Here is a 60,948-nt window from a genome sequence, read left to right as displayed (position 1 = left end):
GGTGGAAAATAAGTATTTGGTCAATAACAAAAGTTTCTCAATACTTTGTTATATACCCTTTGTTGGCAATGACACAGGTCAAACGTTTTCTGTAAGTCTTCACAAGGTTTTCACACACTGTTGCTGGTTTTTTGGCCCATTCCTCCATGCAGATCTCCTCTAGAGCAGTGATGTTTTGGGGCTGTCCGGGCACAAAGCGCAATTCTCAAGGCACGCTCTCTACTTTCCTCCTATATTTATGTGTGATAACACATCACTCCCAACAGACACAAAGCAAAAACTCTTACAGAAATGTAGCAGCCTATACATGTAAACATTAGCGATCTGACGTGCTGTATTGCATGGAAACGAGACTATTTTTCCATCTGATGAACTGTAGGCTACTAATAACAGATTTATAGTATAGCATATTACACGCCCTGTCCCTGTAGCAAGGGTAAACAAAGCTGTAACGTTGTGTATTTATAGCCCATTTGTTTGTGAGAAAATGTGAACGGGATCAAATTTGGTTTATATTCAAACTTGGGCTGACTAGGCTAACTGGACTTTTTCAATCCAAAATGATTATCTGGAATTAATCATTAAACACACTAGCTGACATAGACTGTGAGTAAATGTTTTATTGTCCAATCATGTATAGGCTTTTCTGTGTCTGTGTAGAGAAAATAAAAAATATAATAGTCTTTATAGTATTTAAAATATAACTCACATGAACAAGTACAAGGTTTCTGCAGTTTCACATGGTTTTCCACCCCAAGACCAGGAGTTTTTCCAGACGCTTTTTTAAACCATGTGACATGATTAGAAAAACTCTGGTCCCATCATAGCCCATATTAAACCTTTTTACAACAGATTAATCATACCGTATAAGATCTGGAGTTCTACCTGCTTAGGTTACCAGATCAGTGAAAACTACAGGCCCCAGAATTATTTTCACGACACACCTGTAGTGCCACCTCTGGTCTACATGCATGTTGATTTGGATGTAAGCTGTCATGCATAGAATCATCTGGAGTGTGTTAATGTGTGATCTTTAGATACGGAGTATGAATATTGAATGTTTATCTTGGATGCCCCTCCACTAACCTACTCAATGATCGGTTAAAAAAAGTTGTATTTTTCGAGAAAATGAAACTGCAAGATGGAGATGCAAAAAGGCAAAATACTATCTTAAATTCAGTCCTAATCAGAAGACAAATGTTGCTCCAGGTGCTAAGATGATGTGACGGCTGTCTGTGCGATGCGGTTGAAGAAGTCAGGCGCAGGACACAGAACTCTCGGACACGTACTTTAATCCGATACTGAACAATAGAACACAGAAATAACTCCACGCAGGGAGGAAATAACCCGCTCACTAATGACATACGTGAAGGGAAAACAATCACACACAATATCCCGATGAGAGACAGGGGTAATATAAGGGCAACAATCAAACATAATGACGAACAGGTGTAAACAATACAGACAAAACTAAACAGACACCGATAACATCGAACGGCAGCAGCTAGTACTCCGGGGACGACGAACGCCGAAGCCTGCCCGAGCAAGGAGGAGGAGCAGCCTCGGCAGAATCCATGACAGTACCCCCCCCTTGACGCACGGCTCCAGCCGTGCGCCGACCCCGGCCTCGGGGACGGCCAGGAGGACGCGGAGCTGGGCGAGTCGGATGACTCCGGTGGAACTCTGTCAACAGGGAGGGATCTAGGATGTCCCTCCTAGGGACCCAGCACCGTTCCTCCGGACCGTACCCCTCCCACTCCACGAGATACTGCAGACCCCCCATCCGACTTCTCGAATCCACGATAGAACGGACTGAGTACGCCGGAGCCCCTTCGATGTCTAGTGGGGGCGGAGGGGCCTCTCGTACCTCATTCTCCTGGAGTGGACCAGCTACCACCGGCCTGAGGAGAGACACATGGAACGAGGGGTTAATGCGATAATTAATAGGCAGCTTTAACCTATAACATACCTCGTTCAATCTCCTCAGGACTTTAAATGGCCCCACAAACCGCCGGCCCAGCTTCCAGCAGGGCAGGTGAAGGGGCAGGTTTCTGGTCGAGAGCCAGACCCGATCTCCCAGTGCATAAACCGGACCCTCACTGCGGTGGAGATCGGCGCTCGCCTTTTGCCGTCTGATGGCCCGCTGCAGATGGACATGCGCAGCGTTCCATGTCTCCTCCGAGCGCCGAAACCATTCATCCACCGCAGGAGCCTCGATCTGGCTCTGATGCCAGGGTGCCAGAACCGGCTGATAGCCCAACACACACTGGAAAGGAGTAAGATTAGTGGAGGAGTGGCGGAGTGAGTTTTGGGCTATCTCTGCCCAGGGAATATACTCCGACCACTCCTCCTGCCGGTCCTGGCAGTAGGACCTCAGAAACCTACCCACATCTTGGTTTACTCTCTCCACCTGCCCATTACTCTCAGGGTGAAAACCCGAGGTAAGGCTGATCGAGACCCCCAAACGTTCCATAAACGCCCTCCACACTCTAGAGGTGAACTGGGGACCCCGATCAGACACTATATCCTCAGGCACCCCGTAGTGACGGAAAACGTGAGTAAACAGGGCTTCGGCCATTTGTAGGGCTGTAGGAAGACCTGGCATAGGGATGAGACGGCAGGCCTTAGAAAACCGATCCACAACGACCAAGATCGTGGTATTCCCCTGGGAGGGGGGAAGGTCCGTGACAAAATCCACCGACAGGTGAGACCACGGCCGTTGTGGAACGGGGAGAGGTTGTAACTTCCCTCTGGGCAGGTGTCTAGGCGCCTTACACTGGGCGCACACCGAGCAGGAAGAAACGTAAACCCTCACGTCCCTGGCTAAGGTGGGCCACCAGTACTTCCCGCTAAGACAGTGCACCGTCCGACCAATAACAGGATGACCAGAGGAGGGTGACGTGTGAGCCCAATAAATCAGTCGGTCACGGACCTCGAGCGGCACGTACCTCCGTCCCTCTGGGGGAGTAGGGTTGGTACGTAACGCCCGCTCGATTTCCGTGTCGACCTCCCACACCACCGGTGCCACTAGACAAGACTCTGGTAGTATGGGAGTGGGCTCAATGGACCTCTCCTCTGTGTAATATCGTCGGGACAGGGCGTTTGCCTTAACGTTCTGTGACCCTGGGATATACGTGATCTTAAATACAAACCGGGCAAGAAACATGGCCCACCTAGCCTGACGAGGGTTCAGTCTCTTCGCTGCCCGGATGTACTCCAGGTTACGATGGTCAGTCAGAATGAGAAAAGGGTGGTTAGCCCCCTCAAGCCAATGTCTCCACACCTTCAGGGCCTGGACCACAGCTAGCAGCTCCCTGTCCCCCACGTCATAATTGCGTTCCGCCGGACTGAGCTTCTTGGAATAGAAAGCACAGGGGCAGAGTTTCGGAGGCGTGCCCGAGCGCTGAGACAGTATAGCACCGATCCCCGCCTCGGACGCATCCACCTCGACTTGGAACGCCAAAGAGGGATCCGGATGTGCCAGCACCGGAGCTGAGGTGAACAGGTCCTTCAAATGACTAAACGCCCTGTCCGCCTCAGCCGACCACTGCAAACGCACCGGGCCCCCCTTCAGCAGGGAGGTAATGGGAGCTGCTACCTGTCCAAAACCCCGGATAAACCTCCGGTAGTAATTGGCAAAACCCAAAAAACGCTGCACCTCCTTTACTGTAGTTGGAGTCTGCCAATTACGCACGGCTGAAACGCGGTCAATCTCCATCTCCACCCCTGACGCAGACAACCGGTGTCCCAGGAAGGAGATGGACTCCTGGAAAAACATACATTTCTCTGCCTTCACATACAGATCATGCTCCAACAGTCTACCCAGCACCCGACGTACCAGGGACACATGCTCGGTACGTGTAGCGGAGTATATCAGAATGTCATCAATATACACCACTACCCCCTGAGCATGCAAATCCCGGAAAATCTTGTCCACAAATGATTGGAAGACTGAAGGAGCATTCATTAGACCGTATGGCATGACGAGGTACTCATAGTGACCCGAGGTGGTACTGAATGCTGTCTTCCACTCATCTCCTTCCCGAATGCGCACCAGGTTGTAAGTGCTCCTGAGATCCAATTTTGTGAAGAAGCGCGCCCCGTGTAATGACTCCGTCATACTAGCAATCAGAGGGAGAGGATAGCTGTATTTAATAGTGATCTGATTGAGACCACGGTAATCAATACACGGGCGTAAACCCCCATCCTTCTTCTTCACAAAAAAGAAACTCGAGGACGCAGGACAAGTGGACGGCCGTATGTATCCCTGTCTCAAGGTTTCGGCGACGTATGTTTCCATAGCAGCCGTCTCCTTCTGAGACAGAGGATACACATGGCTGCGAGGGAGCGCAGCGCCAACCTGGAGGTCTATCGCACAATCCCCCTGTCGATGAGGTGGTAATTGAGTCGCCTTCTTCTTACAGAAGGCGCGTGCCAAATCGGCATACTCAGGAGGAATGTGCATTGTGGGCATTTGGTTCGGACTCTCCACCGTCGTTGCCCCTACGGAAACACCTACACACCGCCCCACACACTGATCAGACCATCCCTTGAGAGCCCTCTGTTGCCATGAAATGTTGGGGTCATGAGATGTTAACCAGGGAAGCCCCAACACCACTGGAAATGCAGGAGAGTCAATTAAATATAACTGTATAGTATCCTCATGACCCTTCTGCGTTTTCATCTTCAGTGGCGCTGTGACCTCCCTAATCAATCCCGAACCCAAAGGCTGGCTATCTAGGGCATGGATAGGGAAGGGCACATCGACTGGTAATATAGGGATTCCTAACTTATATGAAAAATGGTGATCGATAAAATTCCCAGCTGCACCTGAATCGACTAGCGCCTTATGCTGGGAGTAAGAAGAAACCTCTGGAAACACAACTTAAATACACATATGAACAACAGAGAGCTCTGGGTGAGTTGGGGCGTTACTCACAGGAAATGACTTATCCGTGCGTTGCCTGCTGCCTCGAACCTGAGGAGACCCTCCCCAGCACCGAACCGCCGTGTGTCCTCAGCGGCCACAGTTGGTGCAGGGGACAGCCTCCCTCCTGGCCTCCCTACTACCAGCCCCCCCGAGCTCCATAGGGCTCGGCTCGGAGGTGCTGGGGGATGGAATGGACGGCCCCAGCTCCGGACGTCCGCGGGTAGCCAACAGGGTATCCAGGCGAATCGACATGTCCACCAGCTGATCGAAGCTTAGGTTGGTGTCCCTGCAGGCCAACTCTCGATGAACGTCCTCTCTTAAGCTACACCTGTAGTGGTCGATGAGGGCCCTCTCATTCCATCCCTAATTGGCAGCCAGAGTCCGGAAGTCCAGTGCGAATTCCTGCGCGCTCCTCCTCCCCTGTCTGAGGTGGAATAGACGCTCACCCGCCGCCTTCCCCTCCGGGGGATGATCGAACACTGCCCTGAAGCGGCGGGTGAACTCCGCATAGTTCACAGTAGCGGCGTCTATCACTCCCCACTCGGCGTTGGCCCACTCCAGTGCCTTGCCGGACAGACAGGAGATGAGGGCGGACACGCTCTCGTATCCCGAGGGTGCCGGGTGAATGGTTGCCAGGTAAAGTTCCACCTGGAGCAGGAAACCCTGACACCCGGCTGCGGTGCCATCATAAGCCCTTGGGAGCGAGAGCCGAATCCCACTCGACTCCGGATGTGAGACGATAGACGTGTCCGATGGTTGTGGCATCGTTGGAGGAGGTGTGGGCAAACCTCCTCTCTCCCATCGTCCCAAAGTGTTCATCACGTTATCCATGGCGGTACCAAGATTTTGATCGCTGCCTGTTGTAGGACGCGCTCCTCGAGTGATCCGGTCGGTGCCGTCGCTCCTGCTGACTCCATGTTGTGGTGTGTGATTCTGTCACGGCTGTCGGTGAAATGCGGTTGAAGAAGTCAGGCGCAGGACACAGAACTCTCGGACACGTACTTTAATCCGATACTGAACAATAGAACACAGAAATAACTCCACGCAGGGAGGAAATAACCCGCTCACTAATGACATACGTGAAGGGGAAACAATCACACACAATATCCCGATGAGAGACAGGGGTAATATAAGGGCAACAATCAAACATAATGACGAACAGGTGTAAACAATACAGACAAAACTAAACAGACACCGATAACATCGAACGGCAGCAGCTAGTACTCCGGGGACGACGAACGCCGAAGCCTGCCCGAGCAAGGAGGAGGAGCAGCCTCGGCAGAATCCGTGACAGATGACATGACGTGGGGATGTTTAACATGGCAGTGGCATAGCTATCATACTATATTCCCTGTTCTTGGTATAGGGCTACAGCGGCATCATCACCATTTAAACATGCTCCTATTATGGGGGCTGACCTTATTATGGGGGCTGAGTCACTGGCTTACTAGTGGGCTATAGTCAGCCAGTCTCAGGGTAGTAAGTTGGTGGTCTGTTGATACCCTTTTAGTGGTGTGGGGGCTGTGCTTTGGCAAAGTGGGTAGGGTAATATCCTGCCTGGTTGGCCCCGTCCAGGGTTATTGTCGGACAGGGCCATAGTGTCCCCCGACCCCCCTTGCGCTCAGCCTCCAGTATCTATGTTACAATAGTCTATGTGCCGGGGGGCTAGAGTCAATCTGTTGTATCTGGTGAATTTCTCCTGTCTTATCTGGTGTCCTGTGAATTTAGGTATGCTCCCTCTAATTCTCCCATCTCTCTCTCTCTCTCTCTCTCTCTCTCTCTCTCTCTCTCCCTCTCTCTCTCTCTCTTGCTCTCTCTCTTCCTCTCTACCGCACCTGATGTCTCGACCTCTGAATGCCCGGCTATGTAAAGCCAACTGACATTTACTCCTGAGGTGGTGACACGTTGCACCCTCTACAACCACTGTGATTATGATTTGACCCGGCTTGTCATCTATGAATGTTTGAACATCTTGAAGAACGATCTGGCCTTTATGGCCATGTACTCTTATAATCTCCACCCGGCACAGACAGAAGAGGACTGGCCACCCCTCAGAGCCTGATTCCTCTCTAGGTTTATTTGTAGGTTCCTTCCTTTCTAGGGAGTTTTTCCTAGCCACCGTGCTTCTACATCTGTATTGCTTGCTGTTTGGGGTTTTAGGCTGGGTTTCTGTATAAGCACTTTGTGACATCTGCTAACAGGGAATAAGCAGCAAGCAAAACAACACTCTCAACACCCTGACAGATAACCTCCATAACTCATGTTGCTGTTAGAAGGAATTCAAATGAAGATCTGATCGATTCATGTATCCTGTTTACAATCGATTTAGCTCTGGAACGGAGCCAGTCTCAGATATTTACAGACATAAGACTCGCAAAGGCCAAGGCACTGTGGGCCTGTGGAGCGTGGGCATTGGTCACACACACTACTACACCACTGACAGGACAAGAGTGTTTGTCTGTGTGTCTGAACACCTTTAGTTTGTCTGCATGTGAGTGTGTCGGTGGTGGTGTGTGCTATGCATGTGATTCCTGTTTTTTTGCTGTGTATGTTTGTGTGCTTGAGTCAGTGTTGGTGTATGCATGTGCCTATTTCTGTATGCGTTTGTGTGTGTGTGTGTGTGTGTGTGCGTGTGTGTGTGTGTGTGACTCTGCAGCAGCAGTCAGATGGTCTGGCTGCCAGTCTGCGTTGGCCCTAATGGTGTGTGACAGGGACAGATCCGTTATGCCACGTCTTATTGGGCCCGTCAAATCTCTGCCACGGGCACGCATGACGAGCTGCCATGTGAGATGGGCTCGGAAACAGCCAGAACATTCTGGAAAGAAGAGGTTTATCCTCCTCACTACTGCTCAGCCTTGGCCCAAATTATCTTCATGCACAGGTGCTGCGTTTAGTCATAGCAGCTTTATCACTGAGCGAGGATGAGCCACTTTAATCTGTTGTTTCTGATGAAATCCTTGAGAGTCTAATGAATAAGTTGTTGGGCTCTCCTCTCCAGGCAAGCAGTTGCCATAGACACACTCTTTAATGTTAACTGGCTATGACAGCAGACATTCAGAGAAAGAGAAGGGCAGACGTGTTATAGGAAAAACCATTCATTGATCAACAGATACTGCCTAAATGTTTTCTGAAGCTGAAATAAACTGGATTATTTGTTTGTCTGTGTTTGACCCACAATTACACAGTCTCCAACGTGCTATGACACATTTCTCAAGTATTACAGTACGTGGGGGTGTGTGTTATTGTACACCAGGAAAGGATTTGTTTAAAAAGCAGTAGGACATCCTTGTAAGGGCCATTATGCAGAGAAATCATCCATATGCAAGCAGTAGGAGAGCTCACTTACAGCATGGCCATAAGAGCCCTCTTTTAGGTGTGAGTGTAGTAAGTAATCTCTGTGTAGGTGATATTGTGCAATTCGCCCTACATCGCTGACCCACATTTTAATATATTCCACCTACTCCAATAACAAAAAGAACACCATTGATGTTCAGCCTTACCTTTAAAAAAATATGTTCATACTCACTCAAACCCAGACACACAACCACAAGAACTCAATTCCTTGAAAATGCTGCTCCATTTCTGCAGTCCGTGCCCTCTGACTCAAATAACATAACTTGGGCAGATCTCAACCACTGTTACAGTGACCTAGCCTATATAAAGATCATTTTTCAGAGTCAAACTCAGACACAAGACCCCAACAATCAATTCCTCAGCAGAAATCATTCTCTTCTTCTGCAGTGCCCCCTGATTCAGGTAACAGAACGTGGTCCAATCTCTACCGGTGTTACAGTGACCTACATAAGAACCCAATTAACAACAAGAACGTGTAGGCTCTGACCCAGAAGCACACATCTAATGTGTTTGTCACCCAGCCCTTATCAGGCTCACTGTGCAGAATTCTAATTTCATTTCCCTATTAAGTTGGCTTGACAGATGGGTCACCGTCACCGCAGTTCACTTTGTGGTGGAACTGAAACATTATCATTCTAATGTGTGTGTAATTGTTAGTTATTGGTGCAGTGCTATTTAGCTTTGTCATGACTGCAAACAACCACGTCTAGGGCATTGTACTGTTTAGTGTGGGCACATTGTGCATTGATATGACAGATTTAGTAAGAGGTGCTGTTCTGTTATACAGAAAGCGGCACAGGTCCTAATCCAGTCATCTCCCGTCTGGATTACTGCAACTCGCTGTTGGCTGGGCTCCCTGCCTGTGCCATTAAACCCCTACAACTTATCCAGAACGCCGCAGCCCGTCTGGTGTTCGACCTTCCCAAGTTCTCTCATGTCACCCCGCTCCTCCGCACACTCTACTGGCTTCCAGTTGAGGCTCGCATCTACTACAAGACCATGGTGCTTGCCTACAGAGCTGTGAGGGGAACGGCACCTCCTTACCTTCAGGCTCTGATCAGACCCTACACCCAAACGAGGGCACTACGTTCATCCACCTCTGGCCTGCTAGCTCCCCTACCTCTACAGAAGCACAGTTCCCGCTCAGCCCAGTCAAAAATGTTCGCTGCTCTGGCACCCCAATGGTGGAACAAGCTCCCCCACGACGCCAGGACAGCGGAGTCACTGACCACCTTCCGGAGACACTTGAAACCCTACCTCTTCAAGGAATACCTGGAATAGTATAAAGCAATCCTTCTACCCCCCCCCCCCCCCCCCCCCATAAAAAAAGAAGAAGAAAAAAAGTGGTTGTCCCACTTGCTATCATAAGTTGAATGCACCAATTTGTAAGTCGCTCTGGATAAGAGTGTCTGCTAAATGATGTAAATGTAAATGTTATATTATGGGTCAGTTAGACGAGGTGTGGTCAGACTATTCATATACAGTGCCTTACAGAAAGTATTCACACCCCTTGACTTTTTTCACATTTTGTTGTGTTACAAGGTGGGATTAAAATTGATTTAATCATCATTTTTTAAATCAATGATCTACACAAAATACTCTGTCAAAGTGGAAGAAAAATGCAACACTAATATACAGTATCTTAATACATAAGTATTCAAACCCCTGAGTCAATACATGTTAGAATCACATTTGGCAGCGATTACAGCTGTGAGGCCTTCTGGGTAAGTCTCTAAGAGCTTTGCACACCTGAATTGTACAATATTTGCACATTATCTTTTTAAAATTCTTCAAGCTTTGTCAAGTTGGTTGTTGATCATTGCTAGACAACCATTTTCAGGCCTTGCCATAGATTTTCAAGCCGATTTAAGTTAAAACTGTAACTAGGCCACTCAGGAACATTCAATGTTGTCTTGGCAAGCAACTCCAGTGTACATTTGGTGTTGTGTTTCAGGTTATTGTCCTGCTGAAAGATGAATATGTCTCCCAGTGTCTGGTAGAAAGCAGACTGAACCAGGTTTTCCTTAAGGATTTTGCATGTGCTTTGCTCTATTCCGTTTCCTAAATAAACTCCCTAGTCCTTGCCGATGACAAGCATACCTATAAAATATGCAGCCACCACCATGCTTGAAAATATGAAGAGTGGCACTCAGTGATGTGTTGTGTTTGATTTGCCCCAAACATAATGCTTTGTATTCAGGACATGAAGTTAATTTCTTTGCAAAATGTTTTGCAGTTTTACTTTAGTGCCTTATTGTTTTGGAATATGTTTTAGAATATTCTTATTCTGTACAGGCTTCCTTCTTTTCACTCTGTCATTTAGGTTAGTAATGTGGAGTAACTACAATGTTGTTGATCCATCCTCAGTTTTCTCCGATCACAGCCATTAAACTCTGTAACTGTTTTAAAGTCACCATTGGCCTCATGGTGAAATCCCGGAGTGGTTTCTTTCCTCTCCAGTTCGGAAGGACGCCTGTATCTTTGTAGTGACTGGGTGTAATGATACACCAAACCAAAGTGTAATTAATACCTTCACCATGATCAAAGGAATATTCAGTGTCTGCTTTTTTTTTTTTTTACCCATCTACCAATACAGTGGGGGAATAAAGTATTTAGTCAAAACAAATCAAATCAAATCAAATTTTATTGGTCACATGCGCCGAATACAACAGGTGCAGACATTACAGTGAAATGCTTACTTACAGCCCTTAACCAACAGTGCATTTATTTTTAACAAAAAAAGTAAAAATAAAACAACAACAAAAAAAAGTGTTGAGAAAAAAAAGAGCAGAAGTAAAATAAAATAACAGTAGGGAGGTACCGGTGCAGAGTCAATGTGCGGGGGCACCGGCTAGTTGAGGTAGTTGAAGTAATATGTACATGTGGGTAGAGTTAAAGTGACTAGGCATAAATAATTAACAGAGTAGCAGCAGCGTAAAAGGATGGGGTGGGGGGGCAGTGCAAATAGTCAGGGTAGCCATGATTAGCTGTTCAGGAGTCTTATGGCTTGGGGGTAGAAGCTGTTGAGAAGTCTTTTGGACCTAGACTTGGCACTCCGGTACCGCTTGCCGTGCGGTAGCAGAGAGAACAGTCTATGACTAGGGTGGCTGGAGTCTTTTACAATTTTGAGGGCCTTCCTCTGACACCGCCTGGTATAGAGGTCCTGGATGGCAGGAAGCTTTGTCCCAGTGATGTACTGGGCCGTACGCACTACCCTCTGTAGTGCCTTGCGGTCGGCGGCCAAGCAGTTGCCATACCAGGCGGTGATGCAACCAGTCAGGATGCTCTCGATGGTGCAGCTGTAGAATTTTTTGAGGATCTGAGGACCCATGCCAAATCTTTTCAGTCTCCTGAGGGGGAATAGGCTTTGTCGTGCCCTCTTCACGACTGTCTTGGTGTGTTTGGACCATGATAGTTCGTTGGTGATGTGGACACCAAGGAACTTGAAGCTCACAACCTGCTCCACTACAGCCCTGTCGATGAGAATGAGGGCGTGCTCAGTCCTCTTCTTTTTCCTGTAGTCCACAATCATCTCCTTTGTCTTGATCACGTTGAGGGAGAGGTTGTTCTCCTGGAACCACACGGCCAGGTCTCTGACCTCCTCCCTATAGGCTGTCTCATCGTTGTCTGTGATCAGGCCTACCACTGTTGTGTCATCGGCAAACTTAATGATGGTGTTGGAGTCGTGCCTGGCCATGCAGTCATGAGTGAACAGAGAGTACAGGAGGGGACTGAGCACGCACCCCTGAGGGGCCCCCGTGTTGAGGATCAGTGTGGCAGATGTGTTGTTACCTACCCTTACCACCTGGGGGCGGCCCGTCAGGAAGTCCAGGATCCAGTTGCAGAGTGAGGTGTTTAGTCCCAGGGTCCTTAGCTTAGTGATGCGCTTTGAGGGCACTATGGTGTTGAATGCTGAGCTGTAGTCAATGAATAACATTCTCAAATAGGTGTTCCTTTTGTCCAGGTGTGAAAGGGCAGTGTGGAGGTCAATAGAGATTGCATAATCTGTGGATCTGTTGGGGCGGTATGCAAATTGGAGTGGGTCTAGGGTTTCTGGGATAATGGTGTTGATGTGAGCCATGACCAGCCTTTCAAAGCACTTCATGGCTACAGACATGAGTGCTACGGGTCGGTAGTCATTTAGGCAGGTTACCTTAGTGTTCTTGGGCACAGGGAGTATGGTGGTCTGCTTGAAACACGTTGGTATTACAGACTCATACAGGGAGAGGTTGAAAGTGTCAGTGAAGACACTTGCCAGTTGGTCAGCGCATGCTCGGAGTACACGTCCTGGTAATCTGTCTGAATGTTGACCTGTTTAAAGGTCTTACTCACGTTGGCTACGATGAGATTAACTACATCAGAGTACATAAAATACACAGGAATGAAGGCCAGAATTTCTAAGTCTCTGCATCCTCACCCTAATAGGAAGAAAACCATTTTTTTTAAATCAACTGACATCCCTAGCACTGGGCCAGTCATGTGACTGACAGGAGAGATGACCAGCGGGGCTATGTTTCTTTCACCATCAGGATACCCACAGTGGAAGTATGGATAGAGTTTCTCAGTGAATTTGTAGCCAGTGAAAGAGCAGATGTGAGATCTGGCAGCGGCATCCACATCATAAATACCCTCCTCATAATCTACAAACACCCCAACCTTCTGAGGCTTCTTTTTCAGGTGGTGGTGTACTTTGGGGTCATTAGGCTCATAGTCATTATCTGTACCCAGGCCAAAAGTCCAGAGTCCATCCTCAGGGCTCAGTGGTGACCACCCCTGCCTATTGATCGACTCAGTGGCCACTCCTAAATCCCATTCAGTCTTCCCCTTCACCTGTACCTCATAGTAAGATTTCCCTGAGGAAAAACCCTCCTTTCCCAGGACGCTGTATATATAAGTAAACCTCTTTGGGTTCTTAGAGAGATTCTGTGATTGGTCCCAAAACCTCACTTGTTTCCCATCCATGGACAGGATTAGTTCAGGATATGCTGTATCAGGGTCCAGAGTCACATCCACTGCATACTGCTGAATAATCTTCATCTCAGCTTCACACAACTTCTTCAGCTCATTCTCCATCTCATTATGAAATCTCGTCAGTTTGTCCTCCAGCTGAGATACAGCTCTCTTCATGTACCCCATGGGCAGGTGGCTTTGAACACTGATCTCAGACCAGTCCTTGGTCTTTACTGGGAGACACCAGGATGGGGAGGTCTGGAGGAGTTGATGGTCCTCGGTGTGTAGGAGCTGCCCCAGCTCAGAGCTTATCCTCTTCAGCTCAGTGATTTCTTGCTCCAGTTCTTTGATGAGACCTTCAGCCCACCTCTCTGCAGCTTCTTGCGTCTGCTCAACCACACCAATGAGCTCAGCCTTACATTTCTCAATGGCGTGAACTAGAGCGGTGAAGATCTGCACTTTGTCAGACATCTCCCTCTCAGTTTGACTCTTACTGAGCTCTACTGAGTGTTTGATCTCCCTAACCTTCTGCAGTCGCTCCTTAATTATCTGCTTCACTTTTGCCTCTGTCTTCCCAAGCTGAGCCTTCCTTTGGTCACATTCTTCTTCTAGTGGTACGGTGTTGTGAGCCTTGTGGTCAGTCTTAGAGCAGAACTGACACACACATGTCTGGTCAGTCCTACAGAACAGCTCGAGGAGTTTGTTGTGCTTCTTACAAATCCAGTCTTCAAGGTTCTTTACAGGGTCGAGCAGTTGGTGTCTCTTCAGGGCTGGGGCTATCTGATGAGGCTCCAGATGAGTCTCACAGTACGAAGTCAGACAAACCAGGCAGGACTTCAGAGCCTTGCGCTTCCTGCCAGTGCAGACATCACAGACCACTTCTCCAGGCTCTGCAGAGGAATCCTCTCTGTCTCTCATTCTCAATCCCTTAAAATGTTCTGCAACTCTTCTGAGTGTTCTGTTGACATCCGGTTCAGGTCTTCTGTGGAATATCTTCTTACACAGGGGACACTGGCACAGGTCTGTGCTATCCCAGTATCTTTTGATACAGGCCTTGCAGAAGTTGAGTCCACACGGGATGGAGACTGGGTCAGTGAACACATCCAGACAGATAGGGCACTGGAACTGCTCTTCAGACAGGAGACTGCTGGGGGATGCCATATCTGGAAGACATAATGAACATAAACCATAAATAACCCCCAAACCATAGGCTAAATCAGTTATTGGAATGAGTCAGCTTTTGATAGCTTTGCTTACTAAACATACAGTGCCTTCAGAAAGTATTCATACCTCTTGACTTATTCCACATTTTGTTGTGTTACAGCCTGACTTCAAAATGGATTGATTTTATTTTTACCCATCTACACACAATATCCCATAATGACAAAGTGAAACATGTTTTTAGAAATGTTAGCACATTTATTGAAAATGAAATACGAATTATCTAATTTACATAAGTATTCACACCCCTGAGTCAATACATGTTAGAATCACCTTTGGCAGCGATTACAGCTGAGTCTTTCTAGGTACGTCAATAATAGCTTTGCACACCTGGATTGTACAATATTGGAACATTATTATTTTTTTAATTCGTCAAGCTCTGGAGAGGGAACCCAAATTTCCCCGGCACACTCCATCAGGGAAACTACTTCCCCTTCCAGTGCCTCAGCGGCCTTGGTGACATCTGTCCATAGACTTTGTAAAGTATCTCCCCCTTTCTGATGGTTTTACCACTATTCTGGTTGTTGACAGATTCTCTAAATACTTCCGTTTTATCCCTCTCTCTGGTTTACCTACCGCTCTCCAGCTCGCTGAGGCGTTATTCAGCAGGTCTCCCGGCACAATGGCCTTCCGGAGGATATCGTTTCCGACCGTGGTCCCCAATTCACATCACAGGTCTGGAAAGCCTTTATGGAGAAGCTGGGGGCCACGGTCAGCATCACATCCAGGTACCGGCCTCAGTCTAACGGGCAGGTGGAGAGGACCAACCAGGAGCTGGGGAGGTTCCTAAGGTTACGCCGTCAGAAGGATCACCAGGAACCTCCTGCTCCGCCTGCCCTGCTGGAAGCTGAGCCCCCAGTTTGTGGGGCCCCTTCAAGGTCCTCCGGAGGGTCAATGAGGTAACTTATCGTTTAGAACTCCCCACCAACTACTGGATCTCACCTTCCTTTAATGTTTCCCACCTCAGGCTGGTGGTTCCTGGTCCTCTGGCTGATGCTATCCCCGCGATACCCCTCCACCTCCCCTGGACATCGAGGAGACCCTCGCCTATGCTGTTAGGTCTTTCCTGGACTCCCAACATCGTGGAGGTCAGCTCCAGTACCTGGTGGTACTGTCACACCTACTCCTACTCCCTCCCTCCGGAGATCGACGTCGCCGGTCTACTGACCACCGGTCCTGGCAACCCACATTGCACACACCTGGCAACCATCATTGCGCACACCTGCTCCCCATCGTTAAGCACACCTGGACTTCATCACAACCCTGATTACGCTCCCTTCATTTAGCCCTCTGTAGCCTCAGTCATCAGGCAGTATTGGTTTTGGTTACGTTCAGTACGCTTCTCCTATTTTGTTTTATTAAACTCACCTTCTGTACCTGCTTTCTGACTCATTATGTTATATTATATGTTACAGAAATTCACTGCACTGTCACGTTCGTCTAATGACGGGTCAGACCAAGGCGCAGCGTGATATACGTACATGTTTATTTACACTGAATAAACACACAACAAAACAACAAACAAATGAAAACGTGAAGTCCTAAGGTTGTACATACACCGAACCTTACCCGGAACAAGATCCCACAACTCAATAGTGCCAATAGGCTGCCTAATTATGGTCCCCAATCAGAGACAACGAGCGACAGCTGCCTCTGATTGGGAACCACACCGGCCAACATAGAACTAGACATACTAGATCCCACATAGAAAATACTACATAACAAAGAATATGCACACCCTGACTCAACATATACGAGTCCCCTGAGTCAGGGCGTGACATGCACGACTGAGGGACCTTACAGATAATTGTATGTGTGGGGTACAGAGATGAGGTAGTCATTCAAAAATCATGTTAAACACTATTATTGCACACAGTGAGTCCATGTAACTTATTATGTGACTTGTTAAGCACATTTTTACTCCTGAACCTATTTAATCTTGCCATAACAAAGGGGTTGACTCGACATTTCAGCTTTTCATTTCCACTAATAAACATAATTCCACTATGACATCCATTTAAAATTCTGGCAGTAACAACAACATGTGGAAAAAGTCAAGGGGGTGTGAATACTTTCTAAAGACACTGTATGTAGAGTAGTCATAACTGTAAATTCATTCAGATTTAGAGTAGTTAGTCACACAGCTGATATGGAACATATTGAAACTGTAGGGTATATTTTTGCATTTTGTGTAGAAAAACAAGTAAAAACAAGTGAGGACACAGAAAAGGCTGTGATTATGTCTTTACTCACCTTCGCTTGTGTGTATGAATGTGTCTGTGTGGACACTGCTCTCTCATCCACTCTGGTGCAGTTGTGTAGAAAAGCCTTTGAAGATGAGACATGATGTGTTACATTCCACTTCTATCAACTCTCTGATGCTCCTTACCGTCAGTCAGGTGACAGAATACCTGCATTGCAATGCTTTACTGTAAGTCTGTATTTCCTGCTAGTGAAGTTAACCATTCATATCTCACGCCCTTAAGTCATATCAATGTACCTGTTCTTTAAAAACCTTTTGCACCATTCACGATATGGCTTCACCTTTTAGGTATGAAAATCAGCTTTAATAATAATAATATGCCATTTAGCAGACGCTTTTATCCAAAGCGACTTACAGTCATGCGTGCATACATTTTTTGTGTATGGGTGATCCCGGGGATCGAACCCACTACCTTGGCGTTACAAGCGCCATGCTCTACCAGCTGAGCTAGAAAGGACATGTTCATGTTCATCCCTGGCTGCACCGGGGTCCTCCCGGGGTTGCTGATATCTGATTTGTCCACTGCTTGTGGACGCACATGGCTCCTCTGTTGGTGTCTCACTCTCAGCCTCTACCACCCCCTCAGCTGCTCCATCTGTCTCACTTTCCTGCTCTACTATGCCTTCACTCTCAGTCTCTCCAATGGACAAGTCTTCCTGCTCTCTCCACACCTGAACACTCTGGCTCTGTCTGACTTTCTGCCTTTTCTTTGGAAGGACATGATGTCCCTTTTTCTCTTTTTGGTGAGAACTCTCGTTATTTCCTCCTCCTTGCTTGAACGATATTATTCGTGCCGAATTTCTTTACACTAAAAGGTGAGGGAAGACCTACCCTTATACTCCAAAACTGTAATGTGGAAAAATAATCTGGTTAAACATCAGCTTCCCAGTCTTAGAAAAAGAAAGAGGTTTATGGGTAGAAAGAACGATATAAAAACACTTATTTTTGACATAATCGATGTGTCAAGGCTGCTTGAAGAGATGAGATGGGGAGGCTCAGTGTTATGTCAGGGCGTGTCATCAACAGCCCTCTGGATTAACGAGACATTGCCATCACTCCAGACCTGAGCATGTAACCCATCCAGACTGTTTTGACTGTGTTAGTCTGTCTGCACGTTCCGCCTTACTTTTACGCTGACCCACTTCTCCAGATGATGGGCGTGGTTGGAGGTGGAGGAGTGAAGATCCTGATCAGTAACAGTAAAGCCAGTTGAGTGCTGAGTAATGGGAGCTGCTGAGAAAGGAGGAAGTGATTCTATTTTTGATTGTTTGGGGCAGGGCATTGGAAAACTCTTCCTCTTTGCAGATTTATAGCTGTTGTTATGCAAAAATGTGTTTTCAGCCAGTTGAGTCTTGCAAGGCTGTACTGGATCCACATAGCTACAATCGTCAATCAGAATTTTCTGGCAAAGACTGTTTTGATCATGAAATGTGCAGGAACAATGTTTTTTCTGCAGTAGGCCTAAGCTTAAACACAGTCCTCATAACCTCCGGCTGCTCTCAGAGGACTCAGAGATTCTCCTTTGTTTGCTGCCCATGCACAGCTTGACATCACCTCAGATACTAAAACCAGTCTCCAGTATCCTCCCCCTCTATACTCTACCATCCCCATACAGTCTGATGTATTTCAGCACGGCTTTGTCAGTTTGCCTTTAAACTGACAGGTGCTTGACCCACAAATGCTTGAGGTATTTTTAGGCATTTTGACGAGGCTGTCAAGTCCTTTATGCAGTCAGAACCATCAAGTTATAGTGGATATCCATACAATAGGTGACCATTTACTGATAATGAATTGAAGTCATTTAACAGTTGGTCACAGGAGACATTTGGCATTGTAATGTATTACAGTTTTTCTCCATTGGTTTGGCTCATTTCTTGAAACAGAAATTACATTCTCAAAACTACATGGACAAACCTCCAAACCACTTGGCAATTGTTCACAACAGAATTGAATTTCTCATTCATTTCATCAAATTGCAAATGTCTAAGTACATGTCTCAATGTCTCAGTACATCTTTGCAAATGATTAAGTACAGGTAGCCTACATTTAGCACAATTTCCAAGTGAATAGATCTTGTTGATCTAAACTGATTGTTGATTCTCAGTCTAATGGTTGTTCGCTCCAAAACGTGTCAGCGTCATTTCATTGTATAAGTCATCACATGCACAATAGTCTGTTCAATTGTCAAAATTAGTCAAGAACATAATACCATGAATACCATATATGAATCCCTTGGAACATTTGATAAATTTATTACAGCAATTGACAGTCAGGTGAAACTAGAACTTGACTAACGAAGGAGGAGTTTCACACATCTCAGATGACCAATCAAACAGTATGTTTAGTTACCTGACAGGTGCTGTCCATGACTGTGAATGCTGCCAAACATGTATGTAAAGAGCTTGACCATGCAGGACCAGTACAATTTCTGAACATGGAGGCACCTGGCCAAGTAAATGAACAAGGGCAACTGCCTGCTCGAGGAAGAGGAAGAAGAAGAGGAGGAGGAGGAGTAAGGGTGCGTGGTGGTGGAATAGGGGGAAGAGGCCGAGGAGCACGAAGACACCATGCTGTCCCTGATGAAATTCGGGCCACAATTATAGACCATGTCATCAACCATGGCCTCACAATGGCGGAGGCAGGTCGCCGAGTGCAGCCTAATGTGCCTCGCTCAACAGTCTCCTCCATCATCCAAACCTTTCGCAGGGAAAACAGGTATGTAGTCAGTCAATGATGGAATTATATGTTGTATAGGACAGGACACTGTGCATAGAGCAAGAAATATATTTATTTACATATTTACCTATTCATTTAGTGTGTGTGTGTGATAGGCCTACAGTAATATCTTACCTCAATGGGATGTTATGATACTAAAAATGACAAGAAAAACATTGGAGAAAATAAACTATGGAATAGTTTATTTTCTACAGTATTGATGATACAGTTTACAGTAGTATTCCAGTCACTGTGCAGTGATGCATTAGAATTGTGGTAAAGTTACTGTAAGTAAAACAACAATACAATTACATAGGTAACTCATTCTGTAAGGAATACATAAGGTATACATTACGAATGGAGTGTTGTCCTTTGACTTCTATATCTAGGATTGGACGACAACCTTGCACAGGTGGCAGAGGAAAACTTCTCAATGAACAACAAGAACAAGAGATCTGTAACATGGTGATGGCAAATAATGCCATCACATTGAGACAGATCCGCGCTGCAATCCTACAAGACAATGCCATATTCCAAAATGTCAACTCTATAAGCATCTCCACAATAGACCGGATATTGAAGAAGCATCAGATGACAATGAAGCAAATTTACAGGGTACCATTTGAGAGGAACTCTGATAGAGTGAAAGAGCTGCGGTACCAGTATGTACATGTAAGTCAGTTACTGGTTGTCCATCATTATAACATTTTTACAATTAAGCAGTGGTTCCCAAACTTTTTTGGCTTCAGTACCCACTTTACCTGATTTGTGTATCCAGGTAATCCAGGTATGGAAGTATTTGATTTATCTGACTTCAACATTTCGCCTAAAAACTGCAGCTTACTGTATGATGCAATTATCATTATAATCCTTATTTTGAAGAATATAACATACAATAAGAAAAGGGGTCAAAGAGCTGCAATTAGTGCCTCCCATGTAAATCTATCTAATACTGTGGGTTTTACTGTAACATTTCAGTAAGTCTAGTCATTGATGATTTCCCCCCTCCCCTTTCTGTCAAATACCCCCTGTAGTACCTCTGCATAGGGGTACATGTACCCCAGGTTTGGAACCACTGGAGTAGTGGCCAGTAGTATATTGAACTTGTGGAGAACATAGAACATTCCTATGTAATTGTCTGTAACTGTAGTGTATGACTCTTCTGTATGACTGATTTGATGTTTTCTTTTTTTACGCTATTGTAGAGAATAATGGCATTGGAAGGAAACGAGACCCATCACATCCTCGTGTTTGTGGATGAAGCTGGCTTCAACCTGGCCAAGGGCCGAAGACGTGGCCGTAATATTATTGGCCACCGGGCCATGGTGGATGTCCCAGGCCAGCGAGGGGGCAATATAACTATGTGTGCTGCCATATCGGAGAATGGTGTGGCCACTCACATCCCCAGTCTTGGCCCATACAATACACAGAAGCTCCTCATCTTCTTGGACCGCCTTCATGTTGATTTGATCCCTGAAAATGAGAGCGGTCTCGTAGGGCCTCACCTACCACAATATGTCATTGTATGGGACAATGTGAATTTCCACCGTGGCCCGCTCATCAGGGCCTGGTTCACTACTCATCCAAGGATGGTCATGGTGTTCCTACCACCTTACTCTCCTTTCCTCAATCCTATTGAGGAGTATTTCTCCGCTTGGAGGTGGAGAGTGTATGAGCATCGGGCTCAAGATCAGAGGTCCCTGCTCCATGCAATGGACGCTGCGTGTGAGGATATTACAGCAGATCAGTGTAGGGGATGGTTGCGACATGCACGCCGTTTCTTCCCTCGTTGCATCGCAAGGGAGAATATACGCTGTGATGTGGACGAGAATCTGTGGCCAGACAGACAGCAGCGTGTGGATGGCCAGGAGGGTGAGGACAGCGACCAGTGAAGAACTGTTAGTTGTGAAACTCCAGCTTTATTTACAGCACTGTAGGCTGCATATAATTTTCATTGTTTTTTGTTTGTGTGTTTATATTACAGTATATTATGCTGTATACATTTTCTTTTTACTCTGATGTATGGAAGTTACTTTATGTGTGTGAATGATAATGGTTACAATTTCCTTGGCAGTATGAGTGCAATGTGTGATGTCAAACCTTGGAGGCTACTCTTACCCTAAAATCCTATTTATTTTTTTCAGTTTTATACACAATTGTATTCTGTTAGCTAGACAAAAAACAGTACAGTAACCATTGTCAATGAAGGACTGGGCTAAGACTGAAAGGTGGACATGAGGGATATTTCAATGGTCCTCTGCCATAGTGACAAAACATCTAAACATTTTGACTTGCAGTGCTTACACAATGCCAAAGGGACGAAGCATTTTGGGGGCACTGACTGTTTAAATGAGAAGGAAATTTAGTTTTGACACATGCGTGAACTGTTTTGGGAGAGGTATGAGCTTTTGCAGGTGAACCATGGTGTTGTGCCGAACCATCCACGTTATTTTGGCTAAAGCACCAAGAGTGTTGAGAACGTCCGGTCTGTTTCAAGAAATGAGCCAAAGCAATTGAGAAGGATCTTTGCAATTTTCGTGGCACTGACTCCTTATATGGGAAAGGAATTTAGTTTTGAAGCATGAGTGAACAGTTTTAGGAGAGATATGAGCTTTTGCAAGTGAGCTATAGTGTTGTGCTGAACTGTAAGACTGTTTTGCCAAATGATCTTAGAGTTTTGAGAATGTAATTTCTGTTTCAAGAAATGAGCCAAACCAATGGAGAAAAACTGTAATATATGTTTTTCTCAGTGAACTCAGCTGTCAGGATTATATGTTGTCCTTCACACTGTAATGTATTAATCATACCAGTCAGATTATTGTACTTATGGGGGAAAGTGATCACAATTGGCATGCACATAAAAATTCATGAAAATATCTGTGTGTGTGTGTGTGTGTGTGTGTGTGTGTGTGTGTGTGTGTGTGTGTGTGTGTGTGTGTGTGTGTGTGTGTGTGGACATGTTTAACTATTTTTGTGGCGACCAGAAGTCCCCACAAGAATAGTAAACAAACAAACGATTTAAAGGGTTAGAAAGTGTTAGGGTTAGAATTACATTAAGAGTTAGGAGCTAGGGTTAGTTTTAGGGTTAAGGTTAGGAGCTAGGGTTAGGTTTAGGGTTAGGGTTAGGAGCTAGGGTTAGGTTTAGGGTTAAGGTTAGGTTTTTGGGTTAAGGTTAGGGTTAGGGTTACGGTTAGGGTAAGAGTACGGGTTAGGATTAGGGTTAGTCTTAGGGTTAGGGGTTAGGGAAAATAGAATTTTGAATGTGACTGAATTGTGTGTCCCCACAAGGTTAGCTGTACAAGACTGTCTCTGTGTGTGTGTGTGTGTGTGTGTGTGTGTGTGTGTGTGTGTGTGTGTGTGTGTGTGTGTGTGTGTGTGTGTGTGTGTGTGTGTGTACGTGTACGTGTACGTGTGCATGTGCATGTGCATATGGTTGTTGGCCCCACTTCTGAAATTCTATGTAAAAATCCACTAAAAGCAAGAGACATGACAACTAATCCTAATAAATAAAAAAACTGCTCCAAATCGTTCTCTGCATCCCTGATTCCTGACTCCCAAACCTCATGACTGGCCAGAAAAAGCCACAACAATAAGAACACGATGTACAAGGGCAGAGAGCCGTGAAACCACTTTAAATACTTCCACAACACAGGCCCTCCATCCATCCCTACCTCATCTGACCAGTCATTAAAGGGAATTAACACTACGGCTCCACTGAATCGAAGGCAGCCCCCCAGTGTAAATGCAGTGAAAAGAGCAGCAACACACTGCTGTTGTAAACCAGGCTCCCTAATGGCTGGTGTGCCCAGGTGAGAGAGGGGTAAATATTATTTCCCCAAGGACACTGTGTATCAGTGTAAATGGTGACCATGTCTCACTCACCTACCCATTTGGAGACATTGCTGATCTGATAACTACTTTATCGACTTACTACGACTGTGATATGTGGTTGTCTCGCCTAGCTATCTTAAGATGAATGCACTAATTGTCAGTCACTCTGCTAAATGTCTAAAATGTAAATGTAAAATGAGAATACCTGGAAAACAGCAAAGGACCTGAAGAACAAGGCTTAGTAACATAGTCCTGTTGGGCAGAGACAACACAATGACGCGTTCAGGTTAAGAGGCTCTGAATAAGTAGTTGAAAAGGATGGAGCAGTCCAGGCAATGACTGGAACACGCCTGTGAACTGGTGTTCTAGACCAATAACCCCATTCAGGTCTATGGAAACATCTACCTTCTACATGCACAGTGTAAATGTTATGCTCAGTGCTTGACTTGGGCAGGAGCTCACCGGAGCTGAGTACTGGCACCTCAAATGTTCTACTGCTTGAGGTCCTGTTCCTCTGATAGAATATTAGCTCAAAAGTATTGTGGAGCTCCTGCACCTAAATATAAACAGTACCGGCACCTCAAAATGTGTACCGGCACCTATTTCAGTCCAAGTCGATCACTGGCTATACTCAGTCTTTGAGGCGTGAATTACTCAAACATGTTTTTTTCAACACAAAGACATTCTACCAACGATCAATCATTGGATATAAATCAATTTCTTCCAATGCACTGGTATGGAAAGTGCAGACTGTAGTTCACCTGCATTGTATTACATAAGTGGTTCTGCTCCCTCACCTAATGGCCAAGGTATAACAAGTGTTTGCAGAGAATGATAGAATTGGCCCCTCATCACAGTGCCTACCCACTGGGCACACACTGGTTGAATCAATGTTGTTTCTACGTCATTCAATGAAATGACGTGGAACCAACGTGGAATAGATGTTGAATTGACGTCTGTGCCCAGTGGGTATGTTGAACCTTCTCACCCTACCTTTCAATCAAAACCTCCGTCTAGATCAGGGGTGTCAAACGTCCGGCCCGCGGCCCTCCCGCAAACGGGTTTAATCCGGCCCACGAGATGAAAAAAAAAAAAATATATATATATATACAGTGGGGAAAAAAAGTATTTAGTCAGCCACCAATTGTGCAAGTTCTCCCACTTAAAAAGATGAGAGAGGCCTGTAATGTTCATCATAGGTACATGTCAACTATGACAGACAAAATGAGGAAAAAAAATCCAGAAAATCACATTGTAGGACTTTTTATGAATTTATTTGCAAATTATGGTGGAAAATAAGTATTTGGTCAATAACAAAAGTTTCTCAATACTTTGTTATATACCCTTTGTTAGCAATGACACAGGTCAAACGTTTTCTGTAAGTCTTCACAAGGTTTTCACACACTGTTGCTGGTATTTTGGCCCATTCCTCCATGCAGATCTCCTCTAGAGCAGTGATGTTTTGGGGCTGTCGCTGGGCAACACGGACTTTCAACTCCCTCCAAAGATTTTCTATGGGGTTGAGATCTGGAGACTGGCTAGGCCACTCCAGGACCTTGAAATGCTTCTTACGAAGCCACTCCTTCGTTGCCCGGGAGGTGTGTTTGGGATCATTGTCATGCTGAAAGACCCAGCCACGTTTCATCTTCATTGCCCTTGCTGATGGAAGGAGGTTTTCACTCAAAATCTCACGATACATGGCCCCATTCATTCTTTCCTTTAAACGGATCAGTCGTCCTGGTCCCTTTGCAGAAAAACAGCCCCAAAGCATGATGTTTCCACCCCCATGCTTCACAGTAGGTATGGTGTTCTTTGGATGCAACTCAGCATTCTTTGTCCTCCAAACACAACGAGTTGAGTTTTTACCAAAAAGTTCTATTTTGGTTTCATCTGACATTCTCCCAATCCTCTTCTGGATCATCCAAATGCACTCTAGCAAACTTAAGATGGGCCTGGACATGTATTGGCTTAAGCAGGGGGACACGTCTAGCACTGCAGGATTTGAGTCCCTGGCGGCGTAGTGTGTTACTGATGGTAGGCTTTGTTACTTTGGTCCCAGCTCTCTGCAGATCATTCACTAGGTCCCCCCGTGTGGTTCTGGGATTTTTGCTCACCGTTCTTGTGATCATTTTGACCCCACGGGGTGAGATCTTGCGTGGAGCCCCAGATCGAGGGAGATTATCAGTGGTCTTGTATGTCTTCCATTTCCTAATAATTGCTCCCACAGTTGATTTCTTCAAACCAAGCTGCTTACCTATTGCAGATTCAGTCTTCCCAGCCTGGTGCAGGTCTACAATTTTGTTTCTGGTGTCCTTTGACAGCTCTTTGGTCTTGGCCATAGTGGAGTTTGGAGTGTGACTGTGGACAGGTGTCTTTTATACTGATAACAAGTTCAAACAGGTGCCATTAATACAGGTAACGAGTGGAGGACAGAGGAGCCTCTTAAAGAAGAAGTTACATGTCTGTGAGAGCCAGAAATCTTGCTTGTTTGTAGGTGACCAAATACTTATTTTCCACCATCATTTGCAAATAAATTCATAAAAAATCCTACAATGTGATTTTCTGGATTTTTTTCCCTCAATTTGTCTGTCATAGTTGACGTGTACCTATGATGAAAATTACAGGCCTCTCTCATCTTTTTAAGTGGGAGAACTTGCACAATTGGTGGCTGACTAAATACTTTTTTTCCCCACTGTATATATAATAATAATTTTGTAAAGTATAAAAATGCGCTGCAATTTTTCAATAAAATAAACTGCTGTTCCAATTGCGTCCACTGGATGGCGCAATAGCAATTGTGTTAAGCAAGCAAACTGTTTATACCGGGGCAGAGCAAGTAGGTCAAGCACGTGCAGCCAATGAGCTACTTTGTTTTACCCGCGATATTTATTACGGCTTCTACTTTTAACATTATGTGCTTTGGCACCCTCATTGCCCCAATATGTCTCTGTCAAAAAAGAGAAAAGTGGACGCAGAGTGCAGAGTGTTCCAAGAAAAATGGTCATCCTATTTATTCACGGAATTGAATGGGAAAGCTGTATGTTTGGTGTGTTCAGAGCATGTTGCAGTGCTGAAAGAATATAACCTTCGTCGCCACTATGTGAGTCTTCATGCCGACAAATATGACAACTTTCAAGGACAGCGGAGATGAGAGAAGGTGAATGAACTGTTGGCGGGTCTGAAGAAACAGCAGTCTGTGTTTACTCACAGCCGAGACATCAGTGACGCTGCAGTGAAAGCTAGCTACCTCATTGCTAATGAAATCGCAGTGGCTTCAAAACCATTTAGTGAGGGTGAATTTGTAAAAACATGCATGATGAAGGCAGCGGAGATTGTGTGCCCTGAAAAGCGGCAGGCTTTTGCAAATATCAGCCTGACAAGAAACACAGTTGCAGACAGGATTTCCGATCTTTCAGTGGATTTGGACAGCCAGTTGAAGCAAAAAGTAAAGTCATTTATTGCGTTTTCGGTTGCAATTGATGAAAGCACGGACATTACAGATGTTGCACAACTGGCCATTTTCATCCGCGGAGTTGATGACACATTGACCGTCACCGAGGAGTTCGTGGAGTTGGTGCCGATGACAGATACAACGACAGCAGCTGATATTTTTACCGCACTCGTCGGCGCGCTGGACAGGGTCGGAGTGGACTGGTCCCGCGCTGTCAGCCTGGCTACAGATGGTGCGCCCTCAATGATCGGGAAAAAAGCAGGCGTTGTGACAAAGTTCAGAGAGAAAGTGCAATCTGCAAATGGAGGACGTGATTTTTTGACTTTTCACTGTATTTTGCACCAGGAGGCTTTGTGTTGCAAGTCATTAAAGATGGATAACGTCATGAAGGTGGTCATCCAAACTGTTAATTTCATCCGATCCAGAAGCCTGAATCACCGTCAGTTTGACAGCCTTCTCAGAGAGAAAGACCACATCTATGGCCTGCCATACCACACTGAAGTAAGATGGTTAAGCCGAGGTGCTGTGCTGAGGCGTTTCTTTGATTTACGAGAAGAAATTGAACAGTTCATGGAAGAAAAGGGCAAACCAGTGTTAGAATTTCATTCTGCAGAATGGATGCAGGACCTTGCATTTATGGTGGATGTTACAGAGCACCTGAATAACTTGAACAAACAGCTGCAAGGGCGCAACAAAGTTGTCACGCAGTATTATGACAGCATACGTTCTTTCAGGTTGAAGCTGTCATTGTGGGAGACGCAACTTGCCGGTGGTGATGCAGCTCACTTCCCCTGTCTGAAAAATGTGTGCGCGACCCAACATGTGGCAGACACGAAGCGGTTCAAAGATAAAATAACGGGATTGTTACGGGAGTTTGAGCAACGCTTTCAGATTTATGTTTATATGTTTTTATGTTGATGTGCTATTGTTTTTAATTGTTTTTATTTTATTTGTATATTTAACCTATTCTTGACTCTGTGGTTCTTGTACTTGTTTGGGGAACAGGATTTCATTATTTTTATCTACATTTCTGCCTGAGAAATGACACCCTGATATAGTTCTGTGATCTGTGATATACTTCTGTGAATCACTGAGGCATTGTGTGTTTGTGTGTTCTTTGTCCTCAGAACTTTCAAATAACTTGAGGTGTTTTATGATTAATAGTGATGTTGTGCTTTTGGACACTGTCCTCAGGCTCCAGCTTTATGTTTATATGTTTTTATGTTTATGTGCTATTGTTTTTAATTGATTTTATTTTATTTGTATATTTAACCTATTATTGACTCTGTGGTTCTTGCACTTGTTTGGGGAACAGGATTTCATTATTTTTATCTACATTTCTGCCTGAGAAATGACACCCTGATATAGTTCTGTGATCTGTGAAACAGTTCTGTTAATCACTGAGGCATTGTGTGTTTGTGTGTTCTTTTTCTTTAGAATTTTCAAATAAACTTGACGTGTTTTATGATTAATAGTGATGTTGTGCTTGTACTATTTTGGACACACTGTTCTCAGGCTCCAGCTTTATGTTGTATGTTGATCGTATTAAAACAAAGAAAACAATCTGAAGTTGTTGTTTTTAAGTTATATATACCATGATTTTTCCGGTCCGGCCCACTTGGGAATAGATTTTCCTCCATGTGGCCCCTGAGCTAAAATGAGTTTGACACCCCTGGTCTAGATGAATCAGTATCTGGCTCATATTGTCTAGAAAAGAAGTCATTGTGAAATTGTGTGATCCCAAATAAAATGCAGACCTACATATTACCTTGCTGTGAGTTGAAGGGAGCTATGCTTTCAAATTAGCCTTCCCTTACAGTCCTGTACATATATGTTTCTGATAGGTAGGTAGGGAGAGGCTGGGCACAGGCCTGGGAAACTTTGGCCTCCAGGCACCCATGTGCTAAGGAATTACATTGACATGCATGACCACATGTTGCTCACACACACAACAAACTGCTTCGGAACTAACGTCTGTTCTTCTGACGCAGGCTCGCGCAGCATATAAAAAATATGGGTTGTGTGTGTATGCTAATCTGTGCTGCTGCATCTCTTTCGCTCTGGTCGTACTGTGGTGGTCTTAGTCTGGACTTAGTCTGGTCCCCTGGACCATGAGCTGAACCACAGTTAGGTTAGCAGGTCACCGTCGAAGTTGGATTTGTGTGTCGTCCAATGGCTACAGTATTCTATTATCTTAATTCCTCCTCCAATGTTCTTTGTCTGTTATATCCCAGAGCCTTATCCAATCCCACTGAAAGTCCTGGAGTTGAACCAAAAGACACAGCCAGGGTCTTATCATCATTACTGTCAACGGGCCACGTGCTACGGGAAATGGGACCTGTCAGGTTGAAAAGTCATTAGAGACTCCCACCTCCCTCTTCAGGGCCACTTTATTAACCCTGCGGTGTCAGAAAATGGCAAAAAGAAGGTCAGGTGAAATGGCCTCAATCACATAAAGGACTTCTTTGCCATTGTCTTGTCTGAATAGACAAGTCCAACTGCAGTTTGTGCACCTTGAACACAAGGTTGCAAGTGTGTGCGTGTGCGTGCGTGCGTGTGTGTGTGCGTGCGTGTGTGTGTGTGTGTGTGTGTGGGTGGCACACTGACTGAAGATACTTGGTAAGAGGATGCCAAGTGGAACAGATGTTTCCTCTTACCCAGAAAGCAGCTTGAATAATCATCCCAGTCCCAGAGTGATGCATGCTAATGAAAGATTGCTGCTGACTAAATGTGCCCCCACACTCAGTACTCAGCACTTAACTGGCTTTCACATGAGGCAGACTTTGTGCCATTGAATAATTTGTCAGGAAGGAATAAAAATCTGAAAGATTTGGATGAAGTACAATTTGATCTCTTCTTGACCCATTTTAAATGTTCCCATAGTTTACACTACAGCTGTATGGAATTGCACTGTAAATACATGCATTGGCTTTGCAAATTAGATGAAAGAAAATACATAGGTAAATGCATTCTAAATGATGCAATTGTCAACCAATGACCTAACCCAAAAGAGGTGAGGTAGATGGCAGAATACTGATGATATATCCAATTTGAACCACCATTGGGAGTAAGACTCAAGTCACACAGCATATTCTCTTATGAAACATATCGTCTTTGACAACGTGGTTCACCAACAGCAGGCCTTAAACCAAGCTTGCAAAGAGATTAAACATCCAGAACGATTTTCTGCACCCCCCACAGGGTTGGCCGACCAGCGGCTGTGTGTCCTCACAGGTGGGTAAGAGTGTTAACAGGCACAATGCTGGATACCAGATCAAACACACTGTCCTCTATCAAACACACTGTCTATCTATCTATCTATCTATCTATCTATCTATCTATCTATCTATCTATCTATCTATCTATCTATCTATCTATCTATCTATCTATCTATCTATCTATCTATCTATCTATCTATCTATCTATCTATCTATCTATCTATCTATCTATCTATCTATCTATCTATCTATCTATCTATCTATCTATCTATCTATCTATCTATCTATCTATCTATCTATCTATCTATCTATCTATCTATCTATCTATCTATCTATCTATCTATCTATCTATCTATCTATCTATCTATCTATCTATCTATCTATCTCACAGCCCCAGAAAATCAGCCCCCATCCACCTTGGCTCTAACTGTATCTACCTCCACTACCTACTTCCCCTTGCCTACATACATATCTGTCTCCCTCTGTCTTATCTATGAGTGCTGCTGTCGCTCCCCCATCCCTCCTCCCGCTCACCATCTTTACTCTCCACTGTGGCTCTGATCAGGGCTTTGTGAGAATTCTCTCCATCATGTGGTTAAGGCCTAAGAGTGAAAAATGCCTAGCGGCGGTTGAATTAGACAACTGTTTAATCTATTGCGGTCCAACCCTCTCCATCTCAAAGGTATTACAGTCCTCTTTATCAGCCCTTTACTTATTCATCAATCACACCTGTCTCTGTGAGCACCTCAGCCGAATTACAGTTGAATTAGCCAGCTGTGTGCTGTATCCCTCCCTCCATCCCTCTCACAGTTATTACCCTAGAAATAGAATTGTTCTAGTTCCGTGTTTATCACAATCTTCTTTATCAGCCCTTCACTCATTCTCCAATCACACCTGTCCATCCACCTGTCACCACGCGATGAAGAGCTTCACTGTGGCACTTCGATGATTGGCAAAAAGCCACAGCGGATCCCTGCGACAATGATGGTCCCATCCCTCATGTCCCTCCATTTGTCCCCCAAGCAAATAGAAGCAATCAGGCCCCATGTGCCAATATACAGGACATAACACACAGACGGAAATCAGTCTGCGAGATTAAGAGCTGTACGTCTACTTGTGAGCCAGCTCTGGAATGACCTCTTACCTTTGCGCTCGGAAGGCATCCTTCGGAGAGGAAGTAGGGGTGTCTGTGGAAAATGTAGATCACATTTGTAAAGAGACAGAGGAGCCCGCTAAAACCTGTGCATGGATTGCATTTCAATTGGTTCAGGGGAACGTGATCTGGGTGCGAACATGGTGGTGTGGAGACTTCAGAAGGAGTCAGGGGAAGTGATAGCTCAGCTGCCTGCTGTGACACAGGGCTAACTTCATGTATGGGTTTGAGTCACGGGTTACATCCCAAATGGCACACTATTCCCTTTAATATAGGGCCCTGGTCAAAAGTAGTGCACAACATAGGGAATAGGGTGCCATTTGGGACACAGCCGGGAGAATATGGAGGACTCCCCGCTGCTTACAGCTGTACTTAATATCTCATCAAAAACCACTAACAAGTCCCTTGATGTTGTCATCATGTGCACGTTTTTGATGGAGGCTTGGAAGCTTGTTGCAATGCATACAGAATCTAGTGAGCATTTTATACCAGCCATGTATACAATGCCTGAATTAAGTAAATATATAGGAAAAGGTAACCCCTGTGGATATAATCACTGCAATATAGTTATCGGTTTACAAATGACCAATTACCGTATTATCTCTGTTCTCTAGTGGACTTTCAGCATGCGTCCTTTCTTTCCTGTTTCCCCTGAAAGCACCTCTTGATCCCTTACTACCCTCAGAAGGCCAGGGGTGTGTCCGAATTGGCAATAGGATGCCATTTCAGACGCGGACCTAGTTCTGACCAACAGGAGAGCATCGGTGTGCATATCACGCATATATGAATACAATACATCTCCCTCCTAAACCTCATTTTTTTTCCTGTGGCTCTGATAACCCTGGAATGTCTTATCACAGAAATGCATTAGCGAGAAACACATGGCAGCTCAAAAATGCATTATCACATTCCCTTCACTCCTCTCCTCCATATTATTGCACAACTATTTTTTTGTAATCAATTATGATTATTTGTGTACTTAATTGACATATTGCTCTATTGTTAGGAGCTAATAACATAAGCATTTAGCTGCACCCGCTATAACATCTGGTAAACTGTGTACGCGACCAATAAACTTTGATTTGATTTGTATATCCCCCCCTTTCTCGCTCTCCTCCTTAATCTCTGATACAGATATTGAGCTCTACTATGTAGTGACGGTGCAATGACTGGTTTCCATGACTTTTCAAGAGTATTACAACACAAACTAACTGCCACATCGATTTTGTTCTACACAGGTCCACGAGAGCCTCCACATTTGCATGTCAAACAGATAGAGGGGAGAACCACAGAACTGTCCATCACTCAATACAGGTTAGCATTAAGACTGGATATGAATGATAACAAAGCTTCTAACTCAAAATAATAACGCATGACTTATCAAATCAAATCATATTCATATTTTATTGGTCACATACACATATTTAGCAGAGGTTATTGCGGGGGCAGCAAAATGCTTGTGTTCCTAGCTCCAACAGTGCAGTAGTATCTAACAAGTGACTATGTAGTGACTATATTTTTTTTACATTTTAGTCATTTAGCAGACGCTCTTATCCAGAGCGACTTACAGGAGCAATTAGGGTTAAGTGCCTTGCTCAAGGGTACATCGACAGATTATTCACCTAGTCGGCTCAGGGATTAGAACCAGAGACCTTTCGGTTACTAGCACAACGCTCTTAACCACTAAGCTACCTGCCGCCCATGATGATGGGTCCCGCTTTATTTGAAGTTCAATTTATGAAGGCTTCACAAAGCTTCATATTGATAGCAGCATATCCAAGGTTAATAGGTGGATGTCTTTAGCCCCTTTTCTGTCTTTCCCTCTGTAGTGGGCCCTCATGCCCTACCTCCTCATAGTGCCTTACTTGCCCCAGTTTCTGACTCGCTCTGTGGAGAGGGCCCTCGTGCTCTACTTGAGGTTCTCACGACTTTGGCCCACTCGGAATTCAACAGGCTTTGATCCAAGGAGCAGAGCAGTGGGAGGGATATCCTCCATCTTCCACACACACACCACTGTCAAAGTCCACAGCTCAGTGTATAACAAGGCTCTCTATAATTAGACTGCTGAGTGGTGAATTACCATAACACCGACACATCACTCATGCAGTAATGACAAAGACGAGTGTGAGATCCAAATGTCCAATTATAGAGAGGCAGTTTCATAAGACAGAGCTTTTGTGCTCAGAAGAAGAAGATAATTGTGTGTGTGTGTGTGTGTGTGTGTGTGTTTGTCTGCATTTTTCCCCCATCCTCCTTTGATAGTAATTAAAATCTATTGTACTGCTCCACATGATTGCAGTAGCAAGGATGGTCAATTTTGTCCTTGCAGCTGCTGCCAATACAGACAGACGGTGGTTGCCTTGCATTGTCCTGCCCTGCAAGGACAGCCCCATGTACATCTCTTTCCAATACAACACACACACAGAAGGTGCACACTGCATGTGAACATGAGCGTGCGCGCACACACACACACCAACCCTCTGCATGAGAGAGAATATAAAGCAAGTCACTATGACAAAGCAGGTGTAACTGGGCGACGACAATTGATTTGATAAATTATAAACACTCCGACTGATTCTCAGCCGCATAGCTAAGACACATTTAAATGCAAATTATTACACTATATATACAAAAGTATGTGGACACCCCTTTAAATTAGTGGATTCGGCTATTTCAGCCACACCCGTTAATGATAGGTATATAAAACCAAGCAGACAGCCATGCAATCTCCATAGACAGACATTGGCAGTAGAATGGCCTTACTGAAGAGCTCAGTGACTTTCAACGTGGCACCGTCATAGGATGCCATCTTTCCAACAAGTCAGTTCGTCAAAGTACTGCCCTGCTAGAGCTGCCCCGGTCAACTGTAAGTGCTGTTATTGTGAAGTGGAAACGTCTAGGAGCAACAATGGCTCAGCCGCGAAGTGGTAGGCCACACAAGCTCACAGAATGGGACTGCCGAGTCCTGAAGTGCGTAGCGCGTAAAAATCATCTGTCCTCGGTTGCAACACTCACTACCGAGTTCCAAACTGCCTCTTGAAGCAACGTCAGCACAAGCGCTTCATGAAATGGGTTTCCATGGCCGAGCAGCCGCATACAAGCCTAAGATCACCATGCGCAATGCCAAGCGTCGGCTGGAGTGGTGTAAAGCTCGCCACCATTGGACTCTGGAGCCGTGGAAACGTGTTCTCTGGAGTGACGAATCACGCTTCACCATCTGGCAGTCCGACGGACAAATCTGGGTTTGGCGGATGCCAGGAGAACGCTACCTGCCCCAATGCATAATGTCAACTGTAAAGTTTGGTGGAGGAGGAATAATGGTCTGGGGCTGTTTTTCATGGTTCAGGCTAGGCCCCTTAGTTCCAGTGAAGTGAAATCTTAACGCTACATCATACAATGACATTTTTGACGATTCTGTGCTTCCAACTTTGTGGCAACAGTTTGGGGAAGGCCTTTTCCAGTTTCAGCATGACAATGCCCCCGTGCACAAAGCAAGGTCCATACAGAAATGGTTTGTCGAGATCGGTGTGGAAGAACTTGACTGGCCTGCACAGAGCCCTGACCTCAACCCCTTCAAACACCTTTGGGTTTAATTGGAATGCTGACTGCGAGCCAGGCCTAATCGCCCAACATCAGTGCCCAACCTCACTAATGCTCTTGTGGCTGAATGGAAGTGGAAAGCCTTCCCAGAAGAGTGGAGGCTGTTATAGCAGCAAAGGGGGGACCAACTCCATATTAATGCCTATGATTTTGGAATGAGATGTTCGACGAGCATGTGTCCACATACTTTTGGTAATGTAGTGTATATTACCATATAACCCATACTCGACAGGTCAGGGATGAATTGAGACAAATAGGAGACACCTTCAAAGATAAATCCCATTTAAACCCTCTGCTAAAGACTCAAAGGACAATGTGGGCTGGAATGGCGGCTTTGTGGAATGATTGAGTTACAGTGGCTTTTGAACCAAGGGTCGTGAGTGCAGGTAATGGATGCTCAAGGATACTGGTGAAGAGTTTCAAACTAAATGTCGGTTGACTTTGAATAGCTTTCTGTCGGTCGTTGACCAGAGGATCTTTTAACTGTTGCTTCAGAAATAGCCGAGTCCAGCTATATTGTAGCTATATAATCATTGGAAAGCATACCATGGCATACATCCAATAAATTGATTTATGGGATTGAGGTCGTGTGTCAGACTTGCGAGTACAGGATTGTTATTCCCCACTGTTTGCTATAGTATTTGTTGTTTTTGAATCATGTATTTATTTATTTCTCACCCCTTTTTCTAGTTACAGTCTTGTCCCATCGCTGCAACTCACACACGACCCTGCCAAGCCGCACTGCTTCTTGACACACTGCTCACTTAACCCGGAAGCCAGCCGCACCAATGTGCCGGAGGAAACACCGTCCAACTGGCTACTGTGTCAGCGTGCATGCGCCCATCCCGCCACAGGAGTCGCTGGAGCACGATGGGACAAGGACATCCCGGCTGGCCAACCCATCCCCTAACCTGCACGACGCAGGGCCAATTGTGCGCCACCTCATGGGTCTCCCGGTCAAACCTGGGTTTGTAGTGATGCCTCAAGCACTGCGATGCAGTGCCTTAGACCGCTGTGCCACTCGCAAGGCCCTTGAATCATGTTTTGTGTAGAAATACAGCCAATTAGACAATAGTCTTGTTAAACTAAAACATTGCACAGTCATTCAAACATTATTGTAGTGCAAGAACAATGCTATTTTTTACCTGGAAATCTGGTTACTCCTTTTAAATAAATGAAAATTCAAAGTTTTGTCTTAGTTGTGTTCATAGTGTCCAAGTCAATGTGTGTTTTGATTCAGGCTTTGACACCGCATTTGGCTCTACTGACCGGCACTGTCCCTCCTTTATCCTTTCATCTCACCTCTCTCTCACCACTCCTGCCAGTCTCCATGGCGATACCAGGAGCACCAAGCCAGCTCCTTAAATGGGCAAGTGGATTGGCAAAGTGAAACACAAACCCATCTGGCCAGAGAGAGAGAGAGAGGTTGTGCTAACCTGGAGCACAACCCCTTCATTAGCTCAAATGATGATTGAATAGAGAGTAGAGGCAGAGTAAACAACACTGTTTCTATGTACAGAGCATAGCTGACCGGGGCACCACTCTGAAAATGGACTAAGGAATAACTCTTGTGCTTCACTTTCATATGTCCTCCTCCCTTACTTGACCTTTGAAAGCAGCCTGGGTTTACAAATGATTATCATTTATTTGTTCTGTATATTTGCTGCTCGTGCTGTGCCATCACAACGCGTTATTACCAGAATTGCATGTAATTGCCTGGTTGTTATGCTGCAGTGAGAGCAGTGATGTCTATTAGAGGGCTTTTTAGGTATGTGGTTAGGGGCAACTTTTACCTCCAGCCAGTTGACGGTTCATTAAGAGGAGGTTACCATGCCAAGTTTACAATGCCAAGGTTACAATGCCAAGGTTACAATGCCAAGGTTACAATGCCAAGTTTGGGCCGAGATACAATACCTGATGCACATTGTGCAGTTCATCTCCTTCCCATCCACTTTCATGCTATTGCTGCCTAATGGTGTCTTAATGGTGTGTACAGTTTTTAGCAGTTGGAATAGTGCTGTTTGTTTGTTATCCCTGTGGGACTAACCTGGCTTTGAGTCTGGGGGGAGTCTGGGGTGAGGTTCAGAGTGCGTCTGTCCTGCCTTTCTCTTGTGCCAAAACACGGCACATCTGTCATCAGCCCAGGAGTCAGACAAACGCCTCTACCACCACTCTACCGTGCCCATCTACAGAAGCTGCACCTGTTCCCCTTCTACCCACCTGTCCCCAATGCCATGCAAGGGAGATTGAGTGTATGGATTATTGAAGCATATCCATACCAATCATTCACCCCATACCATCCCTCATCCAGGGTGAAAGGCCATCAACATGTGTGGGTTGACCACAGTGGAGGCTGCTGAGGGGAGGACGGCTCATAATAATGGCTGGAACGGAGCGAATGGAATGGCATCAAACCATGTGTTTGATGTATTTGATACTATTCCAATAATTCTGTACCAGCCATTACCACGAGCCCATCCTCCCCAATTATGGTGCCACCAACCTCCTGTGGTTGACCACTGTTGCCCTCTGTTTTTAGAGTTAGTAAACATGTTACATGAATTATGTTAATGACTCTCACGTAGAAAGAATGAGTCATGAGCTGTGAGCTGGTAATGCATGTGTTCACGTGATCTAAAGCCACCTTCCCTGTGCTCTAAAGCCAACTGTCGCTCACAAAGTGATGGACAAATCACTTGCTCTCTTGGCTAAGCAATTGGCCTTGAGTTGTGTGTTGTTGTGCAGAAGGTTGCTGGTTTGATTCCTGCTCGGGGCAGAACGGAATGGACCCTGTTACATGGGTACACATGTACTCATGCACTCGCACACCACTATCCACCCACCATCACTGTGCATGTTCTAAAAACATCAATCAAATTTGACTGCTGAGATGAATGTCAACTGTCAATAAAACTCAATAGTGAGCAATGCTGAGATCTCTCCGAAAAAATGTTGAAGGAACCACTTGTCGTTGCTACGATCTTTTCACTATGCCCTCCTTTCCGAGGCCTCTCTAATTCAATCTGATAGCTTCAAACTATTTTGGGGAAGAGGAGCGGGGTGTTGATTGATTGATTGTGCCTCAAATGTTTATGAAGAGGGTCACTGTGACCCAATAACCAGAAACCCCCTTCAGCTCTCCTTTAGCTGTCCTTAGCTGTCGCCCAACATGCAGGCTGCATGTTCCCAACGGCACCACAGCTCCTTATTTGTTCTAATCAATTGGGGCTGTGTTGCTTTGATTCCTTTTAGGACATTGATGGTGTCCCAAATGGCACCCTATTCCCTATGGACCCTGGACAAAAGTAGTGCACTATATAGGGAATAGGGTGCCACTTGAGACACACACAATGTATCTATCCATGTAAGGCTTCAGCTAATGCATGATTAAGCAGTCCTTAACTTTCCTGACTGTGTGCCTGCGTTTTAACTCCCAGTACAATGCCTGGTACTGTGGTAGAGATAATTAATAAACATGTTGAAGCTATAGCTATTCAATCCTTAGTGGATGTTGATAATACTAGTACTATCTATGATATCTCTTTTAATCCAGCATATGCTCAGCTATCATCAAGATTTATTCAAACCTTTTGAATAACATATTTATTGATTTATAAATGTTACTTTTGTTGTACAATGTTTATACATACTTCTTCTCAGTCAGCACATGAGATAACAAAATGACACTGGAACTGACTAACAGTTGAGACAAAGGCTTGAGATACAGACCTTCAGACCTCCAATATTTATTTAACCAGATTTGGGTTCCAGGCGCCTTGCTGGCTCATGCTGTCTCTCTTTCCAAATGCATTGAGGGTTTTTAGTCTGTGTTTGCAGACAGCCGGAAGGCTTAATGTGGGTGTGTTTCCACAAGTTCAGTGTCAAAAGGAACAGACGGTGTGTCTGTGTTCTGGGTACATAACAGGTAGTTGCTTCCAATGTTCCCTCTAAACTGTGTGCGGGCGCGCAGTAGCCCGAGACTGCCGTGCAGCTCTGTGCAGAGCACAGAACAACTATCAGCCCACTGAGAGAAGCATGAGATTAAACTTCACTCAACTTTCTAGTTTTCCCTGTTAGTTAATATTATCAACGTTTCTCTTTACTGTGGCAATTGTGATCGAATCAACAATATTAGTCAATTTCAATGCAACATACCAAAACAAAACGAACTATGCAAGAGATTTTGTTGTAGGCAGAACACATCGGAGTAGGATTCTATTGTGCACAACTCAGTCCATACTCTACACAGGCCTGTGCGGCATCACCAATCAGAACTGCAGTAGGCCTACATGCAAATAGACCATTGTCATATATGGATCTGTGCCATTTACTTTGAACTGGACTGTGTTTACAGATGTGGTCGTGAGTAGATGCGTGCACATTTTGTTCATATCCTTTGCTAGTTAGTGAGTTAATTGCCCAGTTATAGATAATTTGTAGTCAGCAATAGGGGAGTGATTGCTTGCTACAAGAGCACAAAACGTGTACATTTCTAGACATCTTTGAAAAGCGAGTCAGGTAAAGATTAATTTGTCTGATTCTCTGTAATAATGGTATGGGAATAATAATGCATTTTATTTTGTAAAGTGGTTTATTGCATCAAACAACACAACAACATTTTCAGTTACCTCCTTGTCTGAAGGACAAGTGGATAAACAGGTTAATGTCAAGTCCTGCATGTTTTTTTCAAAGGTCTCATGGAATGTAGGCCTACATTGAACACCACACATTGGCAGCTACTGTAGGCTGAATGATAGAACAGCTTTTTCAACGTTAAAATGTTATGGGATGCATTTTATCCGTTGTTTTTGATGGTAGGCCAATCTGGTAGGCCTACATTATGATCAAATAGCCACAGTAGCCTACTTGGCCACTGTTAAAACTGTAACTTGAAGCGGGTACAGCCTCAGTGTTCACAGTAAACGCGCGCTGGAAGTTGCACAGAATTTTCACGTTAAAGTTTGCGCTCAGCAGACCTGAAATTTGCTCAGTGGTGAAAAAGATTAGAGGGAACACTGGTTGCTTCCAAATTAAACACTAGTTACAGAGCAGTATACTCAATCAATCAAATGTATTTTATAAAGCCCTTTTTACATCAGCAGTTGTCACAAAGTACAATACAGATACCCAGCCTAATACTGTGGACTATATTGTCGCACACTTTAGGTATCCACACTTTAGATATGCATACAGAAATAGACTTGTGACTGTCAACACTTGACTAACATCATCACAGGTTATCATCTTGAATGTGACATGCTGCACTGACAACTTATGAACACTTCATTAACATCTGAGGCAGTTAATTTCAAATCCAGCCTTGGTGTATCCCAGAGTTGCACCTCTTTAGGTACATTTACATTTTAGTAGATGCTCTTATCCAGAGCAATTTACAGGTGCAATTAGGCCTTGCTCAGGGGCACATTGACAGATTTTTCACCTAGTCGGCTCGGGGATTCAAACCAGCAACTTTTTGGTTTCTGGCCCAACGCTCTTAACAGCTAGGCTACCAGCCGCCCAGCAATATCCCAGCAATATCACGCCCGATTCTACTACTCAACTAATCTTCAAGCCTTTGATTAATTGAATCACGTGCGTTTTTTTTACTTGTTTTTTTTAGGGGGTAGATCAGCTTTAATATTGCAGATAGATTGTAACTTCCATCAATGTAATTGTCTGCATCACTTCCAATCCCCCATATGTTTTTTTTCTCTCGCAAATATATATATATATATATATATATATATATATATATATATATATATATATATATATATATATATATATACACATACATACATACATACATACATACATACATACATACATACATACATACATACATACATACATACATACACATACATATACATATCCTTTTTAAAAATATCTTTCCCTTTATTACTTTCCAACCCCACCACCCCTTCCCTAATTAGAGTAAACTAGTGAACAACAATACTTAGGCCTCTACTTCCAGCTTATACATACTATATACATTGTATGGACACAGTCAATTTTACAATAATTCTATTTTGTTTGCTTCTATATGCCATATCTTTCTAACTGTGCTCTTTCACAAAAGCTCTCAACCTATAACCTATATACTTATTAGGGACACAGTATGCTTACATTATTAGTTATCTTGTTATTATTAGTTGTTGTTAGTTGTTATTAGTCCCATCCTTCAACTCCATTCAACACCACCCATCTATCTCTTAACACCATCCATATTGGATTTCTATTTGAATCACGTGCGTTAGTGCTGGGCTGGAACGCAATTATGCAACCATTGGAGCACTCAGAGGTTCAGAAACTCTAAGTGACTGTTGCTGCCTCTTCCCCCCTCCCATTTCCCCAGCAAGATAGAGGAGCCCAGGCCTAAGAAGGGGTTGAATATGAGGGTAAACACCCAACAATCCTTCCTCCTTCACGCCCTTTTCAGGGACTCTCTGCTCTTCAAAGGGCCTCCCACTGTATTTACCATACAGTAGTCCCAAACACCACACACACTGTGTGTGAGCGTGTGTGTATGTGTGTCGCCCTCAGCCCATGGGCCAAAGTCTGAAGGGTTGGCCCCATCGGTCTGATAACTGGCTTCACAGTCAGATGACTGTTTCTAAACTGGCTGAAGTCTATCTATCTAGGCCAGTCCACCTTACTCTTTATAATAGTGACTGGCACTGTCTTCTCTCTCTCTCTCTCTCTCTCTCTCTCTCTCTCTCTCTCTCTCTCTCTCTCTCTCTCTCTCTCTCTCTCTCTCTCTCTCTCTCTCTCTCTCTCTCTTTCTCTCTCAATTCAATTAAATGGGCTTTATTGGCATGGGAAACATATGTTTAGATACTAAATCTAAGTGAAATAAACAATCAAAAATGAACAGTAAACTATTCATCTCTCTCTCTCTCTCTCTCTCTCTCTCTCTCTCTCTCTCTCTCTCTCTCTCTCTCTCTCTCTCTCTCTCTCTCTCTCTCTCTCTCTCTCTCTCTCTCTCTCTCTCTCTCTCTCTCTCTCATCCCCTATCTCCCTTCAAAGTCCTCTGTTGTGCTGCAGAGCACTCAGGCCTAATGGAGGAGACCAGGCGCATCAATACAACAATACCAGAGAAATATGCTCTCAGTGCTCTCAAGACAACCCAGAATGTGAGGAGGGGGAGGAGGGCTGGGTTGCCAGGTGTTACATAAACACAGCAACATAGGTTACTTAACCGCCTCCCCCTTTGATGAGGAGGAAATGGCCGAAGCAGTGGTGCATGGGAAAGGTGTGGGGGTCTTCCTTAATGAGTTCCATCTGCAGGCCTATTCTCTGTGTACTCTGTGTATACATTGACCACATGTCACCGTTTAAGCCAGCACCGGCAGCGCTATTGACTCATCTGCCCACATGAAGAGGACGGCGGTTGCGTCTATGATTTGAAGGAGCAGAAAGCCACAGACATACATTACTGTAAATTCCTCATAGTTTGGTCCATTTTTCTTGGAACTAGGAATTATTGAGGCAAGATTAATCTAGAAGTTTGCTCTTTAATGGAGAGGTAGACAGAGATGCTGTTTGATATGAGCACATGAATTGTCTATGTTGCTGTGAGAGCGTGTGTGCATGTGTTCTCATGGGTCTGTGTGTTAGGTAACAGTTAGTGTGCAGAGCAGGTGTATCGATTCATACGGGATCAATGCAGCCTAAGTATTTGATTTTAATGGTGCTTGATTCAGCCTTGGTTAATCGATATATAGAGATTGTACCCATGAGGCTTGCTGTTTATTGGTGCAATTGAGCAGGACTCAGTCATTGCCATGTGCATTCTGCACAATTATGCAATAAGCTACTTCGTTATATATATTAAATCATATATCTGTATCAGTGGAGGCTCATAATAATGGCCGGAAACAGAGTAAATGGAATGGCATCAAAAACCTGGAAACCATGTGTTTGATGTAGTTGATACCATTCCACTGATTCCGCTCTAGTCATTACCACGAGCCCGTTCTCCCCAATTAAGGTGTCACCAACCTCCTGTGATCTGTATCGCATTGATCAAAACAGTTTGATATACAACAGAAAAGACAGGAGCGTTCATTGCATTAGCAGGTGGGGTACACATGGAATGCAACAGCTGGACATAAACAGGGATTTGGATATGATTCTCTCATCGTGGGTTTGAGTACATGACAAATTGGTTCTTATCCAAGGACAACAGATTTAAATCCTGTATTTTAATAACAAATCTTTCCTTGATTACCACAAGATATATAACTATCTAAAAACAGATTTGAGTGATGACTTGCTCCCATTTCCATATGTTTATGACCCAGAACAGCAGAGAGGCATACACACTGGACAGCTGTCAACCCATCCAATATCAACCCAGTAAACTGCAGTGGATTCTGTGCTTCTGTGTACCAGTGTGTTATTGTGTAAGTAGGTTAGTGTTAGTGTAATTGTGTTAGTGGTGTTAGTGGCAGTGTCTGTGTGGACACTGCGTATACTGGTGTTGCCCTACTTGCACTCATGGGAGTGTTATTGTGTTTGTGTTATTGTGGACACAGTGTTTGGTCTACTTTGTCTGTGTTTTAGTGTGAGTTTTTAGTGTGTAGACAGTGTGGACACTACCGGTGTTGGCCTACTGGCACTCATAAGCATGATGGGCATCCTTCAGCCTGGCACTTAACCTGAATTATGCCATGTGTGCCCAGCTGCTGCAGAAATGAATCATAACACGTTGCAAGGCACGCTGTGGTGTTGATGTGTTAGTCACCGTAGATAAGAAGCTCCAATATAATAACACAATCATATAACTATACTGTAGCTAATGCATTATATTGTCAATAGTCAGACAATTAATTGGTGTCATTTCTTAAAGAGGTAGTGCAGTTAAAATCTCAAATTTCCTGTTTTTTATTGATATTTCCACACTATGAGGTCGAAATAACACTCTGAAATTGTGAAAATTATGATAATGCCCTTTTTGTGTAAGAGCTGTTTGAAATACCTGGAATTTTAGCCTGTTCAGGTGGGATGAACTTTTGGACCACATCATCATGTGATCTGATTATAATAGACCAATGACTGTTCATCTGGATAAGGGGATGGGCTCTAGACCATCCTATCATCCAATCAGGGCTGCATATGTAAATATCTTCACATTTATTTCCTAACGCCCACACGATCAGACTAAGGAGGCTCAGGGAAGTAAATGATTCAAAATATATTTTTGAGTTATTTTCATTAAATAAACACACACAGTGATTTATTAGACAGACAGCGATGATTTAAAAATACAATTACAAAGACTGCATGGGGGCTTTAAACAGTCACATGACAAAAAATGCTTTTAGAAGGATATGCATGTTACATATCAGATGAAAAATGCAGACAGAGCAGTATCCATCAACACTGCATTACAGTATGGCCAACCGTGTGTGGTCTCCCGTGGCAACAAAGCCCAAATGTACATGCTGTGCCTCTACTACCTGACAGCTCACTCACACCACAAAACTCCAGTTCTAATTCTATCGCCTAACACTCTGATCTAAATGATGTGGATGGACATTAATGGGCGTGGCAACCAGATTAGAACAAACATCTCTGTTCCAATGAGGGAATGAGAACATGGACATCAAGCTCAGACAGCTTGGTGTGAATGGGGATTTAAGGTGTGACTTGGTGCATTGGTACATCCACCTATTCTGGGAGTTGAGTTGAGTTGACATTCAGGGGGTTGAACAGCTTGTGCCAAATGTTGTTGACAGTCCCTCTGGGTGGTATTCATTAGGCACCAAACGGAAGGAAACAGACTGAAACAGGGAGGGACTACTTGGACTTGGTCCAATAAGAAATGCTCATTTTGGTTCAACATATTTTCCATTGCATGTCCTAACGAATACGACCCAGGTCTCCTGTTTCTGGCACTATGGTACAGCTGCACAGTGTTTGGACACTCTGTCGTGCCTGATCGGTCTTCTTTAGAATGGACCACTTTCCCTTTAAAATTAGATTCTCTTTTTTCAAGGGAGAATTGGAAAGGGAGGATGTGTGGATGCGTGCATGCTCATGGGGATGCTAGGGCAGAGCACACCTGTCCTCTGTCCTCACTCGTAAAGCTGGTAGCTCTTGTCGTGTGGAGATGTAGCCATCTGTGTCAGTTATACAAGTCTTATGCAATTGTTTTGGTCTTGTTTCTTTATCTTCAAAATACTTTGCCTCTGCTCTCTTGCTAATCCTAGACTATATCAAACGATACGAAGAAGAATGGTGTCAACAGAGCACGGAGGGTTCAGTACATTGAAGCTTTTGCTTTGATGAAATATTTTCTTCCGCATTCTGACACTGTAACCTCCAGTGTCAAGCAGAGCTAGCGTCTCAACGCCTTGCTGTTTACATCAAAGTAGCTCGAGCAAGATGCCGTTCAGCGATGTTATTCACATTATTGATTTCCAGAGCTATATACAGTGGGGAGAACAAGTATTTGATACACTGCCAATTTTGCAGGTTTTCCTACTTACAAAGCATGTAGAGGTCTGTAATTTTTATCATAGGTACACTTCAACTGTGAGAGATGGAATCTAAAACAAAAATCCAGAAAATCACATTGTATGATTTTTAAGTAATTAATTTGCATTTTATTGCATGACATAAGTATTTGATACATCAGAAAAGCAGAACTTAATGTTTGGTACAGAAACCTTTGTTTGCAATTACAGAGATCATACGTTTCCTATAGGTCTTGACCAGATTTGCACACACTGCAGCAGGGATTTTGGCCCACTCCTCCATACAGGCCTTCTCCAGATCCTTCAGGTTTCAGGGCTGTCGCTGGGCAATGCGGACTTTCAGCTCCCTCCAAAGATTTTCTATTGGGTTCAGGTCTGGAGACTGGCTAGGCCACTCCAGGACCTTGAGATGCTTCTTACGGAGCCACTCCTTAGTTGCCCTGGCTGTGTGTTTCGGGTCGTTGTCATGCTGGAAGACCCAGCCACGACCCATCTTCAATGCTCTTACTGAGGGAAGGAGGTTGTTGGCCAAGATCTCGCAATACATGGTCCCATCCATCCTCCCCTCAATACGGTGCAGTCGTCCTGTCCCCTTTCCAGAAAAGCATCCCCAAAGAATGATGTTTCCACCTCCATGCTTCACGTTTGGGATGGTGTTCTTGGGGTTGTACTCATCCTTCTTCTTCCTCCAAACACGGCGAGTGGAGTTTAGACCAAAAAGCTCTATTTTTGTCTCATCAGACCACATGACCTTCTCCCATTCCTCCTCTGGATCATCCGGATGGTCATTGGCAAACTTCAGACGGGCCTGGACATGCGCTGGCTTGAGCAGGGGGACCTTGCGTGCGCTGCAGGATTTTAATCCATGACGGCGTAGTGTGTTACTAATGGTTTTCTTTGAGACTGTGGTCCCAGCTCTCTTCAGGTCATTGACCAGGTCCTGCCGTGTAGTTCTGGGCTGATCCCTCACCTTCCTCATGATCATTGATGCCCCACGAGGTGAGATCTTGCTGCTTGCCTATTGTCCTGTAGCCCATCCCAGCCTTGTGCAGGTCGACAATTTTATCCCTGATGTCCTTACACAGCTCTCTGGTCTTGGCCATTGTGGAGAGGTTGGAGTCTGTTTGATTGAGTGTGTGGACAGGTGTCTTTTATACAGGTAACGAGTTCAAACAGGTGCAGTTAATACAGGTCATGAGTGGAGAACAGGAGGGCTTCTTAAAGAACAACTAACAGGTCTGTGAGAGCCGGAATTCTTACTGGTTGGTAGGTGATCAAATACTTATGTCATGCAATAAAATGCAAATTAATTACTTAAAAATCATACAATGTGATTTTCTGGATTTTTGTTTTAGATTCCGTCTCTCACAGTTGAAGTGTACCTATGATAAAAATTACAGACCTCTACATGCTTTGTAAGTAGGAAAACCAGCAAAATCGGCAGTGTATCAAATACTTGTTCTCCCCACTGTATATAAGCACAGAATATATGATTCTCCTTCTGTCTGCATAGAGTACACATAATAAAGTCTGTCTCCATGAGATTCACAACAGAAAAGATTCCCGATTCCCATTATGCCCTTTCATTGAACTTGTACTTATTTTTCTTTGCCATTTGAAGGCCATAATAATCTGGAGAGAAACTATGTCATAATAATTGTATGCCCATTTTCAATAACAAATCAATGTCACTTCTCACTTTTATTCTCCTTTCCTCATCCCTCCCAAGTCAATTAGTCTCAAAGCCAACTGCCATTTTAGCGTTAGGAAACCCACTTACCTGCTCTTTACATAAATCCCAGGCCTGTGTTGACAGAATGGTCCTCCTCACCATGTTGACATGGCCAGCTGTGGATAGGATAGCTCACCTGACCATTGGCTATCAGGCTGTCAGGGTTGTAATGTAAACCACTCTGAGGGGAGATAACAGTGGCTAAGCTAATTGGCCAGGGAAAGGAACACACAGCCAGGCCCCTCTCTGTGTTCGTGTGTGTGGCAGAGAGGCATCGGAGGGCTTCCAGTCCCCATGGCAACGGTGCTGCATTCCCCACTGTGTTCTCTGGGTTGGGTCTATGTGTGATGGATATGAAGTGTATGTGTGTGTGTATGTATTGAGACAGAGATCAAAGTTGCTATGGCTAACCACTTCACTGAACTCTTTCAATCCCCCTACTTTTTTCTGCTGGCTTGGGTTTGTAGTGTTTTCAAGAGAAGGATCTGGAACATCTTCAAACAGACACTAGTGTGGTGATGCAACAAGACAAGCAAGACATTTCAGATAGAGAGGAAGGGGGTTATCTAGTGTCAAATCACAGTGTGGTTTTTCATGGTAACATACTGTAGGATGACACGCATCCAAAGGAGCTCTTTTCAATCAAACTCTGTAAGTTACCACAAAGTCAAGCATGTAATTTTTCTTACAGCATCCTGCAAATGTGTTCTGATGCACTCAAGAAAACGTTCTGTTTAAACTTGGAAACCAGTTACTAGTTTTGATTGAATAGGCCCCCCATGGTACTGTGGGGATCAGTGGAGGCTGGTGGGAGGACCTATAGGAGGACTGGCTCATTGTAATGGTTGGAGTGGAATAAACAGAACTGAGTCATGTGGTCCCATATGTTTGATGTGTTTGATACCGTTCCATTTATTCCATTCCAGCCATTACAATGAGCCCGTCCTCCTATAGCTCCTCCAACCAGCCGCCACTGATGGGGATCCACTATGTAGGTGTGTGACACACTGCCTGAAGTTATTCCTCTGTGGTATGTTAGTTTCCATCTCTCCCTACACTCCTGAGGCATTTTGTAATCACGGCTAAGAGATGATATGGGGAATATTTGTGTGCCCCAAATGGCACCCTATTCACTAGCGCACTACATAGTGCACTTTATAGGGAATAGGGTGCCATTTGTGTAAGAGGATTGTAGTCCTGGTATACTGTATATGGTTGAATTTACTCAGGCAAACCGATACGCACGCTCTCTCATGGTTAGTGCGTCACTCTCCCCCTCTTGTGGTGGAAAGGGGGAGGTGGTTGAAATGCTGCTCTTACTCTGAACAGAAATCAACCAGAAAGACAGACATTTCAGTATGAAAATGAAAATGTATGCACTCACTAACTGTAAGTCGCTCTGGATAAGAGCGTCTGCTAAATGACTAAAATGTCAATTTCAGTATCAGACTAAACTCTACATGAATTAAGTTTATAACCTTCACCAAAGGCGTGGAGCCGAGACCAGGCTTTGTGGAATCTAGCTCCGACTAAATTGATTCGCCCAAGGTCAATACTTCAAAAAAATTGAATTATGAAACGCCAATGTTTGTCCTCTGTAGTTCTTTGTTTGCTTAAATCCATACTTTTTATATTGAGGAACCTAATAGTTCCTTATGAGCGGTGCAATATGTACTTGGGTGTAATCATCAGTCCAAACCAGTGGCGGTCAGGGCTGTTTATGATGAGGGAGGACCATTTTATTTCTATTACATGTTGGATGACTGACATTCATATTCCATTCACCCAGTTCAATGTAACAGCGATAGGTTTAGGCTACTACATGATACTCAAATTTGCCCTATACCCATCATGAGGTTGCTGCAACCTAGCCTATGAATAAAAGTTTACAACGTAGGTGCACACAGGTCGAGAGGAAAATGTGAGATGACAGACAGTGACATATTCAATACCACCTTGCACACTCTTGCCTGCATCTAGCTTATCTAGGGTGTAATCATTAGCCCAACAGATGCAAACAAGAGTTTCTATTGGACAAATTCAGGTATTTTCTCCCTGTCTCATTTCCAAACCATGTCATAACCGCTACACACAGCCTACATCGTTGTCCCCATATTAGCTAAAGTAACGTCCTAGTCAACATAGCTAATAGAACTAATGCATTAGTAAACTTGCTACAATCATGCAGTAACGTTACAGTGTATAGTCAGTAAGCAGTTACACCGGCGGGCCCCTGTGACAATAAATTAATGAAACCAAAAGCTTACCTTGACTTGGAAAAGTTCCAGTGTTGTGTTGGATAGTCATCGCCAGCTAGTTAACATAGCATCCCTCTGTTTGAGCCCGGGTGTTTGAGTAACTAAACTAGCCAGCTGCATTTGCTAGCTAAGTAAGTGAAACTGAAAGTGAAAGAAAATGACAAAATCTCTCTCTTGCTTCTCCTTCATTTTTGAATAAATTAATTTGTAGAAAACTGTTCAACTATTGTCTTTCTCTCTCTTTGAGTCAGCTACTCGCCACATTTTATGCACTGCAGTGCTAGCTGTAGCTTATGCTTTCAGTACTAGATTCATTCTCCAATCCTTTGATTTGGTGGACAACATGTCAGTTTATGCTGCAAGAGCTCTGATAGGTTGGAGGACATCCTCCGGAAGTTGTCATAATTACTGTGTAAGTCTATGGAAGGGGTTGAGAACCATGAGCCTCCTAGGTTTTCTATTGAAGTCAATGTACCAAGAGGAGGACGGAATCTAGCTGTCCTCCAGCTACACCGTGGTGCTATCCTACAGAGTGCTGTTGAGGCTACTGTAGACCTTGATCGCAAAACAGTGTGTTTTAATCAATTATTTGGTGACGTGAATATATTTAGTATAGTTTTTCAATGTTTTACAATTTTTATGAAATTCACTGAGGATGGTCCTCCCCTTCCTCCGCTGAGGAGCCTCCACTGGTCCAAACCGTTTTGCAGAACATTAATTAAATACAACCGCTGACTGCTCATTGCTGTTGCTCTAAGATGGCAACAATGTGCATGTGCCCATTGAATCTCAACAAGGAAACAGTCGGTGGTGGCATTTGATTAACGTCTTGCAAAACTGTTTGGACTGATGATTACACCCAAGTACACATTGCACCGCTCATGAGGAACTATTAGGTTGGAGAGAGGTTCTTATTTAGGGGCATATCTCAGAGCATCCATTTCCCTTCTTACAGTAGCCTCTTATTTAGTCAGTGTATTTTGATCACTCATACTGAAAGTGAGGTTGGCCACAATTGCAGCAGCAGACAAACTCCAGCAGAGGGCGCATTTTGCCAACAAGAGAGATCGACATTCAACACACAATTGTCCGTTTTGCTCAGTGGTATTCCTTGTATTTCTTTGTCCAGTTGTTGAAGTATTTGCATTCGATATCTCCTAAACATCTATTGTGTTTTAGCTCCAAACAAGGTAATTTATCGTATGCACACACACACAGCGAGCCTTGCTCAGAAATCACCTGTGCAGTATACTGAGTGTACAAAACATTCGGAACACCTTCCTAATATTGAGTTGTACACCTTTTGCCATCAGAACAACCTCAATTCATCAAGGCATGGACTCAACAAGGTGTCAAAAGCATTCCACATTTGTGTCAAGCTGGCTGAATGTTCTTTGGGTGGTGGACTATTCTTGATACACACGGGAAACTTGAGCGTGAAAAACCCAGCAGCGTTGCAGTTCTTGACACTCAAACCAGTGAGCCTGGCACCTACTACCATACCCTGTTCAAAGGCACTTCAATCTTTTGTCTTACTCATTCACCCTCTGAATGGCACACACACAATCCATGTCTCAAGGCATAAAAAGCCTTTAACCGGTCTCCTCCCCTTCATCTACACTGATTGAAGTGGATTTAACAAGTGACATTAATAAGGGATCATAGCTTTCACCTTGTCAGTCCATGTCATGTTCGTAATGTTTTGCACACTCAGACTAAACTCTACATGAATTAAGTTTATAACCTTCACCAAAGGCGTGGAGCCGAGACCAGGCTTTGTGGAATCTAGCTCCGACTAAATTGATTCGCCCAAGGTCAATACTTCAAAAAAATTGAATTATGAAACGCCAATGTTTGTCCTCTGTAGTTCTTTGTTTGCTTAAATCCATACTTTTTATATTGAGGAACCTAATAGTTCCTTATGAGCGGTGCAATATGTACTTGGGTGTAATCATCAGTCCAAACCAGTGGCGGTCAGGGCTGTTTATGATGAGGGAGGACCATTTTATTTCTATTACATGTTGGATGACTGACATTCATATTCCATTCACCCAGTTCAATGTAACAGCGATAGGTTTAGGCTACTACATGATACTCAAATTTGCCCTATACCCATCATGAGGTTGCTGCAACCTAGCCTATGAATAAAAGTTTACAACGTAGGTGCACACAGGTCGAGAGGAAAATGTGAGATGACAGACAGTGACATATTCAATACCACCTTGCACACTCTTGCCTGCATCTAGCTTATCTAGGGTGTAATCATTAGCCCAACAGATGCAAACAAGAGTTTCTATTGGACAAATTCAGGTATTTTCTCCCTGTCTCATTTCCAAACCATGTCATAACCGCTACACACAGCCTACATCGTTGTCCCCATATTAGCTAAAGTAACGTCCTAGTCAACATAGCTAATAGAACTAATGCATTAGTAAACTTGCTACAATCATGCAGTAACGTTACAGTGTATAGTCAGTAAGCAGTTACACCGGCGGGCCCCTGTGACAATAAATTAATGAAACCAAAAGCTTACCTTGACTTGGAAAAGTTCCAGTGTTGTGTTGGATAGTCATCGCCAGCTAGTTAACATAGCATCCCTCTGTTTGAGCCCGGGTGTTTGAGTAACTAAACTAGCCAGCTGCATTTGCTAGCTAAGTAAGTGAAACTGAAAGTGAAAGAAAATGACAAAATCTCTCTCTTGCTTCTCCTTCATTTTTGAATAAATTAATTTGTAGAAAACTGTTCAACTATTGTCTTTCTCTCTCTTTGAGTCAGCTACTCGCCACATTTTATGCACTGCAGTGCTAGCTGTAGCTTATGCTTTCAGTACTAGATTCATTCTCCAATCCTTTGATTTGGTGGACAACATGTCAGTTTATGCTGCAAGAGCTCTGATAGGTTGGAGGACATCCTCCGGAAGTTGTCATAATTACTGTGTAAGTCTATGGAAGGGGTTGAGAACCATGAGCCTCCTAGGTTTTCTATTGAAGTCAATGTACCAAGAGGAGGACGGAATCTAGCTGTCCTCCAGCTACACCGTGGTGCTATCCTACAGAGTGCTGTTGAGGCTACTGTAGACCTTGATCGCAAAACAGTGTGTTTTAATCAATTATTTGGTGACGTGAATATATTTAGTATAGTTTTTCAATGTTTTACAATTTTTATGAAATTCACTGAGGATGGTCCTCCCCTTCCTCCGCTGAGGAGCCTCCACTGGTCCAAACCGTTTTGCAGAACATTAATTAAATACAACCGCTGACTGCTCATTGCTGTTGCTCTAAGATGGCAACAATGTGCATGTGCCCATTGAATCTCAACAAGGAAACAGTCGGTGGTGGCATTTGATTAACGTCTTGCAAAACTGTTTGGACTGATGATTACACCCAAGTACACATTGCACCGCTCATGAGGAACTATTAGGTTGGAGAGAGGTTCTTATTTAGGGGCATATCTCAGAGCATCCATTTCCCTTCTTACAGTAGCCTCTTATTTAGTCAGTGTATTTTGATCACTCATACTGAAAGTGAGGTTGGCCACAATTGCAGCAGCAGACAAACTCCAGCAGAGGGCGCATTTTGCCAACAAGAGAGATCGACATTCAACACACAATTGTCCGTTTTGCTCAGTGGTATTCCTTGTATTTCTTTGTCCAGTTGTTGAAGTATTTGCATTCGATATCTCCTAAACATCTATTGTGTTTTAGCTCCAAACAAGGTAATTTATCGTATGCACACACACACAGCGAGCCTTGCTCAGAAATCACCTGTGCAGTATACTGAGTGTACAAAACATTCGGAACACCTTCCTAATATTGAGTTGTACACCTTTTGCCATCAGAACAACCTCAATTCATCAAGGCATGGACTCAACAAGGTGTCAAAAGCATTCCACATTTGTGTCAAGCTGGCTGAATGTTCTTTGGGTGGTGGACTATTCTTGATACACACGGGAAACTTGAGCGTGAAAAACCCAGCAGCGTTGCAGTTCTTGACACTCAAACCAGTGAGCCTGGCACCTACTACCATACCCTGTTCAAAGGCACTTCAATCTTTTGTCTTACTCATTCACCCTCTGAATGGCACACACACAATCCATGTCTCAAGGCATAAAAAGCCTTTAACCGGTCTCCTCCCCTTCATCTACACTGATTGAAGTGGATTTAACAAGTGACATTAATAAGGGATCATAGCTTTCACCTTGTCAGTCCATGTCATGTTCGTAATGTTTTGCACACTCAGTGTATATGCAACACCTGCTGACTAGGGATACCTAAAATGGCGCAACTACCAAACTAATACAGTTCCTGTTAATGAGGGGGAACCCCTTAACCAGTATAAGGTAGGTTTGTGACAGGCCACCTATTGAGCAATGCAATGGACGAGGCAACACTATAAAAAAATTACAATATTCTTCAGTTTCAAGATTCAAAAACCAACTGTTTACCAGTATAAATAGTAATAAATACGCGGAAGGTGACTTGTGCACTACCAGACAATTAGAATACCTAGGACTACAATCACATTACTGTCTCTTTAAGAAGAATAAGTTACATTGTACATCATTTCGTTCTTATAAGGAATCTACCTGGAGGGGGGAGTGGCGCTTAGAGCAAGAACTACAACAAAAAAGAGCCGACAACCCTGAACGCAGGGCAAACTATGTTAAGGACGGACGCCACTGTGAGCTAGCTTCAGACACTCTAGTATGGCCCGACAGCTTGAATCTTGTACTCCAGCGCCATGGACGTGCTGCCAGAGGTGCTTGACCCTGAACACAGGTGCACCACGGGTTGTAAAGGAGGCAGAGGGCGTGAACTGCAATGAAAGAGCATAGTTAGTGGATGCGCCAATCACAGGAGGGTGGTTAAAAAGGAGTGGAGCATGGGACTCAGACAACAATTTATTTTTGTTTCAGCATCACAATGCACAATTTCCATACATTATTTTCAGCTCTAAGAGTTCCCCACATCTGTCACACTTCAATGGTTAGCAGCAATAAACAGAGCTCTCAAACAAACATTACTACTAACATGAAGTTTCTCACACAATTCATATTCAATAATAATAATAATATGCCATTTAGCTGACACTTTTATCCAAAGCGTCTTACAGTCATGTGTGCATACATTTTTACGTATGGGTGGTCCCAGGGATCGAACCCACTACCCTGGCGTTACAAGCGCCATGCTCTACCAATTGAGCTACAGAGAACCACAATCAATGTGACCTCAATCAAACATTGGTGTTGTAACACTCACAGACGGTGTGCCCAGAGTGAAGGAGAGTGTCTAGGTGGACTATGGGCGCCAACGCCAACAAACACTACATTTACAAGCATTCCTATTTCTCATACTTGAAAAATAAATAAAGTCAATTAAACCACCACTCCTGTCCTCCCATAGCAGGCCAACCAGTAAGGGGATCTCCCTGATTGACACAAATAGGAAGGCTTTTTTACAAAAGGCCACGCCCTTAAAGGGGCACTCAGCAGTTGCTACATCCATTTTTTAAAATATGTACCCATTAATTCTTGAAGAATATAACTTATAAATGCCTCATGAGCTTAGTTCAATTGTCGTACCCCATCAGAACCCAAAATATAAGCTTGTTTTACACCAATATTTGTAAACAAAGTACATTTTATAAAACACCATATAGCCTCAAAACATGGTTAAAACTATCATGTTAATATCATGGATGGTCAATCCTTGCATCCATAGCTCTGTCTATGAATTTGAGAGTGGTTACATTTCTCCAGGCCCATCCCTCAGCTTTTTACCAAAATGGGCGGGAAGTATACTTTGTTATTGCTACTGCTGTTTGCCGTTTTTAATTAACAATCTAATACACCTGGCACTGGCAGACCAACAAGGGTGCGTTCACAATAGGTTGACAGTTCCACCCAATTACATATACACTGATTTGCGCCAGGTTATCAGCCTCTCTCATCTGGCCATCATTTCCTTGTTCTCCGCAGCCAAGGAAACCTTTGGACCATGAAAGGAACCTCACACAATGGCTCTTCCATACTCATTAAATGATCCTGGCGCTTTCTGGTCGATTTGAGTTAATTATGTTTGTTTTCAAGACCTCTCGGGGCCTTAGGGATACGGAGGGACGTGGGTGGGATGCTGATCACTGGGATGACGGCTCAACTTGGGATGGGGAGGGGCTTTAACGGGGGAATTAGTGGAGAACAATTGAAGGGTTACTCCGTAGCAATGCAAATATCACGGTACAGCTATATGGACACTCAATCATTACGCTATTTTTTATTGGTAAATTTACAAACATATATAATGATAAATAGACTTGAAACTTGTATCTCATTATGGTGTATGGTGAAATAAGTATAGCCAGTTATAATTGTAATGGCTTAGCTGATAATAACAAAAGAAGAACAATATTTACATGGCTCAAAGAGAAGGAATATAATATCTATTGTATACAGGAAACTCATTCAACAATTCGAGATGAAGTAGCGTGGAAAAAAGAATGGGGGGGGGGGGGGGGGGATATACTTCTCCCATGGGCAAAGAAATTCAAAAGGGGTGATGATATTAATTAATAGTAATTTCGATCCGAATGTGCAAATTGTCCAAATAGATACGCAAGTTAGATGGATTATTTTAAATATGTTATTGGACCATAAACAGATATGGCTCATTAACCTTTACGGACCAAATAATGATGATCCACAATTATTTGACAATATATAATAAATTATCAAGCCTGCAAGCAACTCAAGACAATATTATTATGGTGGGGGATTATAATACTGTTTTAAATAGCTCAATGGACCGTAAAGGAAATCACACCACAAACAATCACCCACATGCTCTTAAGGAAATTGTGAATGTCATGGATACATTAGAACTAGTAGATATATGGAGGCTTAAATATACTGATCTAGTGAGATATACATGGCGGAGACTGAATCAAGCTAGTCGTCTTGACTTCTTTCTTATCTCATTCTCGTTGGCACCAAAAGTAAAAAAAAGTGTTGATAGGGGACAGAATGCGGTCGGACCATCATATAATAGGCATATACATTACTCTTACTGAATTTCCACGTAGGCGAGGATAATGGAAATTTTATCAAAGCCTATTGGATGATAATTTATTTATAATTAGAACAAAGGAATTTGTAACTTACTTTTTCCAACATAACATAGGTACAGCGAATCCCCTTATTGTATGGGACACCTTTAAATGTGCCTTTAGAGGCCATGCAATTCAGTACTCATCTCGAAAACAAAAGCAATTTAGGTCAAAAGAGTTTATACTAAGAAAGGAAATAGAAAGTCTAACAGAACAGATAGATGGCAATAAAAACTGTAACATAGAGGCTCAGAATAAATTAGAGGAAAAACTAAAAGAAATGGAGAAACTTATTCAAGAAAGATCAAGTGTAATATATTATAAAAATAAAGCAAACTGGATGGAATATGGGGAAAAATGCACAAAATTCTTTTTTAATCTTCAACATAGGAATGCTACCAAAAAGAACTTAATGAAACTGGTTACAATTGACGGAGTCACCCATAATTCACCAAATGATATTCTGAAGGAAGAAACAAAGTACTTTAAGCATATGTTTTCTTTTCAGTCGCCTCCATCTCCTCTAACTGAAGCTAATTGTAGAGATTTTTTTTCTATTGATAATGTCAAATTAACAGCCACACAGAAAGACTCATGTGAAGGTGAAATTACAGAGGAGGAACTTCTGGATGCAATTAAAGACTTTAAGTCCGGGAAAACTCCAGGGTTGGATGGCATACCAGTCGAGGTATACCAAACCTTTTTTGATATACTAAGAGGACCGTTATTAGCATGTTTTAACCACTCCTATGTAAATGGTAGATTATCTGACACTCAAGAAGAAGGTCTGATCTCATTATTACTGAAACAGGATACAAGTGGAAAATATAAAGATCCAGTCCATTTACAAAATTGGAGGCCGCTTACACTTCAGTGTTGTGATGCAAAAATCCTAGCAAAATGTATAGTGCATAGAATTAAAAAGGTATTGTCGGATATTATTCATTCTAATCAGACAGGTTTTTTACATGGAAGATACATTGGAGATAATATAAGGCAAGTATTGGAAACAATAGAACACTATGGAAAATATGGGAAACCAGGCCTGCTATTCATAGCAGACTTCGAAAAGGCATTTGATAAAGTTCGACTGGGGTTTATATATAAATGCCTGGAGCATTTCAATTTTGGAGAATCTCTTATAAAATGGGTCAAAATCATGTAAAATAGTAAATAATGGCTATTTCTCAGAAAGTTTTAAACTGTGAAGAGGAGTGAAACAAGGTTGTCCACTATCGGCATATCTATTTATTGTGGCCATTGAGATGTTAGCTATTAAAATCAGGAAAATACCTGTCAATTTGTGGAAAAATCACCCTGATTAACTCTTTAGTATTATCCCAGTTTACCTATTTGCTTATGGTCTTGCCTACGCCTAGCAAACAGTTTTTTAAATTATACGAGAAAAAAATATTCAATTTTATTTGGAACGGCAAGCCAGACAAAATTAAAAGAGCATATTTATATAATGAATATGAATTCGGAGGACAGAAATTATTAAATATTAAAGCATTAGACCTATCACTAAAATCTTCAGTCATACAAAAGTTATACTTAAATCCGAACTGGTTCTCAAGCAAATTAGTAAGATTGTCTCACCCAATGTTCAAGAAAGGCCTTTTTCCCCTTTATTCAGATTACAACCTCTCACTTTCAGTTATTTGAAAAGGAAATAATCCCCCAAATGTCACTATTTCTAAAACAAGCCATAGAAAGTTGGTTGCAATTTCAATTTAATCCTCCAGAAACGACAGAACAAATAATGCAACAAATATTGTGGTTAAATTCAAATATACTAATTGACAAAAAACCTTTATTTTTTGACAGAATGTTTAAAAAAGGTATAATCTTCGTAAATGATATCATCGGTAGGACTGGTCGAGTTATGTCGCACATGCAGCTAACAAAAACATATGGAAATGTCTGCTCTACCCAAAATTACAACCAAATAATTGCAGCCTTACCGCAAAAGTGGAAGAGGAAAGTGGAAGGGGGAGAAAGTAAGGAACTTGTCTGTCGGCCTTGCATTAAAGAACATAATTGGTAAAGGAAAACTGTGATAAATAAAAAAGTTGACGTACCGATCCCATGGCATAGTGTTTATGAACTGACACAAAAAACGACACCGGATTCAAAAATTAGAATCTTTCTATTTAAATTATTATATAAAATTCTTGCTACCAATAGAATGTTATTTATATGGGGGATACAATCTTCCCAGCTATGCAGATTTTGCTGTGAAGAGACAGAATCATTAGATCATTTGTTTAGGTTCTGTCCATTTGTAGCTTGTTTTTGGACACAGGTCAAGGAATGGCTAAAGGATTGCAATATTTACCTGGAACTAACCTTGCAGATAGCATTACTGGTTGATCTGAAAAGTCATAGTCAATCAATCAATAATATAATAATACTTTTAGCAAAAATGTTTATTTTTAATTCACAGTCTGTAGAAGCAATGAGAATAGAAAGGTTCAGAACTTTTGTAAAACATCACAGTACAGTTGAAATATATATGGCAAATAGAAATCCTATATGGAAGGTGTTAAGAGATAGATGGGAGGTATTGAATAGAGTTGAAGGATGGGACTAATAACAAATAACAACAAATAATAACAAAGATAGCTAATAATGTAAGCATACTGTGTCCATAATAAGTATATAGGTTGTATGTTGGGAGCTTTTGGGAAAGAGCACAGTTAGAAAGATATGGCATATAGAAGCAAACCGGATGGACATCATGAAAATGATCGGAGAGGTTGAGAGTAGAAGAAGTTCAGGAGTAAAAAAAATAAAATAATAATAATATAATAGAATTATTATAAAATTAACTCTGTCCATAAGGTGTAGATAGTAAGTATAGACCGGAAGTAGAGGCCTGGGCATTGTTGTTCACTAATTTACTCCAAGTAGGGAAAAGATGGTGGGGTTGAAAAGTAATAAAGGGGAGTATATATAGATGTAAAAAAAAACAAACAAAAAAAACATGTGGGATTGGAAGTGATGCAGACAATTACATTGATAGAAGATACAATCTATCTGCAATATTAAGCTGATCCTCCCCCCCCCCCAAGAAAAAAAAAAAAAAAAAAAAAAAACATTATAAAAATTATGAAATTAAAAATTAAAAGACGTCACACCTTAAAGAGAGTACTCAGGGGAACTAAAAACACCCAGGGTTTCCACACAGGACCAATGGCCCCTGCCCCGCTGGCATTGAGCACCTTAACCCTGGATTCACCATGCTTTAGCACCACTAAACTGCTGGTCAGGTAGGCTCCAGTACTGGGGATCCACAGGGAGCAGTTGTAGGACCCTTCCCCAGAGACAGTCTTTCTTTTCAGGGAACTAGTCACAGTCAACGACCCTCCATCCTCCACTTGTTTAGTGACTTTAGATTCCCCAGTCACGTTGTTGGGTCCCTGGAACCAGTGCACCTCTCCGTAAGGGTAGACCCCAGTGAAAGTGCATGACGGGCCCTCATCACTGATGCTGGGCTGGGCCTCCCTGTAGCACTCTGAATGGAAACAGAGCAAGTTTTTTTTTAAACACAATTATTATGGCTGAGGTTGGAGAGTTCTTGAGAAATGGTGCAATGTGCTTCCGTGAGCCCCCTGACACCATTAGTCATACATTTTGCTCAGTGGAGGCACTGTAAATTCCCATGTACTTCCTGGTAGTTAAGCAATGGCCATCAGCTCCCACTGACCTATATGCAATATTGACGAACAGTGCACAATGCCAATGGCAGAGGAGAATGGTGGGAGGAGCTATAGTAACTCGCTCATTGTAATGTAATGGCTGGAATGGAATTAATGGAACGGAGTCAAACAAGACTACTGTTTCATTTATTCCATTCCAGCCATTACATTACAATGAGCCAGTCCTCCTATAGCTTCTTCCACCAGCCTCTGGTCAATGGATTCGGAATACATGCATGATAGACGTCTAGGTTATGACAGTATTACATGAGTGAGAATGGGCTAGGACACTCACCTTGCAGCTTCACCGTTGTGGTGGAAGTCTTCACTCCTTTATTGGAGCGCATCTTGCACAAGTACTCTCCCTGCTCCAGTGGCTGTACCTGCAGCAGGGTCAGGGTCAGCTGTGTCTGTGGGGTATAACTACACCCCATTACACTTGGTGTGTTCCCTGGGTGGGTCCCGGTCACCCCAGTCTCGTTCACATCACACAGGGACTTCCCATCCTGGCGGACCCAGGCCATGTGTGTGACTGACAGCCCCTCCTGGGAGGTGGAGATGCTGCATTGCAGTGTGACACTCTGGTGACATGGCACGATCAGCGAGTCAACAGTGTTTAGCTTCACCAGCTCTGTGGATTAAGGAGATATTGGAGTTAGTTTCTTCACTTAGCTCTCTTGGAATGACTGTGCTCAACTAATGCTTGTTCCTGACTTGAACCATTTGTGTTATGAGCCTACTAGTGTGGGGCCAAAGCTACATTGTTGTATTGGCAAGTACCAAAGACATGCAGAATCAGACTGGCACTCAGCCACATGAAATACAAATATCGTTACAGAAACCATGTAGTTATGGTCGGCTGTGTATTAGTACTGCAAGTCACAAGCTTCAGCTTGTAAAGAAAACTTGTTGATTGACTGGTTGTGCTCGTCCAGGGCTACAATGAAAATATGTACTGTGGAGGTACTCGAGGACCAGGGTTGGGAA

The 60,948-nt window shown here is 43.7% G+C and overlaps 1 protein-coding gene across 1 annotated transcript; it reads right to left on the bottom strand.

Moving 5' to 3' along the window:
- Positions 1-12,697: 12,697 nt before the first annotated feature.
- Positions 12,698-14,395, bottom strand: LOC311113371 (E3 ubiquitin-protein ligase TRIM39-like; the record flags this gene model as incomplete). The annotated part of the gene is made up of 1 exon (XM_084156580.1): positions 12,698-14,395. One exon carries the CDS (start codon positions 14,393-14,395, stop codon positions 12,698-12,700), a length of 1,698 nt encoding a protein of 565 aa, XP_084012706.1.
- Positions 14,396-60,948: the final 46,553 nt, after the last annotated feature.

The sequence above is a fragment of the Coregonus lavaretus genome (assembly GCF_964263955.1).
Source record: "Coregonus lavaretus genome assembly, chromosome: 40".
Taxonomy (NCBI): domain Eukaryota; kingdom Metazoa; phylum Chordata; class Actinopteri; order Salmoniformes; family Salmonidae; genus Coregonus; species Coregonus lavaretus.
The sequence above is the reverse complement of the archived record's forward strand: the minus strand, read 5'-3'. Positions and strand labels throughout refer to the sequence as shown.